This window comes from Cervus canadensis, chromosome X (genome assembly GCF_019320065.1).
Source record: "Cervus canadensis isolate Bull #8, Minnesota chromosome X, ASM1932006v1, whole genome shotgun sequence".
Classification (NCBI taxonomy): Eukaryota; Metazoa; Chordata; class Mammalia; order Artiodactyla; family Cervidae; genus Cervus; species Cervus canadensis.
In genome coordinates this window covers 143,537,301-143,609,389 of record NC_057419.1, presented here as the reverse complement: position 1 = coordinate 143,609,389, position 72,089 = coordinate 143,537,301, and the positions used below count along the sequence as shown (strand labels likewise).

The following is a 72,089-nucleotide window of genomic DNA, read 5'->3' as shown; positions in this document are numbered from 1 at the left end:
TTATAATCTTCTTCAAAGGAAACTTTTTGTTTCTATTCTAAAAATTGTCCTTTAATTGGAAAAAAGTAACCCATGGAAAATGAAGAGAGATGCCTCTAAGTAGATGTGTGTGACCGTAGATTGGGACATCTAGGAAATGGCATATTGTTATCTACCTCACAGATCTGTTGTGAGGAATAATGAACAAACCAACAGAAGATATCTGTTTTGCAACACTGTAAAACTTCAACTATGAATAGTTTCTCCATATGTTCTCCCCCAAGAAAAGAGGTGACTTAAATAATAAGAGCTCATAGAGATCATTTGGATTTGAAGGAGCGGGAAGGAAATGTATATGTTATGAATGTTATGCCATGTGTATTCTCTTTCAGAGCTTCTATAGCTTCTAAAATGGACACACCAATTTTCTCAGTTTCTGTGCTGTAGGAGGCACTAAGGGAATCAGCAGATACTATTTTTAGTCTGCCATTTTCAAAGTCTTAGAGTTGCTGGGTGTTTAGCTAGCTCTAAACAGTGTCTCAGTGCCTCCTGAATATGAAACTTCTTCTCTTTGTCCAGGCCTAGTTTTCTGTCTTTCATTCACACTGTTGCTCAGCTAGGCCCATACATCCAGAACCTAGCGTGGGTCATCTTGGTGAAAGATGACATGATCAAAGGTAGTCCTCCTGTGTTCAGAGTAACACTCAGATCCCTCAGTTGGTTTGGGCATGTATCCCATTTTGAATTTTTTTTTGAAGTGCTGGGCATATGTATATTTTCCTTTTCTTATATTATTTTTAGTTGCATAAGGAAGGTATTTTATTTTATTTTCCTTTCCTTTTCTTCTCTTTTCCTTTTTTCTAGTGATGAGGTTGCAGTTTTCTTTTTAGTATTTATTTATTTATTTGGCTGTGTTGGGTCTTAGATGTGGCATGTGGGATCTTTATCGTGGCACATGGGCTCTTCATTGTGGCTTCTCTCTACTTGCAGCACGCGGGCTTCGTTGCCCCCACGGCATGTGCGATCTTACTTCCCTGACCAGGGATCAAACTCGCATCCTTTGCATTGGAAGGCGGATTCTTAACCACTGGACCACCAGGGAAGTTCCAGGAAGGTACTTTAAGGTTTATTTCATTCTCACATGTTGACTGTGCCTGGGGACTTTGTCTGATTGATCCTGTGACTAAACTTTCCCCCAAATCCTGCTGCTTAAGCATTCTCCCCTGTTGCTGTGGGGCTGGGCAATCTCATGCAGACCCTTGCCTTTTCCTTTCCCATGGAATTCACTCCTTGGCTAACTGGTGGTTAAAACTATGGCTTGCTCATACCTCAAGGGGCTTTAATTGGGAGAGTACAGAAGTAAGCATCTTGTGAAACTACTTTCATCTCATGACCTTCACTGAAATCCTGGGAAGTGGAGATGTCATCTGACTGCCAGGTTTATTTGAAAGACATGATTGCCATTCCTCTAGGCATATATAATATTCTTGACATTGCCCAACTGGGAATGTCATGTGGTAGATTCAAAAATTAGTTCTGAGACCACCTGTTACCTAATTCCCGTGGCTTAGGGATTCCCCATTTTGACGCTGACCCACTTTCCTATGGGAAAGAAAGAAGGTGAAGTCGCTCAGTCATGTCTGACTCTTTGCGACCCCACGGACACCAGGCTCCTCCATCCATGGGATTTTCTAGGCAAGAGTACTGGAATGGGTTGCCATTTCCTTCTCCAGGGAATCTTCCCAACCCAGGGATCGAACCCAGGTCTCCCTCAGTGGACAGACGCTTTACCGTCTGAGCCACCAGGGAAGGGCTAGGCCTATTTATTCTTATTATATTTTGCACTTGAAAACCACACAGTTTTGTTGTAAATAAAACTGGGTAGATAATGCATGAAGGGAGAAAAGTCATTAAAAGTCTTAAAGGTCTATTTCTATGGATAAGAAAGAAGTGTCCACATTTGACTCCATATTTTTTCCAGAAATTGTACTATGCCAGTATAATTATGCATTTTTAAGAATAGCAATGATGTAAAAATCCTACTTACAGTGTTATAAACTACTTTTTTATGACAAACACCATAGGTCAATTCAAGCCAATCAGTATAAGCTCACAGAATAATAAAAATGATCCTATAATTTCTAATGATCCACTCCCGGAGTTTACTCAAACTCATGCCCATCGAGTCGGTGATGCCATCCAGCCATCTCATCCTCTGTCAGCCCCTTCTCCTCCTGCCCCCAATCCCTCCCAGCAACAGGGTCTTTTCCAATGAGTCAACTCTTCACATGAGGTGGCCAAAGTACTGGAATTTCAGCTTCAGCATCAGTCCTTCCAATGAACACCCAGGACTTATCTCCTTCAGGATGGACTGGTTGCATCTCCTTGCAGAACAAGGGACTCTCAAGAGTCTTCTCCAACACCACAGTTCAAAAGCATCAATTCTTCTGCGCTCAGCTTCCTATATAATCCAACTCTCACATCCATACATGACCACTGGAAAAACCATAGCCTTGACTAGGTGGACCTTTGTTGGCCAAGTAATGTCTCTGCTTTTTAATATGCTATCTAGGTTGGTCATAACTCTGCTTCCAAGGAGTAAGCGTCTTTTAATTTCATGGCTACAATCACCATCTTCAGTGATTTTGGAGCCCAGAAAAACAAAGTCAGCCACTGTTTCTGCTGTTTCCCCATTTATTTCCCATGAAGTGATGAGACTGGATGCCATGATCTTAGTTTTCTGAATGTTAAGCTTTAAGCCAGCTTTTTCACTCTCCTCTTTCACTCAAATCAAGAGGCTCTTTAGATCTTCTTCACTTTCTGCCATAACAGTGGTGTCATCTGCATATCTAAGGTTATTGATATTTCTCCCAGTAAACTTGATTCCAGCTTGTGCTTCATCCAGCCCAGCATTTCTCATGATGTACTCTGCATATAAGTTAAATAAGTAGGGTGTCAAGGTACAGCCTTGACATACTCCTTTTCCTCTTTGGAACCAGTCTGTTGTTCCCTGTCCAGTTCTAACTGTTACTTTCTGACCTGCATACAGATTTCTCAGGAGGCAGGTCAGGTGGTCTGCTATTCCCATCTCCTTTAGAATTTCCCACAGTTTATTGTGATCCACACAGTCGAAGGCATTGGCATAGTCAATAAAGCAGAAATAGATGTTTTTCTGGAACTCTCTTGCTTTTTCGATGATCCAGCAGATATTGGCAATTTGATTTCTGGTTCCTCTGCCTTTTCTAAAACCAGCTTGAACATCTGGAAGTTCACAGTTCAGGTATTGCTGAAGCCTGGCTTGGAGAATTTTGAGCATTACTTTACTAGCGTGTGAGATGAGTGCAATTGTGCAGTAGTTTGAGCATTCTTTGGGATTGCCTTTCTTAGGGATTGGAATGAAAATGGACTTTTTCCAGTCCTGTGGCCACTGATGAGTTTTCCAAATTTGCTGGCATATTGAGTACAGCACTTTCACAGCATCATCTTTCAGGATTTGAAATAGCTCAACTGGAATTCCATCACTTCCACTAGCTTTTTCGTAGTGATGCTTTCTAAGGCCCACTTGACTTCACATTCCAGGATGTCTGGCTCTAGGTGAGTGATCACACCATTGTGATTATCTGGTCATGAAGATCTTTTTTGTACAGTTCTTCTGTGTATTCTTGCCACCTCTTCTTAATATCTTCTGCTTCCGTTAGGTCCCTACCATTTCTGTCCTTTACTGAGCCCATCTTTGCATGAAATGTTCCCTTGGTATCTCTACTTTTATTGAAGAGATCTCTAGTCTTTCCCATTCTGTTGTTTTCCTCTATTTCTTTGCATTGATCTCTGAGGAAGGCTTTCTTATCTCTCCTGGCTATTCTTTGGATCTCTGCATTCAAATGGGAATATCTTACCTTTTCTCCTTTGCTTTTTGCTTCCCTTCTTTTCACAGCTATTTGTAAGGCCTCCTCAGACAACCATGTTGCCTTTTTGCATTTCTTTTCCATGGGGATGGTCTTGATCCCTGTCTCCTGTACAATATCACGAACCTCCGTCCATAGTTCATTAGGCACTCTATCAGATCTAGTCCCTTAAATCTATTTCTCACTTCCACTATATAGTCATAAGGGATTTGATTTAGGTCATACCTGAATGGTCTAGCGGTTTTCCCTGCTTTCTTCAATTTAAATCTGAATTTGACAACAAGGAGTTCATGATCTGAGCCACAGTCAGCTCCCGGTCTTGTTTTTGCTGACTGTATACAGCTTCTCCACCTTTGGCTGCAAAGAATATAATCAATCTGATTTCCGTATAGACCATCTGGTTATGTCCATGTGTAGAGTCTTCGCTTGTGTTGTTGGAAGAGGGTGTTTACTATGACCAGTGCGTTCTCTTGGCAGAACTCTATTAGCCTTTGCCCTGCTTCATTCTGTACTCCAAGGCCAAATTTGCCTGTTACTCCAGGTGTTTCTTGACTTCCTACTTTTGCATTCCAGTCCCCTGTAATGAAAAGGACATCTTTTGGGCGTGTTAGTTCTAGAAGGTCTTGTAGGTCTTCATAGAACCATTCAACTTCAGCTTCTTCAGCATTACTGGTTGGGGCATAGACTTGAATTACTGTGATATTGAATGGTTTTCCTTGGAATCGAACAGAAATCATTCTGTTGTTTTTGAGATTGCATCCAAGCACTGCATTTCGGACTCTTTTGTTGACTATGATGGCTTCTCCATTTCTTCTAAGGTATTCCTGCCCATAGTAGTAGATATAATGGTCATCTGAGTTAAGTTCACCCATTCCAGTCCATGTTAGTATATTCACTATATGCAAATGAGGCTCTGGGTAGGGGCAGCATCTGATTGGATGAAATGCCATCCAGTAACCTAAATCACCGAACCCTAGGGAGTTATCTGTCCTTGCGATATCTACTATGTTACGTCTCAGTTCATCACAGTCTGTTTTCAAAGTGGCTTTTCAGGTGTGCTTCTGAGCAATGAGAGAATTAGGAAAATGTTCAACCACCGAGGACACATACTTACGGGGTCTAGGATTGAAAGCCAAAAGCGGTGGTGGTGGTGCTACGGTGTTCCATTTTTATATACTGTATGCAAATGAGGCCATGAGAACAGGCAACAGCTGATTGGATGAAATGCTCTACAGGATGCGCTGTCGAGAATCCCCAGGAAGTAAAGTGTGCCTAGAAGAATTACTGGAGTGTCTGTCTCTGTCTGTCCTTCTCTGGTGTGGAAGGTGCTTTCTTGATGCCCTTCCTGGGAAAGAGAGAGAGAGAGAGAAGAATGCCCACTCAGGTAGGACAGACATTTACATTATCTTGGAGTGAAAGTGAATGGCATTGGCAAAAGTGTTTTCCCTTCCTATACCCTGTATGCAAATGAGGCCTTGTGCAGACCCAGCATCTGATTGGCTGAAATGCAATACCTGAAACTGTGTCACAAAACCCCAGAGAGCCGTTTGTGCTTGCAATATATACTGGGCTATCTCCATCCTCTCATTTTCCATGCTCTGTTTTCCAAGTGGCTTTCTTGCTGCCGTTCTAGGCAAAGAGACACTTAGAGGAGTTCTCAGTTACAGGGACAAAAATTTACACTATCAGGAAATGAAGATTAAGGGGATGGGGAGCCATAGTGTCTATTTATATATTTTCTATGCAAATAAGGCCTTGCACAAAAGCAACATCTGATTTTATGAAACGCAATGGAAGAAACACTGGTCAAAATGTTCCAGGGAGTCATAGGTGCTTGCATTTGTTACTGGGCTAGCTCTTTCTGTTATTCCTCGTGTGTATTGGAATTGACTTCCTTGCCAGGCTCCTGGCCAATGATAGAGAGGGGGGAAAGCTCAGCCGGGAAGGACAGACATTTAGTGTATCTAGGGTTGACAGAGAAAGGCAGTGGCAAATGTATTTTTCATTTTATACATTGTATGCAAATGAGGCCCTGTGTAGAGGCAGCATCTGACTGGATGAAATGCCATACAGGGAACTGAGTCACAAAACCCTAGGGAGCTATCTGTGCTTGCTGATGTCTACTATGCCATCTCCCTCCATTCATCAAAGTCTGTTTTCAGAGTGGCTTTCCAGACACCGCTCTGGGGAAACATAGAATTAGGGAAACATTCAGACACCAAGGAAACACATTTCAAGGCCCTTGGATTGAAATAGAAAAGCGGTCTTGGTGCTACTATTTTCCATTTATATATGGTGTATGCAAATGAGGCCATGTGAACAGGGGACATCTGATTGGACGAAATGCTCTACAGGAAGCCTCTCAAGAATCCCCACCAAGTAAAGTGTGCTTGGAAGAGTTACTGGAGTATCTGTCTCGTCTCTCCTCTGTTGTGGGAGTGGCTTTCTTGACGTCCTTCCTGGCAAAGAGAAATATAGAGGAATGCCCAATCTGGAAGGACAGACATTTATATTATCTTGGGTTGAAAGTGAAGGGCATTGGCAAAAGTGTTTTCCCTTCCTATACCCGGTATGTTCCAGGGAATTTTAAAGCCCAGAGAAATTTGTGAAGAATTTAGGGGGAATATTTGCAAACTCTACCTCAGATATTGGGTTAGTGTCTTTGATTTGTCCAACAACCTTACTATCAAGGAGACTGGCAAGTAATTTCAACTGAGATTCAGTTAAAAATGTAGAGAAACAATGAGCATGTTAAAATATGCCAAAATCACAAGAACTAATATCATGAAATTATGTTTTAAATCCTATGAATTAATATTAAGTGGAAAAGAAAAGATAGGAAATCTCTTGGAAAAGAACATGAGAGTGTGCAAGTATGCTTTCACCTACAGGTCCCTGGAGAGGAGGTACCATCCTATGACAACAGCCCCCTTTGGGTTGGGGGGTAGGAGTAAGACTGGTGAAAGAGGTAGGATAATTTCAATTTATAAATTTACTCATATATAGTGTTTGAAATGCTCTACTCAGGAAAACCAGTATGTGGGTAAAACTTTGAAAGCAGAAAATACTTGTGAACAAAGTGACAAAAATTACTGTGTACTATTCATTATTTGGTGAAAGTATTCCTGGTATTCAATTTCATTGGGAAATGAAGTTGATTTTTCAAACTGAATGGAATGTGTGTGTGTGTGTGTGTATGTGTGTGTGTGTGTGTGTGTGTGTTTCTGTCCCTGTCCCCTCTGGTTCTTGAAAACAGGTCACCAGCCCAGGTGGGATGCATGAGACAAGTGCTCGGGCCTGGTGCACTGGGAAGACCCAGAGGAATCGGGTGGAGAGGGAGGTGGAAGGGGGGATCGGGATGGGGAATACGTGTAACTCTATGGCTGATTCATATCAATGTATGACAAAACCCACTGAAATGTTGTGAAGTAATTAGCCTCCAACTAATAAAAAAAGAAAAAAAAAAAGAAAAAAAAATAAAGTTGTTTGGGACCGGGTACAGGGAGGGGATGTAGAGAAGTTGTGGTAAAGCCTTGAGACTCTCGGGGTAGAGGGTGGGGCTGAAGTCTCAGAGCATATCTCAGGCACAGGCTAGGGAGGGGGGTTGGGGGTTGGGAGGCCTGTGCTTGAGAAGGAGGGAGGGAGGAGGGGACGTAAAGGGGAGGTTGTGGATCTGGATCTGGAGCGGCTGCAAGGAAATTGGGAGCGATAGGGGGTGGGCTGCGGTCGGAAGGGTCGAAGGAAGAATAAGAAAAGTCTGAAGAGGGATTGAGAGACATTGTATTGGGAGGATGTGACCCTGAGTTGCCTAAGAGTATTTGAGAATTAGAATAGGATTCACAGAGAGAGGGTCGAGAGAGAAGAGCAAAGAAAGCCTGAACATAAGGGATTTCTAACCACTTGCCATTGAGGCGGTAGAGTGTTATAATCAAGAGTTCTGTTTTCTGGCCATCAGGACCTGTTATCAAGTCTGTAAAGCTTTTAGGTTTCAAAGAAGGCATCCTAGAGGAGTAGATTTTGAAGGCTAGGATTGAGAATTTCCCATTGCAGCCGAAAAGAGAGGTTAGACAAGGGAGAGAGAAAGCGAGGAGAAAGGTCTGAGAGAAAAGGCGTTCCCGTTCTCAGGACTTTTTCAGAGAGTAATAACAGTCTGCTTTGAAATGGGCGTCCCCTATTTCAAAGTCAAGGGCCAGAGGGCCCTGGGGATCCTCCTGCCTAGTGCTAGGACTTGGAAACAAGGGGAGAGAAAAAGGATCCGAGAGAATGGGATTTCACTTACCCTTGTAACCAATGGATGAAATGTGGGCTGGTGTGTGGATGTCAGTCCAGCAAGCCAAGTGGAGAGTCCCATCCCGGAGCTCGTCTCAGTTTCTTGGAAAGGTCCAAGGGAGGGGACCACTGGAAGTGGGCTCGTGAGAGGAGCCCACCCAGTTGCGATGGATCTTTCCTCATGGGTTTTGGGACCAGAATGTAAGGCTAGTGCAGAGAAAAAGAGAGCAAGCCATGCAGTCAGGCAAGAAAAGGAAATTAATTAGAGGGAAAAGAGAGGGTGACTGGCTCTTAAGGAGAACCAGCATTCTCCCTTTCAGATGGAGTCCTCCTTATACTCCACCAAAGAAAAATTCTCTGCAGGGATCACGTAGCTGGAGGTCTGGAATTTGGTGGTCTCCCAGCTTTGAGAAGATAGGCGCCAGTGAGATAACAGGAGGCCATTTGGGAAATTTGGTCAGACTCATAGATCACTGCGATTTATTCTTTGTTTGTGAGGTGGACATAACGAGCCATCTTATCAATGAGATCCCATGTGGGCCCTATTAGTATGGTGATGGATGGAAATGAAATCTTTCCTGGTGAGGATGCTGTGGTGCATACGGAAGCAGAAATACAATGCTCTACACAGGAAATGTCCTTCTTTGCCCATATTCAAAACATCCATCTTAATTCTTGGTAGCTACAAAATTTACAAACAGTTTTCACCGCCATCTCTTTATCAAAAATAAATGAAATCTATGCAATTATCCTATTTAACAGCAATTAAGAGAAAAATTCTTTCCTAACAACATTGAAACATGTAGTAATTCTTGGCCATTCAATATACAAGATGAACCTTTCAATAATGCAAAGCTTTGAGTTCTTTGACCTGATCTCCAGAAACAATTCTGTCCTCTCCCCTAGTTTAGCCATTCACTTACATTTCCTTATCCTAGATTCTGTCACCAACAACTGCAAAATCTATATAAGAGGAAGAACCGCAAACTCATACAGGAACTATCTGTCAGGCCCTGCTCTGAAAGACGTTAAGTGAACTTAACACTTAGGAACTCATTGGTGAAGGGGAGGACTGGAGGGGAGAAAGCGGGGTTGGGGGGCGGGGAAGGCTGCACTGAGTGGATTGTGGGATCTCAGTTTCCCAACCAGGGATTGAACCCTGGCCAAGGCAGTGAAAGCCCTGAATCCTAACCACTAGACCACCAGGGAACTCCCTTAGGAACTCATCCTCAAGGCAAACCTATGATGTAGGTACTCTTATTACACCCCATTCATACATGAGGACACTGAGACCTGTCAGAGATACATAATCTGCCCATGGCTCCATAGCCAGTAATTGGACAAATCAGAATTGGATCCCAACATTATGACTCCAGAGCCCAGGGTCTTGACCACTGTACTATATACTGTTTGCCCATTTTTCCCATCAGGTAACCTCTACCTCCTTATGTTGGCAGCTCACTCCCCTTTGTACTGTGTCTCAGTACCCTACCAGGACCTGATATCTACATTTGAATTGAACATTTTTCACTGCCCCCTTTCTCCACCCCCTGCCCTGTATCCTCCTTCTGAGTTAAGGCCATGGTCATTCACTATACCTACACCCTTGCACTTACACCTTACCCCCTTTTCACTCTGTCAACATGCTTAGCTCACCCTAACCCTGGAAAATCCAACTCTCCAGCTGCTCAGCCACAACCACACAGACAGGTCTTATTTTAGATTCGTGATCGCCATGACGCTCATCTAAGTTGGACTGTACTGCAGCTTGGCAATGGTATTTCCGTGGTCCATCCACTGACCCACTGTGAGGAAACAATTCCAGGTTCTCTCCTCTGCCCTCAAAAGGCAACACCTCCTCCACCATCCTTACCCCTAACTGTGACAGAGGTCAGTCCGGTAAGAGTAAACCATGCCCTGACTGCAATGGCTGGTTATGGAATAGGCAAATGATCCAAACTAGATGAGTGATAGTCTTCCGAAAGAACTTCCTGCCAAGCCACAGAACAAGATTTTCTCGGTCCACTGGGGTTTGGGCTTCCCTGGAGGCTCAGATGGTAAAGAATCTGCCTGCAGTGCGGGAAACCTGGGCTCGATCCCTGGGTTGGGAAGATTCCCTGGAGGAGGGCATGGCAATCCACTCCAGTATTCTTGCCTAGAGAATCCCCGTGGACAGAAGAGCCTGGCAGACTGCAGTCCATGGGGTCACAAAGAAGTCAGACACGACTGAGAGACTAAGCACAGCACACTGGAGTTTACTAAACTGAGAGCACGTTTAGGATTGCAAGACTCTACCTTACAGACCTCATGGAAAAATCCTACTAGGAGATAGAGACAGAGCCCAAATGACCCTGCCTGAGAAACTTTCGATAAGGCCTGAAACTCTGCTTTTGTACTCTGGTAAATTTCAGACACTTGGAACTGCAAGAATCCAAACCAAGAGAGGGAGTAAAGACCAGGGGCTTTTGTGAGTGTGGTGTGTGCCTGTACTTCTCTGATTTTCTGTGATCCGGGTCCAACCACATAGGCAGCAGTGGGGCCCTGGTTCAGGTCTATGGGTCTAAGACATGACCAGGCTCTCCATTAAACTTGAGACTTGGTTACAAAGCATGCGTGCATGCTAAGTCGCTTCTGTCGTGTTCAACTCTTTGCAACCCTATGGGCTGTAGCCCGCCAGGCTCCTCTGTACATGGGATTCTCCAGGCAAGGATACTGGAGTGGGTTGCCATGACCTCCTCCAGGGAATCTTCCCGACCCAGGGATTGAACTCGTCCCTCTTAGGTCTCCTGCATTGGCAGGCAGGTTCTTTGCCACGAGCGCCACCTCTTGAGAAGCCTCTTGGTTACAACAGATTAATTAGAAAGTTAAGCCTGATACCAACAGCTAGTTTTTCTTCTTCCTCCTTGGTTTCCTGCACGCTTATATCCCACTCCAGAAACAAAGTCAGAAACTGCTGAGAATATTCACGATAAAGCTTCTGCCTGTAAAACGTAATAATGAGCAATGTCATACTTCATATTGCTAAGAAAAAAGTAAACACATTCAAAACGAAACTGATTTGACACAAATTATACTATAAAGGGAGAAGGGAATAATTGCAGCTGAAAATTTCCGATGGGAAATGGCAAAACAAAATGGATGATTTACTCTCATTCCCTCAGTACTTGTCCCCAACTGTCTAAGAGGGATGCGATCTCACATGCCTTAGCTCTTGAGAACTAAGGAAGATTTAATGCAGTATAAACTTCCCCCCAAATGCATTTTATCTGTAAGTTTTTTTTTTCATTTTCACTTATTGAATGATAAAGAGATTCAATGAAGATATCATATAAGTTTTCTAAACAGGAATATTTCACTTCCCCCGCCCTCACCCTGTCACAATAAAGATTTTGCACAAAAGAAAAGTGGACCCGATGATGATAAATTTTGAAGTTATTCAAATATAAGATTAACTCTTTCCACACAATTGAATACAGCTAAATATCACAAGACACTTCTCTTTTATTCATCTAGCATATTCCAAGAACGAATATAATTTTTTCTTAAATACTAACAAAATTCAGCTATAATTTTAAAGCAGAAAATAGGTTACCATTATTGACCTTTAGTAATACCTCTCTTTTCAATTAAGGTGTAAGGTTATAGGACTAAAGGAAGTATTGACGTCAATAAAAATCAAACTGCATATATTTCTCAACAGAGACACCAATTAATAGAGGATAACAGCATTATTTTAATTAAGCTGGACTCACAAACACTAAGATATGACACCCAGGTCCTGGCTCTAAAAACCAACAATGTTTGTTACCTTTGCTCCTCCTGGGTTTTCCAAACATGCTCAATTATCAGGTTAATGCTTTGGACAGAAGCATTGGTATTCATTATAAATCTTTTTCTCTTTGCATGAAGAAGCTTCTTAATATCATCTATATTAAGCATATATATTTCCACTTAGTATTGATTCAGAGTAACAGGCAAATTTGGCCTTGGAGCACAGAATGAAGCAGGGCAAAGGCTAATAGAGTTCTGTCAAGAGAATGCACTGGTCATAGCAAACACCCTCTTCCAACAACACAAGAGAAGACTCTACACATGGACATCACCAGATGGTCAGTACCAAAATCAGATTGATTATATTCTTTTCAGCCAAAGATGGAGAAGCTCTATATAGTCAGCAAAAATAAGACCGGGAGCTGACTGTGGCTCAGATTATGAAGTCCTTATTGCCAAATTCAGACTTAAATTGAAGAAATAGGGAAAACCACTAGACCACTCAGGTATGACCTAAATCAAATCCCTTACAATTATACGGAGAAAGTGACAAATAGATTCAAGGGATTATATCTGATAGATAGAGTGCCTGAAGAACTATGGACAGAGATTTGTGACACTGTACAGGAGACAGGGATCAAGAGCATCCCCAAGAAACAGAAATGCGAAAAAGCAAAATGGCTGTCTGAGGAGGCCTTACAAATAGCTGTGAAAAGAAGAGAAGCCAAAAGTAAAGGAGAAAAGGGAAGATATACCCATTTGAATGCAGAGTTCTAAAGAATAGCAAGGAGAGATAAGAAAGCTTTCGTTAGTGATCAGTGCAAAGAACCAGAGGAAAACAATAGAATGGGAAAGACTAGAGATCTCTTCAAGAAAATCAGAGATACCAAGGGAACATTTCATGCAAAGATGGGCAGGATAAAGGACAGAAACTGTATGGACCTAACAGCAGCAAAAGATATTAAGAAGAAGTGGTGAGAATACACAGAAGAACTATACAGAAAGATCTTAATGACCCAGATAACCATGATGGTGTAATCACTCACCTAGAGCCAGACATCTTGCATTGTGAAGTCAAGAGGACCTTAGGAAGCATCACTATGAACAAAGCTAGTGGAGGTGATGGAATTCCAGTTGAGCTATTTCAAATCCTAAAAGATGATGTTGTGCAAGTGCTGCACTCAATATGCCAGCAAATTTGGAAAACTCAGCAGTGGCCACAGGACTGGAAAAGGTCAGTTTTCATTCCAATCCCAAAGAAAAACAATCCCAAAGAATGCTCAAACTACCACACAATTGCATTCATCTCACACCCTAGCAAAGTAATGCTCAAAATTCTCCAAGTCAGGCTTCAACAGTACATGAACCATGAACTTTCAGATGTTCAAATTTGTTTTAGAAAAGTCAGAGGAACCAGAGATCAAATTGCCAACATCTGCTGGATCATGAAAAAAGCAAGATAGTTCCAGAGAAACATCTATTTCTGCTTTATTGACTATGCCAAAGCCTTTGACTGTGTGGATCACAAGAAACTGTTGAAAATTCTGAAAAAGATGGGAATACCAGACCACCTCACCTGCCTCCTGAGAAATCTGTATGCAGGTCAGGAAGCAATAGTTAGAACTGGACATGCAACAACAGACTGGTTCCAAATGGGAAAAGGAGTATGCCAAAGCTGTATATTGTCACCCTGCTTATTTAACTTATATATGCAGAGTACATCATGAGAAATGCCGGGCTGGATGAAGCACAAGCCGGAATCAAGATTGCTGGGAGAAATATCAATAACCTCAGATATACAGATGACACCACCCTTATGGCAGAATGAGAAGAAGAACTAAAGAGCCTCTTGATGAAAGTGAAAGAATTCAGAAAACTAAGATCATGGCATCCACTCCCATCACTTCATGGCAAATAGATGGGGAAACAATGGAAACAGTGACAGACTTTATTTTTGGGGCCCCCAAATCACTGCAGATGCTGCTTGTAGCCATGAAAATAAAAGACACTTACTCCTTCGAAGAAAAGATATGACCAAACTAGACAGCATATTAAAAAGCAGAGACATTACTTTGCTGACAAAGGTCTGTCTGGTCAAGGCTATGGTTTTTCCAGTAGTCATGTCTGGATGTGAGTGTTGGACTATAAAGAAAGCTGAGCGCTGAAGAGTGGATGCTTTTGAACTGTGGTGTTGGAGAAGACTCTTGAGAGTCCCTTGGAATGCAAGGAGATCCAACCAGTCCATCCTAAAGGAAGTCAGTCCTGAATATTCACTGGAAGGACTGATGCTGAAGCTGAAACTCCAATACTTTGGCCACCTGATGCGAAGAACTGACTCACTGGAAAAGATCCTGATTCTGGGAAATATTGAAGGCAGGAGGAGAGGGGGACGACAGAGGATGAGATGGTTGGATGGCATCACTGACTTGATGGACTCATGTTTGAGTAAGCTCTGGGAGCTGGTGATGGACAGGGAAGCCTGGAATGCTGCGGTCCATGGGGTCGCAAAGAGTCAGACACGACTGAGCGACTGAACTGACTGACGGAAATTGCATTAGGGATGGCAGACTATTACTGTAACATTTAAAGTAGTTTGTTTACTGCTCCTGTAACATTACTGGGAAAGTGAATACATCCTCCTCCAGAGTTTTATTCATGCACTTCTTACAGGGACTCAGACCATTGGAAACTCTGGCACCTTCAACATGTGGCATCCACAAGTTCCCCAGGGGTGGCTTCCTTTGCAGTTTGCAAGAAGGGGAAAAGAGCATGGAGATGTACCAGATTGAGGTTTTTATATGCTAGGCCAGGCAGTGACACACGTCATTCTCACTGACATCCCATTCCTTAGATCACAGTCACATGTTTATAAATTTACCCCAAACCAACTTTTATAAGTATTTTCTCATTGAGAACATGAAAAACTGTCTTTGGGAGCCTTTAATGCATTTTGGAAAAGAGTAACTTTAGTTTCTTAGCTCTTTTTTTTTCCATTACAGATTTTTCTAAAACATGTGCAGTTTTAAAAATTAGAATTGAGGTGCTAGCAACTGAAAGATTATGAAGAAAAAAAAGGAAGCAAACACTTGATTTTTGACATGATGCCTTTTTAAAAATGGTAATTGTATTTCCAATAATACTGAATCAATCAGTTAAGTTCATCACTCAGTCGTGTCCGACTCTTTGCGACCCCATGAACTGCAGCATTCCAGGCCTTCCTGTCCATCACCAGCTCCCGGAGTTTACTCAAACATGAGTCCATCAAGTCAGTGATGCCATCCAACCATCTCATCCTCTGTCGTCCCCCTCTCCTCCAGCCTTCAATATTTCCCAGAATCAGGATCTTTTCCAATGAGTCAGTTCTTCGCATCAGGTGGCCAAAGTATTGGAGTTTCAGCTTCAGCATCAGTCCTTCCAGTGAATATTCAGGACTGACTTCCTTTAGGATGGACTGGTTGGATCTCCTTGCATTCCAAGGGACTCTCAAGAGTCTTCTCCAACACCACAGTTCAAAAGCATCCACTCTTCAGCGCTCAGCTTTCTTTATAGTCCAACACTCACATCCAGACATGACTACTGGAAAAACCATAGCCTTGACCAGACAGACCTTTGTCAGCAAAGTAATGTCTCTGCTTTTTAATATGCTGTCTAGTTTGGTCATATCTTTTCTTCGAAGGAGTAAGTGTCTTTTATTTTCATGGCTACAAGCAGCATCTGCAGTGATTTGGGGGCCCCAAAAATAAAGTCTGTCACTGTTTCCATTGTTTCCCCATCTATTTGCCATGAAGTGATGGGAGTGGATGCCATGATCTTAGTTTTCTGAATTCTTTCACTTTCATCAAGAGGCTCTTTAGTTCTTCTTCTCATTCTGCCATAAGGGTGGTGTCATCTGTATATCTGAGGTTATTGATATTTCTCCCAGCAATCTTGATTCCGGCTTGTGCTTCATCCAGCCCGGCATTTCTCATGATGTACTCTGCATATATAAGTTAAATAAGCAGGGTGACAATATACAGCTTTGGCATACTCCTTTTCCCATTTGGAACCAGTCTGTTGTTGCATGTCCAGTTCTAACTATTGCTTCCTGACCTGCATACAGATTTCTCAGGAGGCAGGTGAGGTGGTCTGGTATTCCCATCTTTTTCAGAATTTTCAACAGTTTCTTGTGATCCACACAGTCAAAGATTTTGGCGTAGTCAATGAAGAAGATGTTTTTCTGGAACTTCTTGCTTTTTTGATGCTTCAACGGATGCAAGTTGAGTAAAACTAAATTTCATTTATGTACTGCTCTGTCATTATTGTTTGCATTTGACTTCATTTTAGATAGTGGACTGGCTAAATAGGGGTTCACATATCCCAGTTAACATGTAGTAAGAAGAGGCAACTCAGGTCTGATGCTACAGCTCAAGGAAACCCGTCATCCTTTATTTGGCTTCTGTCTCAAAGTCACAAGCATTTTATCTATATACCTGCCAGGACAAAGGGAAAATATCAAGGGGGGACGCCAACTGCATCAGTCCAATCCATGAATCTTTCCAAGAAGTTCCATCACAGATGCCTGGGACATGTGTCACGGTCAGCCCAGGAACTGAACTGGGTCATGTGCCCACATCTAGATGCAAAGGTGTCAAAGTTCTGTTAGTAAATATGAAAGGATGAAGGATAGAATGCTGAGATAGATACGGGACCTGACATAGCACTTACCTTACATCATCCTTATTAATTATCCAATTCCCTTGTGGGAGTGAGTGAGTGAAGTCGCTCAGTCATGTCCGACTCTTTGTGACCCCGTGGACTGTAGCCTACCAGGTTCCTCCATCTGTGGGATTTTCCAGGGAAAAATACTGGAGTGGGTTGCCATTTCCTTCTCCAGGAGATAAAAAAATGTGGTCCACTGGAGAGCAACCACTTGTAGGAGCTTCTTACAAATCCAGATTCCTGTCCTCGTGCCAGACACAAGGAATCAGAATCTCCCTGAAAATTTGAATGCACTCTACTTTCAGGTTCCTGGACCATTGACCTAAGTTCTATCAAGAACCAACTCTTTTCTTTCACCTGATCTGATCTGCATGAACTCTTCATTAGGTTTATCATTTCACAACTTTTACTTGTACTTCAAAGTGTCAAGGACAGCACCCTTCCTTGACCAATTTGTTTTGAAATTTACACTGAAAATGATAACTTGATAAAGGACTTCCATGTCTATAGTCACACTCTACAGTCTAGCTCTACAGTGCAGCTCTATGAACTTGGGTAAATATTTCTACTCTTTGATCCTCAGTATCCCAAATTATAAAGTGAGCTTACACTAATTCATCTTCCAGAGGATTATTAATATAATTAAATGAATCATGAGTTTGTATACTTTCAAAAGGCAGTAAAGCTTACAGAAATGTTGGTTTTATTTATGGGTAAACACTGATCTATTTAAATTACAAATTCTAAATCTGCTTGCTGGAATTAGGCAGGTTTCCAGCCTAATGGTCAAAGTGAGGCAAAACAGTACAGTTTCTGCAGCACACAGTTGACTGGTCTACAGTGTAATGAGAGGAGAGAGGCTGTAAGCCACAGTGGTAGGCAAAGGAAGGAGTGCCAACCAAGATTCCACAGAGGAGTTGGCTGAGCACCTTCAAAGGCCCAGTGACACAAAACAGCAAAGATGTGCCTGAGGAAACTGCAGGAAGTTGTATTTGGAGATGACAAAAGGTGAGTTAAATGAGATAAGATGTCAAGGGTTCTCATATGTAGGGTAGACCCTCTCGTGGAGGGTTGGAGGAATCACTGAAGAGTCTTAGGCATCGGAGTGTAGCTAATACCTGAGGATTCAGAGTTTGACAGATCCAACTTGGAATCTTCGTTTTATTACTAGCTGTGGTTTTGGCACGTGATAAATAAACTGGCTGGTGTAAAGGGCTAGAGAAGCAGAAGCAGGAACATAGAGAAACTGGACATATGACAGACATAGCATTGTTAATAGTGGGGAAAGTGTACACCACTCAATAAATGAGGATGGTACCATCATTTTTCCATGGGAGGAAAAAAAGCAAGCAATCAGATCTCTGACACCAGCCCTCAAATCAAGTCTACACAAACAAAGACTTAAAAAGGCAAAGCACTGTCTTAAAATGAGTCTAATTAAATATAGGAGAACACTTTGATGATTTTAGGGTTAAGAGTATTTTATTTCAAAAGACCCAGGAGTCAGGAAAAGGAAAAAAATTGATAAATTGGACTATACCAAAATTCAAAGCTTTTGCACATCAAAGGACATTATCAAGAGAGACCAGGCAACTCATGGAATGGAAGAAAATAATTGCCCAAAATCTATCTGATAAGAGATTCAAATCCAAAATACATAAAGAGCTCCCACAACTCAACTACTACCACCACCATGGCAACAACACAACATGAATAAAAAATTGGCAAGTGACTTCAGTAGACATTTCTCTTAAGAAAATGTGCAAATGACCAATAAGCCCATGAAAAGATGCTCAATATGGCTAATGATTAGGGAAACGCAATTCAAAATCACACTTCACATTCATCAGGATGCCTGTTACCAGAAATCCACAGAATAACAGCTGTTGGCATGGCTGTGGAGAAGTTGGAAACTTTGTGCTTCACTGTTCGAAATGTAAAATGGTGTGGCCCTTATGGAAAACAGCATGCAGTTACTCAAAAAATTGATACTATAATGACCATCTGATCCAGAAATACCACTTCTGGGTGTACACCCAAAAAAAGTGAAATGAGAGACTCAAAGAGATACTTGTATGCCTGTGCTTGTACAGCATTAGTATTTGTCCATCAACAGATGAATGAGGAAACCATGTGATATACACCAACAATGATTATTCTTTGCCATTAAAAAGGAAAGGAATTCTGACATGCATTACAATATGGATGAAATCAAAGATATGCTCAGTGAGATATCCTGGCCATAAAATATAAATAGTGCATATATGAAGTATCCAGAGTAGGCACATTTACAGAGACAGAAAGTAAAATGGTGGTTGCCAGGGCTTGGGAGGAGGAGGGGTTTGACAATAAGTGTTTAATGTGTACAGAGTTTCAGTTTGGAAAGAAACAAATCCTAAAGGCAGAAGTGGTGGTGTCACTTCATGACACTGAACGCTATACCTAAAAATGGCTAACAAAGTAAAACGTGAACTATTTATGTTTTATTACAATCAAAAGGCAATGTCACAAAACTGAAATCTGGAATATGTGAAAAGCTTCTACGTGTATCTGTAATGAAGTCATCTGATCCAAATGATTAAAGGTCATGATGCCAGGAGATCTGTCACAGAAAAGGAAAGTGAAATGACCAATAAGCACACCCACATGCACACACAGAGACACACACATGGGAGCTCCACTTTATGAGCGACTGCAGACATGTAAAGGAAGATATTTCCAGATGTAATTTTACACCCACTAGTGGCAACAGGCAAGAAACCTGACTCCATCAAGTATTTGGTGAGATCACAGAACAATAGACTAAACCCACTGGTGGAGGCAGAAGATGGAGACAGTTTCCCTGCACTCAGTGAGCCTATGACCTAGCCATCCCACTCCCTTAAACACTGAAATGAGTATTGCACATGGGCTAGACACCAGAACACTGCTTGCATCGGTGCTCTGAAGGGCTCTCAAGTGGAAAGCATGCAGATGTCCAGGGACAAGAAGAAAAATGGAGGGACAAAGGGAGGCGTGGCTCCACAAGGGTACATGACAGGGCAGGGAAAGAGAAAGCCCGGTGGAGACAGGTCACACTGTAGATACTGGTTGATACTGCCACAATGTCGAGTGATGCAAAGAGGAAGTGGCGGAAGACCACAGAGAACCTGATACAATTGACGGTGATTTGCAGACAACATAAGTAAGCAAGGCTATTTAAGGATTAGGTAACAGTGTCTTTAAAAAAAAAAAAAAAGAAAGAAAGGAAAATCCAAACCTGAAAATGGAGGGTTGTGGTTTATACAAGACACCCTGGAGGATGGCTCTTCGTCTGCAAGCGGAAGGGAGTGAGTGGAACGGAAATCAGGAGGAGAGTGACTAGGGGTTGGTAAATGCTCCTTCATCAGGCAGGCGGAGGCTGGAGCACCTGTTCCTCACTCCCCTGGCCTTCTGTGATTTCCCAGGAAAACGGCCCGCAAGGGCAGTGTCCTCTGCAGACAGAACATGGAGAGCCGCAGCGTGGGTCCCCAGCCTGAGCACCCCCCACCCCCCCCGGAGGGCTGTTCTGTAAGGGGCGGGGTGAGGCCCAGGCCCCGCCTCCCGCATGCGCACTGTGCCAGCCAATCGGCGCTGCTCCCTCTCAGGCGAGGCCGGTTACTTCCGTGCTGTCCCGAGGTCCTGAGAGGAGCGTCCCGTGTGCGGTGTGAGGTTCGCAGTTTGGAGATTGTGGTGAGGAGCTCACCCTGTGTGGATGAAGGATGGAGGGAGGGAGGGACAGGCAGAGGGATCCAAGAGGGGGACAGAGGGACCCTCAGGGAGGCCGGCGGCACCACATGACCGTGAGCAGGGCTGGGGGAGGGGCGGCGCCATCTTCTCAGACTTGAAGGAATCAGAGTGTGGGGCTGTGGCAGCCAGGCTGGCCTCTGAGGCGATGTCCCCAAGGCTTCCCCTCGGCCTCCAGCCGGGCAGAAGGAGGACCCCAAGGGCTGGGCCAGCAGGCGGGGTTTGGGGAGAGCTGTCGGTCCCCACAACCCAGGAGAGTCTCAGAGGGTGGGCAGGCATCATCCACCCAGGTCTGTCCTTCCTGCCCAGTGACCGGGCAGAAAGGATGGGCCAGTGCCCTGAGGTCATCTGGGGTCCAGATGGCGTGTCGGGAAGGCCCCCAACCCGACTGTGCCTGGACAGGTGCTGAACGGTTTGTTCCCCACCCCTATGGAGGGACACTCAGGTTTGTCCTGCCTGTGGCCAGGCCTACCCCCCCTGGCACCGGATCCGTGGGGATGCAAGGCACAGGGGTCAGCCTCTGTCCCCACGTGGGGTCCTGACACTCTGTCCCCAGAGGGTCTTGACACTCAGATGTCTGTGGGCAGCACGGGGCTGTGAGGGGCGGTGCAGGAGCCAGTCCTCCATTGCAGTGCTGAGGGGAGGGGGTCACAATCACTGCGTGCTTCATCAGCTCCTGGTCCAACAAGGGACAGGAGGAAGCACACACCCTGATCTGCCGCGGAGGACCCGTGCCGGCCATTGCTCGTTGACCCTGGGGCCATCTGTGTCTTTACGTTTGTGCTCCCAGGGTGCAGGCGTGCTGTCTATACCTCGGAAGACTCGAGTAGATGGAGAGGCCTCAGAGGAAGCGTCTCAGGAGGGTTAAGGATGCCTCGAAGGAGACTCAGGATGCCCCGATGGAGGCTCATGATATGGCAGCCTGTGACTCTGGGAGTCAGGAGAGAAGAGAGCTGAGTGAGCCAGAGAGTGTTTGCCAAGGGATGGTCTGTCGGAAACCTTTGCAGATCACAGCACATGGGCGAGGGCAGAGTAATGGGGGGGGGATGGGCAGTGTCCCTTGGGTCATTGCTTCCCAGTCCTCCACATAGTAAGCAGGGAAAGCCATGTGTGTGCCAAGCTGTGTCATGTACCGGAGGCTGCCCAGTTCAGCCTCATATCCCAAACTGGAACTGCCCTGTAAGCTTCCTAGCAGCTCTCCTTCATAACAGCTTGCATGTCCTTCTTTCCGAATCATTTCCCTGAGTGCTACATGTTTTTTTCCCGCTGCTGGTAAACCCTGAAAGGCTTGTAACGCTGTCTCCAAAAAGTGGTCCTGGCCCCTGATCTAACTTCATCTGACCTTCACATACACGATTCCTCTGAGACGTCTGCTTTAAGATGCTTTCGTTGTTGCAAATCCTGGACCCTTCCACAGTGCAGCTGTTTCTTCAGGAAACCTGACCAAAATGCCATATGTCAGCCTTAAACCTTTTCCCATTTTATTTCCATGCAGCAAACAGGTCAGTGATTGATATCCATGAAGAAGAAAGTCCTTTGCAAGCAGCATTTATGGAAGATGTGAGGTAACATGTTTAAAGGAATTTGGGCTTGCCTTATAAGGTACTTTAAGAAAAGTAAAGGTGGGCTCTTGTAGCAAGTATTGTATGTAAAACACTTGGCGTGACACGTTTCTTCCAAAACCAGTATGGTGTTTTAGGTACCCTTAATTTAAAAGTTCATGTGATTTCTTTACAGGAATGAATTACAGGATATGCTGAAAAAATTTGAAGGTATGCTTTAGGAGATACTGTAGTGAAAGTAAATTGCTTTAAAACTCTATATCATAGGAAATGTTAATACCTTGTTCTCAGATTCAGGATCTTCCCTACGTGTTTAGTGTGATTTGGCTTCATAGGTTTCTTTAGTTTCCCTTTTTACTGTGGATGTGGAGAGAATGGTGCTACCAGTGGTGAGGTCAGAGCAATGCTTTTATTTTATACATGGGTGCATTTGATGGACTGTGGGATATTAGAAGAATGTGAATGAAACAATGTTTTTCCTACTTGTATCTCAGAGTAAGGAATATATCCTTCTTTAATATCAATTTTTAATTTCCTCTACCTATTTTGTGTGACATTCCTTTTTCTTTTCTTTGGTGCATACAGAATTTTATATTTAATCCTGTAAAATACGTCTCTATTGTTATATTTACATTAACTGTGCAGTGGAGAACTAAAAGGAACTTTGCTAGCATGCTGGTGATGTAAGATCAGAACCATAAACTTAAAAGTTTAAAATTGTTCTTTTAGATATCAATTACATTAACTGGGTTACAGGAAGAGACTCTTAACAAAGAGCCTATGTCAGTTTCTGAGTCCTCTAAATGGATCCTTCATACAAGCAAGATGTTTGAGTGGGAGCTGTCTCATAAACTGATTATTACGCAAGATAAACTGGATGTATAAAATTGTGTAGCTTGTCACAATCTCTGGAAAGTAACAATTCATGGTAGATCAATAACATACAATCAAATGTTTAGGAAAGCATTTTTATAAATATTGAACATTTTGCAAACTGCAAACCTTCTTTTTAAAACTGATGTAAGACAGACTCCCCATTTTTCCCTTATGAATGGATTTAGAAAGTGTTTTTGAATAAATTCCTTTATTTCCTTAAATTCTTCATGATCTTTGTCTTTAACTCAAAAATACCTAAAATCCTCATTGACTGAATTTAAAAAATCGTTTTCTTGCCTTTGCGTTTATTTTTTTTTTTCTCTTTTGGACACTTCAAAAATAGAATGATGATGTGTGATTTACCTATTGAGTTGTAACAAGAATACATCAGAATGTGTCCTTTGATATGGAGGATATTTTATAAATTTACCCAAACCCAGCTTTTATAAGTGTTTTGTTATGAGTGTTTTGTTTGTTTTCTTTTTGTCTTCTTCTTCTGGGTCTCCTAAGATTCAAATGTTGGGGCGTTTGGCATTGTCCCAGAGGTCTGTGAGTTTGTCCTCATTTCTTTTAATTCTTTTTTTCTTTTTTCCTCTATGCTTCATTTATTTACACCAGTCTATCTTCCATCTCATTTATCCTATCTTCTGCCACAGTTATTCTACTGTTGGTTCCCTCCAGAGTGTTTTTCATCTCAATTATTGCATTATTCATTATTGATTGACTCTTTTTTATTTATTCTAGGTCCTTGTTAAACATTTCCTGCATCTTCTCAATCCTTGTCTCCAGGCTGTTTATCTGTAACTCCATTTTGTTTTCAAGATTTTCGATCATTCTTACTATCATTATTCTGAATTCTTTTTCAGGTAGACTCCATATCTCCTCCTCTTTTGTTTGGTTTGGTGTGCTTTTATCATGTTCCTTTACCTGCTGAGTATTTCTCTGCCTTTTCATCTTGTTTAGATTGCTGTGTTTTGGGTGTCCTATCTGTATTCTGGCAGTTTGTGGTTCCTTTTTATTGTGGAGGTTCCTCACTGTGGGTGGGATTGGATGGGTGGCTTGTCAAAGTTTCTTCATTAGGGAAGCTTGCGTCGGTGTTCTGGTGGGTGTAGCTAGATTTCTTCTCTCTGGAGTGCAATGAAGTGTCCAGTAGTGAGTTTTGAGATGTTTATCGGTTTGCTTTCTTTTGGTCCGCCTGTATGTTAAAGCTCATGGTTATGTTCCTGTGTTGCTGGAGAATTTGGGTAGTATGTTTTGCTCTGGAACTTCTTGGCTCTTGGGTGGAGCTTGGGTTCAGTGTAGGTATGGAGGCTTTTGGAAGAGCTCTTATCGATTAATATTCCCTGGAGTCAGGAGTTCTCTGGTGTTCTCAGGTTTTGGATTTAAGCCTCTTGCCTCTGGTTTTCAGTCTTATTCTTACAGTAGCCTCAAGACTTCTCCATCCATACAGCACTGATGATTAAACATCTAGGTTAATGGAGAAAAGATTCTCCACAGTCTGAAACACTGAGAGAGGTTCACAGAATTACATAGAGAAGAGTAGAGGGAGGAGGGAGATAAAGTTGACCAGGACGAGGAGAGGGGGAATCACAAGGGGAGAGAGCAATCTAGCCTGTAATTAAATCCCTATGTGCTCTTCACAGCCTGGAATATCCAGAGAGGTTCACGGAGTTACAAAGAGAAGAGAAGAAGGAGGAAGGAGATAGAGGTCACCAGGAGAAGAAGGGGGGGCTCAGAAGGAGAGAGACAGATCTAGCGAGTAATCAGTTCACTAAGTGTTCTCCACAGCCCTCAATACCCTAAGAGGTTCACAGAGTTTAGTAGAGATGAGATGGGGGAGGGAGGAGATAGAGATGACCTAGGGGAGAAAAGGGGGAGTCAAAAGGGGGAGAGGGCAATCAAGCCAGTAATCACACTCCTAAGTAAAAATGGTACTGGAGATTGGATTCTTAAAGGTACAAAATTGATAACAAATACCAAAAAGCAAAGATTAAAAATCTAGAGTAGAAGTTAGACTTTCAAAAATGCGATATTAAAAAAACAAAATAAAATCACAAAAATTATAAAAATAATATATATGAAATTTGCTTTAAAAATGGGGTCTTTTTTGCAAGGTAATAGTAGGTTACAAAAATGAAAATTAAGGGAGTAATAAAGGACTTCAAAATTTAAAAAAATTAAAAATAAAACAAATGACAATAGTAAAAATATATCTAGGAATTTCTCTGGAGCTGTCGTGGGCAGTGTGGGGGTCACTTCAGTTTCAGATAGTTCCTTGTTTCAGCTTATACTTCTCAAGTTCTATAGGCCCCTTCCAATGTAGTCAGTGCTAACTACAGGGTTTTAATCTGTTCCACCTGTCACTTCTAAAGCGGTTCCCTCTGTTTATTTTGGCTTCTTTTGTTTGCAAGTCTCTTCAGTGTCTAATTTCTGCCCTGACACAAGGGGGCGGTGGTGGTCACTTATTTAGGCTCACTTATTGAGTCGTGCTGTAGGGAGGGAGGAACACTGCAAACAAATATCACTGGCGTGTGTGGGGAGCACTCGCAGGGTCTCAGCCGCACTGGGTTTGCCCCTGCTCACGGCGTGTGTGCTTTCCCAGTCTACACTGCTGAGGTTCCAGGTTGCTCTGCAGGGGAACTGTCTAAAGTGGGCCCTGGGTTGTGTGCACTTCCCAGGTCTAAGCTGTTCAGGTTCAGGTTCTCAAGTACTCCAAAAAGGCGCAGACTCCGTTGGGCATGCGTTTTGTGCCCTTCCCAGGTCTGAGCAGCACAGGCGACCAGGTGCTTGGCGAGTGCACTCTCCCCAGCTGGGTGGGACGTCTTATCACCTCTCCTGTCCCAGCTGCTTGGTTTCCTGGGTGCACAGTGGGAGCACCATCTCAGCTGTGCTGTGTGTCTCTTCTGGGGAGCTGATCTCTGGCTGTGACCCTCCCATAGGATGTCAACCTTCTAGGATCCCAGGAAGACTTGGTTAGCAACTGGGAGCCTGCTCACAGTTTGGTAGAGGATGCCATCTCTGGGGCCAAGATTGCCCCTTTCTGGCTCTGGCTGGTCCGCAGCCGGCTAGCTTTCCTCTGGTATTCGCTCAGTCCTTTGTTCTGTGAGTGGGCCCAGCAGTGCCTTAGGTTAGAGCTTTTCACAGGAAAGTTCTCTCTCTCTCTCCTTTTCTCTTTCTCTGGCTATTCCTCTGTTTGGGTTGCTATCTCACTTTAGCTTCCTCAGATTGTCCTCAGGTCATTCAGGCCTGGTCCCTACCCTAAGCAATGCAGCCCGTGCCTCCCTGTTCAGCCCCCACTTGCTGGTGTCAGATGTGAGCGACTGGGCTACTTCTCCACTGGAAGTTGCCAGTAGGCACGTAATCTGTGGGTTTTATTTATTTATTTATTTATTTTTCCTCCCAGTTATGTTGCCCTCTGAGATTCCAAAATGCCCCACAGACTCGCTGGTGAGAGGGTTTCCTGGTGTTTGGAAACTTCTCTTTTATGACTCTCTCTCCGGGATGGCACTCCATCCCTAACTCTTTTGCCTCTCTTTTTATCTTTTATATTTTGTCCTACCTCCTTTTGAAGACAGTGGGCTGCCTTTCTGGGTGCCTGGTGTCCTCTGCCGGCGTTCAGAAGTTGTTTTGTGAAATTTGCTCAGAGTTCAAATGATCTTTCAATGAATTTGTGGAGGAGAAAGTGGTCTTCCCATCCTATTCCTCCACCATCTTAAGACCACCCCCAGTTATAAAGACTAGAATTGAGGTGCTAGTAACTGAAATATTATACAGAAAAAAGGGAAATGCATACTTGAGTTTTGACATATGCCTTTTTAAAATGGTGATTGTATTTCCAATACTACTGAATCAATACTAAGTGGAAATATATATGTTTGATATAGATGATATTAAGAAGCTTCTTCATGCAAAGAGAAAAAGATTTATAATGAATACCAATGCTTCTGTCCAAAGCATTAACCTGATAATTGAGCATGTTTGGAAAACCCAGGAGGAGCAAAGGTAACAAACATTGTTGGTTTTTAGAGCCAGGACCTGGGTGAGTGTTTGTGAGTCCAGCTTAATTAAAATAATGCTGTTATCCTCTATTAATTGGTGTCTCTGTTGAGAAATATATGCAGTTTGATTTTTATTGACGTCAATACTTCCTTTAGTCCTATAACCTTACACCTTAATTGAAAAGAGAGGTATTACTAAAGGTCAATAATGGTAACCTATTTTCTGCTTTAAAATTATAGCTGAATTTTGTTAGTATTTAAGAAAAAATTATATTCGTTCTTGGAATATGCTAGATGAATAAAAGAGAAGTGTCTTGTGATATTTAGCTGTATTCAATTGTGTGGAAAGAGTTAATCTTATATTTGAATAACTTCAAAATTTATCATCATCGGGTCCACTTTTCTTTTGTGCAAAATCTTTATTGTGACAGGGTGAGGGCGGGGGAAGTGAAATATTCCTGTTTAGAAAACTTATATGATATCTTCATTGAATCTCTTTATCATTCAATAAGTGAAAATGAAAAAAAAAACTTACAGATAAAATGCATTTGGGGGGAAGTTTATACTGCATTAAATCTTCCTTAGTTCTCAAGAGCTAAGGCATGTGAGATCGCATCCCTCTTAGACAGTTGGGGACAAGTACTGAGGGAATGAGAGTAAATCATCCATTTTGTTTTGCCATTTCCCATCGGAAATTTTCAGCTGCAATTATTCCCTTCTCCCTTTATAGTATAATTTGTGTCAAATCAGTTTCGTTTTGAATGTGTTTACTTTTTTCTTAGCAATATGAAGTATGACATTGCTCATTATTACGTTTTACAGGCAGAAGCTTTATCGTGAATATTCTCAGCAGTTTCTGACTTTGTTTCTGGAGTGGGATATAAGCGTGCAGGAAACCAAGGAGGAAGAAGAAAAACTAGCTGTTGGTATCAGGCTTAACTTTCTAATTAATCTGTTGTAACCAAGAGGCTTCTCAAGAGGTGGCGCTCGTGGCAAAGAACCTGCCTGCCAATGCAGGAGACCTAAGAGGGACGAGTTCAATCCCTGGGTCGGGAAGATTCCCTGGAGGAGGTCATGGCAACCCACTCCAGTATCCTTGCCTGGAGAATCCCATGTACAGAGGAGCCTGGCGGGCTACAGCCCATAGGGTTGCAAAGAGTTGAACACGACAGAAGCGACTTAGCATGCACGCATGCTTTGTAACCAAGTCTCAAGTTTAATGGAGAGCCTGGTCATGTCTTAGACCCATAGACCTGAACCAGGGCCCCACTGCTGCCTATGTGGTTGGACCCGGATCACAGAAAATCAGAGAAGTACAGGCACACACCACACTCACAAAAGCCCCTGGTCTTTACTCCCTCTCTTGGTTTGGATTCTTGCAGTTCCAAGTGTCTGAAATTTACCAGAGTACAAAAGCAGAGTTTCAGGCCTTATCGAAAGTTTCTCAGGCAGGGTCATTTGGGCTCTGTCTCTATCTCCTAGTAGGATTTTTCCATGAGGTCTGTAAGGTAGAGTCTTGCAATCCTAAACGTGCTCTCAGTTTAGTAAACTCCAGTGTGCTGTGCTTAGTCTCTCAGTCGTGTCTGACTTCTTTGTGACCCCATGGACTGCAGTCTGCCAGGCTCTTCTGTCCACGGGGATTCTCTAGGCAAGAATACTGGAGTGGATTGCCATGCCCTCCTCCAGGGAATCTTCCCAACCCAGGGATCGAGCCCAGGTTTCCCGCACTGCAGGCAGATTCTTTACCATCTGAGCCTCCAGGGAAGCCCAAACCCCAGTGGACCGAGAAAATCTTGTTCTGTGGCTTGGCAGGAAGTTCTTTCGGAAGACTATCACTCATCTAGTTTGGATCATTTGCCTATTCCATAACCAGCCATTGCAGTCAGGGCATGGTTTACTCTTACCGGACTGACCTCTGTCACAGTTAGGGGTAAGGATGGTGGAGGAGGTGTTGCCTTTTGAGGGCAGAGGAGAGAACCTGGAATTGTTTCCTCACAGTGGGTCAGTGGATGGACCACGGAAATACCATTGCCAAGCTGCAGTACAGTCCAACTTAGATGAGCGTCATGGCGATCACGAATCTAAAATAAGACCTGTCTGTGTGGTTGTGGCTGAGCAGCTGGAGAGTTGGATTTTCCAGGGTTAGGGTGAGCTAAGCATGTTGACAGAGTGAAAAGGGGGTAAGGTGTAAGTGCAAGGGTGTAGGTATAGTGAATGACCATGGCCTTAACTCAGAAGGAGGATACAGGGCAGGGGGTGGAGAAAGGGGGCAGTGAAAAATGTTCAATTCAAATGTAGATATCAGGTCCTGGTAGGGTACTGAGACACAGTACAAAGGGGAGTGAGCTGCCAACATAAGGAGGTAGAGGTTACCTGATGGGAAAAATGGGCAAACAGTATATAGTACAGTGGTCAAGACCCTGGGCTCTGGAGTCATAATGTTGGGATCCAATTCTGATTTGTCCAATTACTGGCTATGGAGCCATGGGCAGATTATGTATCTCTGACAGGTCTCAGTGTCCTCATGTATGAATGGGGTGTAATAAGAGTACCTACATCATAGGTTTGCCTTGAGGATGAGTTCCTAAGGGAGTTCCCTGGTGGTCTAGTGGTTAGGATTCAGGGCTTTCACTGCCTTGGCCAGGGTTCAATCCCTGGTTGGGAAACTGAGATCCCACAATCCACTCAGTGCAGCCTTCCCCGCCCCCCAACCCCGCTTTCTCCCCTCCAGTCCTCCCCTTCACCAATGAGTTCCTAAGTGTTAAGTTCACTTAACGTCTTTCAGAGCAGGGCCTGACAGATAGTTCCTGTATGAGTTTGCGGTTCTTCCTCTTATATAGATTTTGCAGTTGTTGGTGACAGAATCTAGGATAAGGAAATGTAAGTGAATGGCTAAACTAGGGGAGAGGACAGAATTGTTTCTGGAGATCAGGTCAAAGAACTCAAAGTTTTGCATTATTGAAAGGTTCATCTGGTATATTGAATGGCCAAGAATTACTACATGTTTCAATGTTGTTAGGAAAGAATTTTTCTCTTAATTGCTGTTAAATAGGATAATTGCATAGATTTCATTTATTTTTGATAAAGAGATGGCGGTGAAAACTGTTTGTAAATTTTGTAGCTACCAAGAATTAAGATGGATGTTTTGAATATGGGCAAAGAAGGACATTTCCTGTGTAGAGCATTGTATTTCTGCTTCCTTATGCACCACAGCATCCTCACCAGGAAAGATTTTTTTCCCATCTATCACCATACAAATGATTACCTTCAATGCTATAAACCAATTTTACCTCAACAAAATACGTTAAACAAGAAAGAAAGTGCCTTCTCAATGATCGATGAATAGTATCATTTCATTTGTTTGTATATTGGTGGAAGCACAAACATCTAAGCTTTGTTTTAAAATTTAGCACAGAAAATGTTAAAAAATTGATTTAAAGAATAATCCTTTTAATGTCCTGTAGAATTACACGTTGCTAAATATTAAATTAACTGCATTTTATCTCAACGTCTTTTCTTTCCTACTTGTAGAATTTGTTTCGTGAGCAGCAAAAGATTTTTCAAGCAGCAAGAATTGTTCAGAGACAGAGGCTGAAAAAATTTTTTAACTTATACGACCAGTTCTTAAAGGTCTGTTGTTTTTGGTAATGCAATTCATTCTTATAAAACATAATGTCTATTTTGAAGTAGAAGTTAGATTCTTTTGTAGTTTTGGTAACAGTATTTTGGCGATAACGTTTTAAATTCTTCTGCATTTTCCATTTGGAGGAATTGATTTTGGGTGAACATGAATGCTAAATTTATTTCTATTTTTATTTGTTTTTAATTAATTAATTTTTATTTTTAGGATTTATTATTAGCTTTGTGATATTACTTAAAGTAGGAAATGATACATTGGGAATATTACCTAGAAAGAGACGTGATTAAAATCGTGATTAAAATCGATACTTTAATCCTAATTTTATATTCAGCAGTCAGTTTTTTGGGAGATCAGTGACAACTATCAGGAAAGTAGGAAGTCAGCGATTAAGTCCTAATATATTTTACTTCTGTTTACTTCAGTGGTGTGTGTAAAATAGTAAGTAGCAATTGTACTTTCTGAGTATATCTTTTATTTTCAAATATATTATGTGAGTGTTCTTTGGCATATTTGCTTTTAGTTTTTAATGTATTTATTTTAATTGGAAGATAATTACTTGACAATGCAGAATTGCTACAGTGACTAAAAATGCCTTTATATGCAAATGAGTAGTCACAGGAGGAAGCCTGGAATGCATAGCAGTGTGAAAAAGCCAGAGGAGGAGAAAAAGCTTATGAATTGAGAATCATCTACCATGCCATTCTCCCACTAGCAGATTGCCTTCATGACGCTGTTCTCTGCTTCATACAGATGCATACTTATTCAGGAGGCAATGGAATCCCAGATATACACCCCTTCTTATTTTGATGGGATGTTCCATTTCATTACCTTGCTCAAATACATATTAATATGTCACTCAACTAGTAAAAGAATTTTAAAATAAATATCCCTTAAAGAACTTTAGAATCATTTAGTGCAAAAGCGTTATTGTAGAAGTGTCTCCAAGGGAACAAATGTGTTATTCTAATGCTCCCTGATAATTGACTATTAATTGATGTGAAGGTTTGATAAAGTACCAAAGAAGATATCAGGTTGGTGACTTCAGTGTTGTCTTTGACTCCCCTAAGTACCTTGTCCTTCCCACCCAGCTATTACTTGGCCCTGCAATTTTCACCTCTGCAACTGTACTTTAATTTCTTCCTTTGAATTCCCACTGCTGCTGTCCTACCTGGTTCAGGGCCTCATTGTCCCTTGCTTGTTCTATTAAACTCTTGCCTGACTTCTCTCCTCTCCAATCCATCCTTCACACTTCTGTAATACGATCCTCCAAATAGTATCCCTTCTCTCCTGAAAACTCATCATAATATCTTCCCAGTTTGAAGTCTCAGGCGTTCAATGTGTACCCCATATCAAGATCCCCCTCTCTTTGTGATTTCCTCCATACATTCTTTGTCTCCTCCCACCTGTCCAGATTGGTTGCTTTCTCTGCACTAAGTCACCATTACCTCCTTGCTTTGCATATTCTCCTCCCTGGCAGTAGGCTTGATTCCCTTCTTTTACCTATTGACATCTTATTCTTTTGCCAACAAAATCAGAAACCATCCTATTTTCCACTACACAGCCACAGCAAAATGTGCTTCCTGAATTGTTATACTGTTTTTGTGTTGCTTTCTGTTTACATGTTTTTAATTCTCACTGGAATAAGGAAGAGATTATGTACTCATTTTCTAATTCCTCCAGGGCACTTAACAGAATGCTTTTTATATAGGATGCACCAGATTCCTATTTGCTGAATGAATAGTAAAAGTTTAGAACATGTTTGTTTTCCATACCTTAATGAGTTCCTATGACAGATCATCTTTTCCCTCTAATGGAACCATGCTGCATTGATTATTGGTCATTATAGGTGCAATTGTTACCTGGTGTTTAGAAAGCTTGTCAGAGAATTTTTAAACTATGGCATTCATGATATGAGACTGTCAGTGATTTCCTTTCTTCCTCCTCCTCTTCTCCTTCCTCCTCCTTTGCCTCCTCCTTCTTTTTGGTCCACCTTGACCTTAGCTGTTCAGGAACTCATTGTTTTGAGCAAAGTGTGATGATAATGATCTTTGACTCAGATACAACATTTGAAGGATTTCTTAAGTGGGTGTTTCAATCTCCATGTTTTAGTTACAATATTTTTGAAATAAATAATGAGCATCCTTTGACTGTTAAATGTTGTTACTTTGAAATTTAATTGTATGTGTTTAGAAAGTGAAATGAAAAGTGGTGCTTTATCACTGGACTAGGCCTTCTGTTTTAGAGTATGGAGGAGTTTCAGAAGGATCATGAACATCTTCTGACTGATGAACAAAGTGAAGTTAGACGAGAAATGGCCATGCTGCAAAACAAAATTGTGATGGATGCTGTAAGTAGTGCATGTTTAATACTGAGAACTATGGAGGGACGTGAACATTGGGGTATTTTTTTATGAACTGTATGTAACAATTATCTAAATAATATTCAACTGTTTAATATTTCTTTCCTTTTTGGAATCAGCAACAGCAAGAGCTGGCAAATATTCGGAAGTCTCTTCAATACCTGCTCTCTGACGATGCTGAAGACAGAACTGGAACCTAAGTTATATGATAGTAACGTAATATTAGCTCCATCAAACCTATACATTGCCATAGGCTAAAATTTTCTAGTTGCAGTCAGCACATCTTGCTTATCATTTGTTTGTTAAGTCTAAGAATCCTTTTCTGTTAACCACTAAATGAATCCTAAACAGTTATGTGGGTAGCAACAATTTCACAGGTACAAGGATCAAGCTTTCCACCCTTTGGGTAGCAAATGGAGATGTTTTCTCCCTAACACTGTCAATTAACTTTTGGTAATAAATTGTCTTCATTTTAAGTTTTGGCCTCAGCAGTTCTGTACCAGTCCTAGAAAATGGAAAGCACCAGTGTGGAGAGTTATAGTGTTCATCCTTAAGGAAAAGAAAAACTGAAGAACATAAAATCTATTTCAACTGTAAATCCCCTTTGTATTTACTCATTGGTTTACAGAGCCAGTTCCAGTGGGGGAAAATGATTTCAAATGAAAATCTACTCCATTGCCTTAGAAAAATTATTAAAAGCACTTGAGATTCTGTTTGTGAATAAACTGAGCTGCTAAAAATCATTAAGAGGACAGGCCTAGGTATATAAATATCCATGCTGAGATATGGGCTCGTGAATTGCCATTTCCACAAAGACATTAAAATGTCATTTAATTGTTGCTGGTACACTATTAAATGACACCTGCCCTTAGCATGAATCCAAACACATTTTATATTAATACTCCTTTCAATGAACCATGATACACGAGGCCAGGGATGTTTGTGCAAGTGTGATCCAAGGACTCAGGGTCAACTGGAAAAGACACGCATGGGGGAAAAGTGTGAGGATAACACACCTGGATGTCAGGGGGAGGCGAGTAAGAAACAGGGATGCTCCAACTCATCTCTTCTGAGGTGACCCTTAGTTAGCGACAGCCCCCGGACAGCTCTGATCCCGGGACCCTAGAGTAAGACAAAGCCATGCTGCTCCACATGCCACTCACAAGAGGAGAGCCAACCGACTTTTGTATCACTGTGTACCAACCAGATGAAGGCTTTCGGCAGCTTCTTAGTGTAGAGGAAGGGGAAGGACTTACCAGGACCTGCCATCCAGACTATTTATGTTGTTGTTCAGTTGCTAAGTCTCGTCTGACTCTTTGCAACCCCATGGACTGCAGCACTCCAGGCTACCCCATCCTTCACTAGTAGCAGGTTGCACTGCTGGCTGGTGGTTTCAAGTCAGAGAGACTTTCTGAAAGACAGGTATGGGTTTGAGTCTCAGCTTGGGCACTTCTCAGTTATGTGACTCTCAACTTGTGTCCTAAATTGTCTGCTCCTTACAACACTCCATTTTTTTTGGCCGTTTGTGGGTGCTGGGGGCAGTTCAGATCAATTAGCAGTGTTTCTGCTCTCAAGGGGATGATTAAACATGCTGAAAGAATACTGGACTTAAGCACTTGCCAGTGGTCATTTTGGGAACCCTGAGCTGAGATAGAGAGGTGGGAGAGGCAGAACGGTCCCTGACAACTTGATTGGGGACCATTGAGGTCTTCCATTTCCCTACTCAGTATCCGTGTACCCAGTTCACTTGGTTCCCTTCCACAGAAACAACAGATTGTTACAGGTGGGACGAAATTCGGGAAAGAAAACTCAACCTTTTCCTCTTTAGGTACACATAAAATACATTTTCAAAAATGTAAGACAATGCCATGCTTTTCAATTCTATTTTTTTTTTACTTTTAAAAAGTGCACTATTTTTCCTGTATAACATGTGCATCACAATAAGGTTAATATTGCTTTTTTACTTCAGTGCATACGTTATACAGTGGATTTCTTATTCCCATTCCCCAAAATACTTAAGGATTTTATTACCGTGGTGTGAAAAGTGTTATAGTTCAACCAAAAAAAAAAATTAATGATATTCTCAGACTACATAACTTGCCAATTTATAAAGATTTTTGCTCAATTCTTGTCGTTCAGTCTATCAGTCATGTTCAACTCTTTGCAACCCCATGAACTGAAGCATGCCAGTCTTCCCTGTCCTTCACTGTCTCCCAGAGTTTGCTGAAACTCATGCCCACTGAGTCGATGATACCATCCTACCAGCTCATCCTCTGTCACCCTCTTCTCCTGCCCTCGATCTTTCCGAGCAGCAGGGTCTTTTCCAGTGAATTGACTCTTCGCATTAGGTGGCCAAAGTATTGGAGCTTCAGCTTCAGCATCAGTTCTTCCAATGACTATTCAGGGTTGATTTCCTTTAGGATTGACTGGGTTGATCTCCTAGCTGTCCAAGGAACTCTAAAGAGTCTTCTCCAGCACTGAAATTCAAAAGCATCAATTCTTTGGTGCTCATCCCTCTTTATGGTCCAACTCTCACATTTGTACATGACTCCTGGAGAAATCATAGCTTTGACTAGATGGACCTTTGTTGGCAAAGTGATGTCTCTGCTTTTTAATATGTTATCTAGGTTGGTCATAGCTTTCCTTCCAAGGAGCAAGTGTCTTTTAATTTCATGACTGCAGTCACTGTCTGCAGTGATTTTGGAGCCAAATAAACTAAAGTCTGTCACTGTTTCCATTTTTTCCCCCTCATTTATTTGCCAAAAGTGATGGGATTGGATGACATGATCGTAGTTCCACTCAGTGACATTAAGCCAATTCACAAGCTTGGGAAGCCACCCACTGTATCTTCTTATGACATGTTCCCATAAGTCGTAAAGGACATCTTTTACCCATTAAGAAGTCACTCCTGATTCCCACCTCCTCCATCCCCACCCTCATCTCCTGTCAAGGACTAATTGGCTTTCAGTCTTGATGGACTGGCTTTTTTGGGACATCTCCTTTCAATGGAATCACACCATATATGTCCTTTTGTGTGTGGCTCATTTCACTTCAATGGTGATTTCCCAACTGATTCATGTTGTAACATTCCTTTCCTTGTCTGCATATTCTTCCATTTCATGGAGAGTTCACCTTACATTTATCCCTTCTGTCCCCTGAAAATTGGGTTGTTTCCCTCTTTGGCTGTTTTGAATAATGCTACTATGAATACATAGTCCCTGGGTTTTCCTAATGCCTGCTTTAAAAGTTTTTTTTTTTTCTTTTTTGTGGGGGGAGGGTGTTTTATTTCTAAGAGTGGAATCACTACATCTGGTAGTAATCCTATGTTGAAGCTTTGGAGGAAGCTCCAGACGATTTTCAACATCCACTGTTTGATTTTAAATTCCCCCAGTGTAGCATCACCAACTCAGTGGACCTGAATTTGAGCAAACTGCGGGAGCTACTGGAGGACAGAGGAGCCTGGGATGCTACAGTCCATGGGGTTGCAGAGTCGGACATGACTTAAAGACTGAACAACAGCGAAAACAATGGTGCATAAGGCTTCCAGTTTCTCCAGATTCTCAACAACACTTGTTATTTTCCTGTGTCTAAATTTTAGACATCCTTGTTGTTCAGTCACTAAGTCATGCTCGACTATGTGCGACCCTATGGACTGCAGCAACCCAGGCTTCCCTGTCCTCCACTATCTACCGCAGTTTGCTCAAACTCCTGTCCATTGAGTCAGTGATGCCATCCATTTATCTCATCCTCTGTCACGCCTTTCTCCTCTTGCCCTCAATCTTGCCCAGCATCAGGATCTTTTCCAATGAGTCAGTTCTTTGTATTAGGTGGCCAAAGTATTGGAGTTTCAGCTTCAGCATCAGTCCTTCCAATGAATATTCAGGGTTGATATCCTTTAGGATTGACTGGTTTGATCTCCTTGCAGTCCAAGGGACTCTCAAGAGTCTTCTCTAGTGCCATAGTTTGAAAGCATCAATTCTTTGGCCCTTAGCCTTCATTATGGCCCAAATCTCACATCCGTATGTGACTATTGGGTTAACCATAGCTTTGACAATATGAACCTTGGTCAGAAAAGTGATATCTCTGCCTTTTATATATGCCGTCTAGGTTTGTTTTAGTTTTCCTTCCAATGAGCAAGCGTCTCTTAGTCATGACTGCAGTAACTGTCCATGGTGATTTTGGAGCCCAAGAAAATAAAATCTATCACTGTTTCCAACCTTTCCCCATCTATTTGCCATGAAGTGATAGGACCAGATGCCATGATCAGTTTTTTTTTTTAATGTTGAGTTTCAAGCCAGCTCTTTTACTCTCTTCTTTCACCCTCATCAAGAGTCTCTTAGTCTCTTAGTTCCTCTTGCTTTTTGTCATTAAGGTAATATCATCTGCATACCTGAGGTTGTTGATATTTCTCCCTGCAATCTTGATTCCAGCTTGTGTGTCATCCAGCCCAGCATTTCGCATGACGTACTCTGCATATAATTTAAATAAGCAGCGGGACAATATGCAGCTTTGTGATACTTGTTAACCATTTTTGAAGCAATCTGTTGTTCTATGTCTGGTTCTAACTTTTGCTTCTTCTACTGCATACAAGGTTTCTCAGGAGACAGGTAAGGTGGTCTGGTATTCCTATCTCTTAACGAATTTTCCACAGTTTGTTATGATCCACACAGTCAAAAGCTTTAGTGTAATCATTGAAGCAGAAGTAGATTTTTTAATTCCCTTGCTTTTTCTGTGATCCAACGGATGTTGGCAATTTTTCCTCTGGTTCCTCTGCCTTGTCTAAATCTTACTTGCACATCTGGGAGTTTTGGGGTGACGGATGGTTGAACCTAGCTTGAAGGATTTTGGTGTTGCTTTACTAGCATGTGAAATGTGTGCAACTGTATGATAGTTGGAACATTGTTTGACATTGCCTTTCTTTGATATTGGAATAAAAACTGACCTTTTCCAGTCCTGTGGCCACTGCTGAGTCTTCTAAAGGATTTTATCTTTACCTACCTATGTGGTTAACTTTTCTGTTATTCTTTATTTCTTCATATGATTTTGAGTTCTGTCTAGTGTCTCTTATTTTAACTTGAAGTTCATATTAGCCCTTCAGTCTCTCTGGTATGGTAGTTTTAATAGTTATGAAGTCTGTCAGTTTTTTTGTGTGTTTGTGGGTTTTTGTTTATCTGTTTTGCTTTGTTTGAATGTGGATGTGTCTTGATTTCCCTAGACATATTTAATAGAAACCCTGGCTGGCAGGTTTTCTTTTTACCTTCATCTTTCAAGGTATATCAGTCATTCATTCACTGCTCTCTGGCCTCCATGGTTTGTGGAGCATCAGTTCTTTGGCCCTCAGTCTTCATTATGGTCCAACTCTCACATCCATATGTGACTACTGGGCAAACCATAGCTTTGACAATATGAACCTTGGTCAGCAAAATGATATCTCTGCCTTTTATATATGCTGTCTAGGTTTGTTTTAGTTTTCCTTCCAATGAGCAAGCGTCTCTTAGTCATGACTGCAGTAACTGTCCATGGTGATTTTGGAGCCCAAGAAAATAAAATCTATCACTGTTTCCAACTTTTCCCCATCTATTTGCCATGAAGTGATAGGACCAGATGCCATGATCAGTTTTTTTTTTTAATGTTGAGTTTCAAGCCAGCTCTTTCACTCTCTTCTTTCACCCTCATCAAGAGTCTCTTAGTTCCTCTTGCTTTTTGTCATTAAGGTAATATCATCTGCATACCTGAGGTTGTTGATATTTCTCCCTGCAATCTTGATTCCAGCTTGTGTGTCATCCAGCCCAGCATTTCGCATGATGTACTCTGCATATAATTTAAATAAGCAGCGGGACAATATGCAGCTTTGTGATACTTGTTAACCATTTTTGAAGCAATCTGTTGTTCCATGTCTGGTTCTAACTTTTGCTTCTTCTACTGCATACAAGGTTTCTCAGGAGACAGGTAAGGTGGTCTGGTATTCCTATCTCTTAAAGAATTTTCCGCAGTTTGTTATGATCCACACAGTCAAAAGCTTTAGTGTAATCATTGAAGCAGAAGTAGATTTTTTTTTTAATTCCCTTGCTTTTTCTGTGATCCAACGGATGTTGGCAATTTTTCCTCTGGTTCCTCTGCCTTGTCTAAATCTAACTTGCACATCTGGAAGTTTTGGGGTGACGGATGGTTGAACCTAGCTTGAAGGATTTTGGTGTTGCTTTACTAGCATGTGAAATGTGTGCAACTGTATGATAGTTGGAACATTGTTTGACATTGCCTTTCTTTGGTATTGGAATGAAAACTGACCTTTTCCAGTCCTGTGGCCACTGCTGAGTCTTCTAAAGGATTTTATCTTTACCTATGTGGTTAACTTTTCTGTTATTCTTTATTTCTTCATATGATTTTGAGATACTGTCTAGTGTCCTTTCATTTTAACTTGAAGCACATTTTAACCCTTTAGTCTCTCGGGCATGGTAGTTTTAATAGTTATGAAGTCTGTCAGGTTTTGTTTTTTGTGGGTTTTTTTTTCAGGTTTTCTGTATTTGTTTTGCTTTGTTTGAACATAGATATGTCTTGATTTCCCTAGACATATTTAATAGAAACCCTGGCTGGCAGGTTTTCTTTTTACCTTCATCATTGAAGATATGTCATTCACTCATTCAGTGCTTTCTGGCCTCCATGGTTTGTGAAGAGAAGTTGGCTGTTAATCATATTGATGATCCACTGTAGTTTATGAGTTTATTGTTTTGCAGATCCAGTAGTCACTTGAGTGACACTACAATGAGTCAGGTTCAAGACAATGCACTAGTCTGTAGTGAATTCTGCTAAAATTAACTGAAAAGCCATGGAGGGATAGTTTAGTAATATCCCATGCTGGAAAATATTTATTTTTTACTAGGAAAAAATGGGATCTAAAGGGAATTTACCATATGGTAGAAATTTAGGGGGGCATGTGGGCATCATTTTAGAAGTGAGAAATTTACAGTTTAGAAAAGGTTTTCAAGAAATGACCATTTGGGTGTAATGGAGATTTCTGTGGTTAGAACCTAACGGAGTCTGCATGTAATTTGAGTCCTGGATCCTGGACATCACTTGGTATTCTTCTGCTTTCTCTTTGGGAATGTCTGGAAGCAATGCTGGCATAGGCTAACAGTGATGAGGAAAGGAAAGGAAACAACACTGGCAAGGCATCTAGCACTCTGCCTGCCATATAGTCCCACCCAGTCAGTGATCATGACAGTGTCAATGCAAGTTTGTGTGAAGGATTTTTATCCAGGCCAGGGTGGGATTTCTGGCCCAGTCATTAGGGTCAGATGAATGCATTGCCCTTAGCTGACAAGGGACACAGTTTCTAAGTTAACATTGATCTTTGCTTACTCATTTTCTTTTAAAGTGTGTACTTTAAAATTATTTTAAAACATGCCATAAAGTATACAAATCATGACTATCAGGTCAAAAATTCGAAAGTAATGTTTAAACAGTACTCAGCCAAAAGCATTTAAGAAAGAAATAGCACCAATACCACACACCTCCTCAGAGAGCAGAGAAAGCAGAGGAACAGGGTCTAACTCATCCCAGGTGATCAAGACAGTGACGCCACTGAAGCTTGGCTCAGTCATCACAAGAAAGAAAACCACAGGTCAATCTCCTCCATGAAAATCCCAAACACAACACTAGCACCCCGAGTCAAGGGATCTCCTGAAAAACCTAACCCTTGACAATGAAGCTGGACCCTCTCCAGAAAGGTAAGGTTGGCCCAACAGTGGGAAATCAGTGCTCTTCACCATTTCAGCAGGACCAGAAATAGGAACAGCATGATCATCTCAATAGATCTCTGCTTCTTCAGCAAAGATTTTAATGACATTTTTCAAACATACAAAAAATCCGGGAGAATAGCACAGTGAATTCCCACTGAATAATGATTAAGGTACTGTTGTTTCATTCCATTTTCCTTTGTTGATATATTTTAGAGTAAATTCAAGACTCTTAAATTCTCTTCCCTTCTCATTTCTGTTTCTTCTCTTTCTTCACACACACCCCCACCCCAAGTTGCCAAATACCTGGTGCGAATCAGTTAAAACATTGTTCTCCATTTGTTGTTTATTCAAGAGTTGTTGCTCATGTAGTTACTGTGTGCTGGCCCCTAAGCTAGGCTGGGAGACAGTAGTTTGTATGACTCAGAGGCTGTCATTCCACATTGGGTTAGGAGCACCTGCTCTATTCTCCCATAAGTCCCTGTGCTTCTAGCTGTAATAAGATGGTTTGCACAACATTTCCTTTATGCGTGTTGGTCCCAGGGGACTGTGAGCTCCATGAAGGCAGGGGCTCCTACAACTTTTGCTTTTGCATATCCTGGCCCTAGTACACAGTTGGCACATGAGTTTTTGTAAATGCCTTTAGGAGGATACCAGTATTTACTTGAGGGGACACAAAGGCTGACGGAAGCTGCTCGTTTCTATTCAGTTTGGTTTTTAGTGGAGGTTTGTGGGAATGTTAGAGTTTAGAGTTATTCAAAGTGAACAATCTCTGAGCAAGATTGTAGGGCAAAGGAGAGAGATTAGTGAAGGTGGGAGAGTCAGGCTGGTAGAGAACACCAGTAGCATCAGTGACGTCATACACAGAAATATAATCTGTTAAGGGAAGGAGGGTCAGGACCTCTGAAAGTTAAGGGGACAGAAGGAGCTGTCAGTCCAATTTACCCCTGCTCCCAACTGCCCTTACAGCAGTTACATGCTGTCGAGTGCATTCCATCCAAAAAGCCCCCTTTGTCCAAAGGCTCATTTCTTCCTCACCGTTGCTCGTTGAAGCACTGAGGGTCATAGCATCTAAGCAACTAAGTCTAAACATGTCTAAGACATGTGCCGAAACTCACAATTCTCAAGTGGCAGGGTCAGAATGTTCACCCAGCTCTCTCCAAAATTCAGTCTCAGTCACTAAGACGCACTTGGGAGAAGCCGAACACAGTCTCTTAAAGACAGGGAAAAAAAAATAGATGTAAAGATGAGGCACAGGAGACAGATACCCTAACCAGGTCTCTCGCTAAACAAGGCCCCCCGCCCACTTTCCCCTCTCCATTTGTCAGTGTTGTCTCCATGCTGGGGGTGGGGATGGGCCCTGGCTCACATCCCCCAGAGAGGAAGAAGCTTCCCCTCTGGCTCCAATCTAGAACATTCCAGTGGGGTGAGGTACCGCGACAGGCTCAGGCTGGGACTATGCCCAAATCTGCCTCTGGCAGGGGGCCAGAGAAGGAGACTTTTCAGCAGAAGTGGGTAGGGGTGCTGGGTTGACAAGACACTCCACTCTAGATTTACAGAAAACCCATTAAGTGCCCATGGGAAACCAAAGCTCTGAAGTAAGTAATTACTGAAATTGGCATGCTGCCACACTTGAAAGCAACTGCAGAATGTTATCAGAATGAATGTATTTGACATGAATATGATGAACCTGTGGCTCTGTTTTTACATGAAACTTTTGTAATTGGACGGATTTCATTATTCAGAGGCTCCAAAGAAAGGTCTGCCAAGCACTTAGTCTGGTGGCAACTCTATAGTAAAGTTCTCCAACACTGGCAGTGATCATGGTTCACCAGTGGCCCTCAGGTTATATTCGTGGTCTTATAGCTGCTTATCCTCCACTGCGGGCCCCAGCTCTAGCCACACCCTTTGTCAGCCACATCACATTTCCCACAAGTGCCATGCACTTCTCTGCCTTGATACTCTTGCAGATGCCCCTCTTATTGCTTGGACTATCTTTCCCCGTCCTCATTCACCTGTGAAACTTCTACTGATATGTCAGGATCCATCACCAACATTTCATGCACTGAGAAATTCTCTAAGAGTTGGCCTCTGGTCTTGAGTTCTTTGAGGCTGTGGTGAGGAAATAAAGCATGTAATATTTAGGCTGTCCAACGGCCTCGATAAGATTCTGCATCCCAGACTGCCAAAAAAGAAAGCAAGTGTTTTGTCATGGATACAGAGAATTAGAGGGAGAAAATGGACAAGACTCTCTAAGGACAAGTATCAACAATATGCCCTCCTAAGGACTAACCCTGCAACAAATTGTGAAATGGTGGTGCATCTGTTCCACATTCCCTATAGATTTTCATCTTTGATGAAAGAAGGAAAATGCATGAGCAAGCAGATAACTGAGGGAGGTAGAAAAGTTAAATTGATGTAGGGAGACTCTGTATCTCTATCTGTAACAGTATCCTTATAACTGTCTTTCTATTTACATCTGCACCTCTGTGTAGACACCTGTCTATCTGTCTCCATATGCAGAGAGAAGGATGAAAGCAAATAATACTGCCAATGTGAAATGGCATATTATGCCTGAGTAGTGGACTTAGGGGTGAATTCCATTTCCTTCATAAATCATATTTGTTATCAATTTTATTACACTCAAGATTTATTATTTCTACAATTGGACCAAAGGCTTCACATTAGAAGTTAGGTTAAATTAGAGTACCCCATCATAGATTATCAGGGGGAAGTAGAATGCTTCTCCTTAGCTAACTTCTGGAAGGCTACCTTTGAACATTCGATAAGTGTTGTCGGTACATTGTAAGAAGTAAGAAAGTTGGTGTGATGGTCTATAGATAAAAAGATTCACCCAACGCCTGAATTCTCATGTTGTTGGATGAGAAATGAAAGGCATCAATGAAATTCACCCCTAAACCTTTGGCACAGAAGGCTCTAATTTGGAGCTAGGAAAGTCAGAAGAGGATATAACTCAATCTTGGTTATTGGTCGGGCAGATACTCCATTCTTATCCGTTGTTCTTTGTTTCCTTTGTGTGTGTGTGTGTGTGTGTGTGTTTTTCTTTTTCCCTCGTTTTTGATCCTTTCTTAGCATCCGTGAACTCTAATTGGGAAACTAAGACACTAGTGTCAGGAAGCCAGCAGGTGGAGATGTTGAGCTGCCTTTGTGAATGTCAGCCAGGCTTTCCTTCACAAATACAGTGGTTCCAACTTTAGTGGGGTTGAGAGCAACCTGGAGAATGCATTAAAATTGTAGCTTCCTTACATATTGTGGTGCTCCTATGTTGGGTGCATATATATTTATAATTGCTATATCTTCTTCTTGGATTGATCCTTTGATCATTATGTAGTGTCCTTCTTTGTCTCTTTTCATAGCTTTTAGTTTGACGTCTATTTTATCTGATATAAGTATTGCGACTCCTGCTTTCTTTTGGTCTCCGTTTGCATGAAATATATTTTTCCAGCCCTTCACTTTCAGTCTGTATGTGTCCCTTGCTTTGAGGTGGGTCTCTTGTAGACAGCATATATAGGGGTCTTGCTTTTGTATCCATTCAGCCAGTCTTTGTCTTTTGGTTGGGGCATTCAACCCATTTACATTTAAGGTAATTATTGATAAGAATGGTCCCGTTGCCATTTGCTTTGTTGTTTTGGGTTCATGTTCATACACTCTTTCTGTGTTTCCTGTCTAGAGAAGATCCTTTAGCATTTGTTGAAGAATGAAGGGGAAATTAACAATAACACAATAATAGTGAGAGACTTTAATACCCCACTCACACCTATAGATAGATCAACTAAACAGAAAATTAACAAGGAAACACAAACTTTAAATGACACAATGGACCAGCTAGACCTAATTGATATCTATAGGACATTTCACCCCAAAACAATCAACTTCACCTTTTTCTCAAGTGCACACGGAAACTTCTCCAGAATAGATCACATCCTGGGCCATAAATCTGGTCTTGGAAAATTCAAAAAAATTGAAATCATTCCAGTCATCTTTTCTGACCACAGTGCAGTAAGATTAGACCTCAATTACAGGAAAAAAATTGTTAAAAATTCAAACATATGGAGGCTAAATAACACGCTTCTGAATAACCAACAAATCATAGAAGAAATCAAAAAAGAAATCAAAATATGCATAGAAATGAATGAAAATGAAAACACAACAACCCAAAACCTATGGGACACTGTAAAAGCAGTGCTAAGGGGAAGGTTCATAGCATTACAGGCTTACTTCAAGAAACAAGAAAAAAGTCAAATAAATAACCTAACTCTACACCTAAAGCAACTAGAGAAGGAAGAAATGAAGAACCCCAGGGTTAGTAGAAGGAAAGAAATCTTAAAAATTAGGGCAGAAATAAATGCAAAAGAAACAAAAGAGACCATAGCAAAAATCAACAAAGCTAAAAGTTGGGTTTTTGAAAAGGTAAATAAAATTGACAAGCCGTTAGCCAGACTCATCAAGAAACAAAGGGAGAAGAACCAAATGAACAAAATTAGAAATGAAAATGGAGAGATCACAACAGACAACACTGAAATACAAAGGATCATAAGAGACTACTACCAGCAGCTCTATGCCAATAAAATGGACAACTTGGAAGAAATGGACAAATTCTTAGAAAAGTATAACTTTCCATAACTGAACCAGGAAGAAATAGAAGATCTTAACAGACACATCACAAGCCTGGAAATAGAAACTGTAATCAGAAATCTTCCAGCAAACAAAAGCCCAGGACTAGATGGCTTCACAGCTGAATTCTACCAAAAATTTAGAGAAGAGCTAACACCTATCTTACTCAAACTTTTCCAGGAAATTGCAGAAGAAGGCAAACTTCCAAACTCATTCTATGAGGCCACCATTACTCTAATACCAAAACCAGACAAGGATGCCACAAAAAAAGAAAACTACAGGCCAATATCACTGATGAACATAGATGCAAAAATCCTTAACAAAATGCTAGCAAGCAGAATCCAACAACATATTAAAAAGATCATACATCATGACCAAGTGGGCTTTATCCCAGGGATGCAAGGATTCTTTAATATCCACAAATCAATCAATGTAATACATCACATTAACAATTTGAAATATAAAAACCATATGATTACCTCAGTAGATGAAGAGAAAGCCTTTGACAAAATTCAAAATCCATTTATGATAAAAACTCTCCAGAAAGCAGGCATAGAAGGAACATACCTCAACATAATAAAAGCTATATATGACAAACCCACAGCAAACATTATCCTCAATGGTAAAAAATTGAAAGCATTTCCCTTAAAGTCAGGAACAAGACAAGGGTGTACACTCTCACCACTACTATTCAACATAGTTTTGGAAGTGTTGGCCACAGCAATCAGAGCAGAAAAAGAAATAAAAGGAATCCAGATAGGAAAAGAAGAAGTAAAACTCTCACTGTTTTCAGATGACATGATCCTCTACATAGAAAACCCTAAAGACTCTACCAGAAAATTACTAGAGCTAATCAATGAATACAGTAATGTTGCAGGATATAAAATTAACACACAGAAATCTCTTGCATTCCTATACACTAACAATGAGAAAACAGAAAGAGAAATTAAGGAAATAATACGATTCACCATTGCAACAAAAAGAATAAAATACTTAGGAGTATATCTACCTAAAGAAACGAAAGACCTATATATAGAAAACTATAAAACACTGATGAAAGAAATCAAAGAGGACACAAATAGATGGAGAAATATACTGTGTTCATGGATTGGAGGACTCAATATTGTGAAAATGGCTATACTACCCAAAGCAATCTATAGGTTCAATGCAATCCCTATCAAGCTACTAACAGTATTCTTCACAGAACTGGAACAAATAATTTCACAATTTGTATGGAAATACAAAAACCTCAAATAGCCAAAGCAATCTTGAGAAAGAAGAATGGAACTGGAGGAATCAACCTGCCTGATTTCAGGCTCTATTACAAAGCCACAGTCATCAAGACAGTATGGTACTGGCACAAAGACAGAAATATAGATCAATGGAACAAACTAGAAAGCCCAGAGATAAATCCACGTACCTATGGACACCTTATCTTCGACAAAAGAGGCAAGGATATACAATGGAAAAAAGACAACCTCTTTAACAAGTGGTGCTGGGAAAACTGGTCAACCACTTGTAAAAGAATGAAACTAGAGCACCTTCTAACACCATACACAAAAATAAACTCAAAATGGATTAAAGATCTAAATGTAAGACCAGAAACTATAAAACTCCTAGAGGAGAACATAGGCAAAACACTCTCCGACATAAACCACAGCAGGATCCTCTATGACCCACCTCCCAGAATATTGGAAATAAAAGCAAAAATACACAAATGGGACCTAATGAAACTTAAAAGCTTTTGCAAAACAAAGGAAACTATAAGCAAGGTGAAAAGACAGCCCTCAGATTGGGAGAAAGTAATAGCAAATGAAGCAACAGACAAAGGATTAATCTCAAAAATATACAAGCAGCTCCTGAAGCTCAATTCCAGAAAAATAATCGACCCAATCAAAAAATGGGCCAAAGAACTAAACAGACATTTCTCCAAAGAAGACATACAGATGGCTAACAAACACATGATAAGATGCTCAACATCACTCATTAGCAGAGAAATGCAAATCAAAACCACAATGAGGTACCATTACACGCCAGTCAGGATGGCTGCTATCCAAAAGTCTACAAGCAAAAATGCTGGAGAGGGTGTGGAGAAAAGGGAACCCTCTTACACTGTTGGTGGGAATGCAAACTAGTACAGCCCCTATGGAGAACAGTGTTCAGATTCCTTAAAAAACTGGAAATAGAACTGCCATATGACCCAGCAATACCACTTCTGGGCATACACACTGAGGAAACCAGATCTGAAAGACACACGTGCACCCCAATGTTCATCACAGCACTGTTTATAATAGCCAGGACATGGAAGCAACCTAGATGCCCATCAGCAGACGAATGGATAAGGAAGCTGTGGTACATATACACAATGGAATATTACTCAGCCGTTAGGAAGAATTCATTTGAATCAGTTCTAATGAGATGGATGAAACTGGAGCCCATTATACAGAGTGAAGTAAGCCAGAAAGATAAAGAACATTACAGCATACTAACACATATATATGGAATTTAGAAAGATGGTAATGATTACCCTATATGCAAAACAGAAAAAGAGACACAGATGTACGGAACAGACTTTTGGACTCTGTGGGAGAAGGTGAGGGTGGGATGTTTCGAGAGAACAGCATGTATATTATCTATAGTGAAACAGACCACCAGCCCAGGTGGGATGCATGAGACAAGTGCTCAGGGCAGGTGCACTGGGAAGACCCAGAGGGATGGGATGGGGAGGGAGGCGGGAGGGGGTATTGGGATTCGGAACACATGTAAATCCATGGCTGATTCATGTCAATGTATGGCAAAAACCACTACAATATTGTAAAGTAATTAGCCTCCAACTAATAAAAATGAATGATAAAAAAATGTAGCTTCCCAGTGCCCACCCACGGAGTTGTTTCTGTGGGCCTTGCATTAGGCCAAGGAGACTGGATTATTTATTTGACTGTGCCGGGCCTCTGTTACAGCAATATTCCTTGAGGCATGTGAGATCCTTAACTGGGGCATGTGAGCTCTCAGTTGTGACATATGAGAACTAGTTCCCTGATTAGGGATTGAACCTGGGCCTGCTGCATTAGGAGCCTAGAGTCTTAGCCACTGGACCACCAGGGAAGTCCCTGGGAGTTTGGATTTTAACACACCCACTACCCTGTGATCCTGAGACAGGCTGGTGCATGCTCCACACCTTGAGAAACTGATGTAAATGGTAATTGTACCTTGGGTGGGCATGTATGAAAATGTTAAGAGAAAGGGTATAAGTCGAGAAGGGAGCAGAGTGAGGGCAAGTTCTGGAGAGGCCCACCATGTAACTTCCCACTAGTGTCAGGGGAGGCAGAGGTAGCAAAGTTACTGAGAAGTGGCCAGATGGACAAGAGGATAACCAGAGAATATGTACTTATGGAAGCCAAAGGAACACAGGAAGAGGGCAAAGAAAAGCAAGAGGCAGTTTGTGGTGATGAATGCTGCTGCAAATCAAAAGAGATGAGGACCAAATCCACTCGATTTGGCCACACAGAGGTCACTGGCAGCTTTCAGGTGAGTGCCATTTGAAGAGTTGTGGGAGTTCATGTTGTGCTGGCTTACAGTAGGTCACAGAGCACATGGGAGGGGAGGAAATTGAGGCAACAAGCATACACAAGTCTTGATAGACCTTTGACTGCTAAGAGGAGAGTAGGGGTGGGATGGGTTGATTGAAAATAGAGCCAAGAGATTCTCCTTTGAGTTGAAGGAGATTTGAATATGTGCAAAGGTTAGTGGGAGCAGTGGGAAAGAGAAAGAGAGGCTCGAGATAGAGGATGGAGAGACACCGTGGACAAGAGTGGATACTGCAAGGTTCCTGGAAGACAGGAGGCCATGTGCCCTAGAACAGAGGGGTGAGGCCCTCTCTCCTCAGACAAGGGGACAGTTTGGGACAGGTGCAGGTGGCCTGTAGGTTTGAGGGCAATAGGTGCCTGGGTTTCCATCTGAACCATTTTTTCTCAGAAAAATAGGGAGAGAGTGAGTTGCTGAGCATGGCAGGGGAGTTGTGAGGGGAAGGAGCAGGATTAAAGGTGGAGCAGAGTGGAAAACGTCGAAAATGGCAAGTGGAGAAAGTGGGTTGACCAGATGCAAATGGGATAAGTGGGGAGGAATTTGTGGGCCTGGTTGAGGCTGTCAGTCATCAATCCAAGGTGCTAATTCTTGGCCATCTTAGGTAATTTTCTCCACCGTGGCAGGGGCCAGCAAAAGGAAAGAGAGCTGGGTTTTCAGAAAAATAGGACTTCACCCGACAAAGACAGGGGCATCCCAGGAGGTTCTAGGGAAGGAACTGACTGACATGCTGGACCTTCACTCATGAGAAGCTAGGAGGATTCGTGGACATAGGAAAGAAAAAGTGCCAGTGGAGTGGGTGTTCTGATGAGGCTGGTAAATGGATGCGGTGGGGGAACTTGAAGGATAGGAGACAGTGGTTCAAGTGCACGATATAAGAAGGGCAGATTTTTAAGACAGAGCAACTTTGGGTGAGGCCCTCGAAGTTGATGTAGTTTAAACAGAGTGCAGGAGCAGGTCATTTTAGATGAGGACATTTAAGGAACCAAGACACCAGAGAATATGCACGGAAATTGGGGTGAGAACAAGTTCCAAAGTGCTGAGTGAGTGAACACAGGTGACTGACGGACAGACAGATGGGAAGGCTGATTCAGAGGTCTTCTTTGAAGATTAACTTTGCAAATTATGAGTTTGATTGTTATATTGAACACTTGTTAAAGTATTGGTTAGCTGTGTATCATCTTGTCACTTTTTAGGACCTTTCAGCATCATCCAGATGTTAGTTCTCCCTGAGATAACTTACAGATTTAATGCAATCCCATACAAATGCCAACAAGTTCTTCCCTCCCCTCCCAGAGATATTAAGATGATAGAATAGAAAAAAAAGCAAGAAAACTTCAAAAACAACCAAAGGGAAGAGCTTTACATGAGAACTGGCCAACTAGATATTACAGGATAGTCCAAAGGCTCTATAATTAAAACAGTGTGGTCTTGGACCACAAGTAGACAGACTGTCGAATGGAACATAATAGAAAGTACAGACTAGACCAAATAACATGCAGAAATTTATGGTATGAATAAAGTGGTATTTCAATCAGTGTGGGCAAAGATGAATATTTTTCTTTATGATATGATTTTGAGGAAATTATATACTATTTGAATAATGAATACGTCAAATTTGAATGTCTACATAAAGGGAAATAAAGCAGTTGGATCTCTACATAATGTCAGCAGAAAACACCAGTTTCCACAGGAACACTGATTCAAAAATGAAAAGTAAACCTTAAAAACATAAAAAAATAAAGGAGAAAGATTTTATGACTCCAGAGTAAAGATAAAGTTCTTTTAATAGGCACAGGAAAACACACATATAAAGACTAATATCCCAACATACCAGCAACTTCTATGAATTTATAACTAAACCTTCTACCAAAGGGAAAACTTGAAAAAACTCCCCCAGTGACACTTTTCATGGAGAATAATTTGAAATGACCAATTAGCATAAAAATGGAGCTCAACCTTATGAGTGACTGGAGATACGCAAAAGAGTAATTCTCCACGATGTAATTTTATACCCACTAGGTCGGACACGACTGAAGTGACTTAGCAGCAGCAGCAGCAGAGTGGCAACAGGCAAGAAACCCTATTCCAGCAAGTGAGGATACGAAACAATGGGACTCAACCCGCTGGTGGAGGCAAAAGATGGAGACAGTTTCCCTGCACTCAGTGAGCCTATGACCTAGCCATCCCACTCCCTTAAACACTGAAATGAGTATTGCACATGGGCTAGACACCAGAACACTGCTTGCATCGGTGCTCTGAAGGGCTCTCAAGTGGAAAGCATGCAGATGTCCAGGGACAAGAAGAAAAATGGAGGGACAAAGGGAGGTGTGGCTCCACAAGGGTACATGACAGGGCAGGGAAAGAGAAAGCCCGGTGGAGACAGGTCACACTGTAGATACTGGTTGATACTGCCACAATGTCGAGTGATGCAAAGAGGAAGTGGCGGAAGACCACAGAGAACCTGATACAATTGACGGTGATTTGCAGACAACATAAGTAAGCAAGGCTATTTAAGGATTAGGTAACACTGACTTAAAAAAAAAAAAAAGGAAAATCCAAATCTGAAAATGGGGGGGTGTGGTTTGTACAAGACACCCTGGAGGATGGCTCTTCGTCTGCAAGCGGAAGGGAGTGAGTGGAACGGAAATCAGGAGGAGAGTGACTAGGGGTTGGTAAATGCTCCTTCATCAGGCAGGCGGAGGCTGGAGCACCTGTTCCTCACTCCCCTGGCCTTCTGTGATTTCCCAGGAAAATGGCCCGCAAGGGCAGTGTCCTCTGCAGACAGAACATGGAGAGCCGCAGCGTGGGTCCCCAGCCTGAGCACCCCCCACCCCCCCGGAGGGCTGTTCTGTAAGGGGCGGGGTGCGGCCCAGACCCCGCCTCCCGCATGCGCACTGTGCCGGCCAATCGGCGCTGCTCCCTCTCAGGAGAGGCCGGTTGCTTCCGTGCTGTCCCGAGGTCCTGAGAGGAGCGTCCCGTGTGCGGTGTGAGGTTCGCAGTTTGGAGATTGTGGTGAGGAGCTCACCCTGTGTGGATGAAGGATGGAGGGAGGGAGGGACAGGCAGAGGGATCCAAGAGGGGGACAGAGGGACCCTCAGGGAGGCCGGCGGCACCACATGACCGTGAGCAGGGCTGGGGGAGGGGCGGCGCCATCTTCTCAGACTTGAAGGAACCAGAGTGTGGGGCTGTGGCAGCCAGGCTGGCCACTGAGGCGATGTCCCCAAGGCTTCCCCTCGGCCTCCAGCCGGGCAGAAGGAGGACCCTGAGGGCTGGCCAGCAGGCAGGGTTTGGGGAGAGCTGTCGGTCCCCACAACCCAGGAGAGTCTCAGAAGGTGGGCAGGCATCATCCACCCGGGTCTGTCCTTCCTGCCCGGCCACCGGGCAGGATGAGCCAGTGCCCTGAGGTCATCATGGGGTCCAGATGGTGTGTTGGGAAGGCCCCCAACCCGACTGTGCCTGGACAGGTGCTGAACGGTTTATTCCCCACCCCTATGGAGGTATACTCAGCTTCGTCCTACATGTTGTTGGGCCTCCCCGCCGGGCACAGGATCCCTGGGGACACGAGGCACAGGGGTCAGCCTCTGTCCCCACGTGGGGTCCTGACACTCTGTCCCCAGAGGGTCGTGACACTGAGATGTCCGTGGGCAGCACGGGGCTGGGAGGGGCAGTGCAGCGGCCTGTCCTCCATCGCATTGCTGGGGGGAAGGGGTCACGATCACTACATGGTTCAACAGCTCCTGGTCCAACAGGAGACAGGAGAATGTACACACCCTGTTCTGGCATCGCTCCTTGATCCTGGGGCCATCTGTGTCTTTACGTTTGTGCTTGCAGGGTGCAGGTGTATTGTCTGTACCTTGGAAGACACGAGTGGATGGAGACGCGTGGGAGGAAGCATCTCTGGAGGGCTGAGGATGCCCTGATGGAGGCTCAGGCTATGGCAGCCTGTGACTCTGGGAGTCAGGAGAGAAGAGAGTTGAGTGAGCCAGAGAGTTTTTGCCAAGGTATGGTCTGTCCAAAATCTTTGCAGATCACAGCGCATGGGCGAGGGCGGGGGTATGGGGTCGGGCAGTAACCCTGTCCCTTGGGTCACTGCTTCCCAGTCCTCCACATAGTAAGCAGGGAAAGCCATGTGTGTGCCAAGCTGTGTCATGTACCGAAGGCTGCCCAGTTCAGCCTCATATCCCAGATGGACTGCCCTGTAAGCTTCCTAGCAGCTGTCCTTCATAACTGCTTGCACGTCCTTCTTTCCAAATCATTTCCTGGGGTGCTACATGTTTTTTTTTCTTTTTTTCCCCTAATGGTAAACCCTGAAAGGCTTGTAATTCTGTCTCCAAAAAGTGGTCCTGGTCCCTGACCTAACTTCATCTGACCTGCGCATACATGATTCCTCGAGATGTCTGCTATAAGAAGCTTTTGGTGATGCAAATCCTGGAACCTTACACAGTGAGGCTGTTTCTTTGGGAAACTTGACCAAAATGTCATACATCAGTTATAAATGTTTTCCATTTTTATTTCTATGCAGAAAACAGCTCAGTGATTGAAACCCTCGGAGGGAAACAGCCCTCTGCAGAAACATTTCAGGAAGATTTGCGGTAATTTTTTTTTTTTAACTTGATGCATTTTATTTTATTTGCAGCAGGATAGGTAAACTTTTTTTTCATTTATTTTTATTAGTTGGAGGCTAATTACTTTACAATATTGTAGTGGGTTTTGTCATACATTGACATGAATCAGCCATGGAGTTACATGTATTCCCCATCCCGATCCCCCTTCCCACCTCCCTCTCCACCCGATTCCTCTGGGTCTTCCCAGTGCACCGGCCCTGAGCACTTGTCTCATGCATCCTACCTGGGCTGGTGGTCTGTTTCACTATAGATAATATACATGCTGTTCTCTCGAAACATCCCACCCTCACCTTCTCCCACAGAGTCCAAAAGTCTGTTCCGTACATCTGTGTCTCTTTTTCTGTTTTGCATATAGGGTAATCATTACCATCTTTCTAAATTCCATATATATGTGTTAGTATGCTGTAATGTTCTTTATCTTTCTGGCTTACTTCACTCTGTATAATGGGCTCCAGTTTCATCCATCTCATTAGAACTGATTCAAATGAATTCTTTTTAACGGCTGAGTAATATTCCATGGTGTATATGTACCACAGCTTCCTTATCCATTCGTCTGCTGATGGGCATCTAGGTTGCTTCCATGTCCTGGCTATTATAAACAGTGCTGCGATGAACATTGGGGTGCACGTGTGTCTTTCAGATCTGGTTTCCTCAGTGTGTATGCCCAGAAGTGGGATTGCTGGGTCATATGGCAGTTCTATTTCCAGTTTTTTAAGAAATCTCCACACTGTTCTCCATAGTGGCTGTACTAGTTTGCATTCCCACCAACAGTGTAAGAGGGTTCCCTTTTCTCCACACCCTCTCCAGCATTTATTGCTTGTAGACTTTTGGATAGCAGCCATCCTGACTGGCGTGTAATGGTACCTCATTGTGGTTTTGATTTGCATTTCTCTGCTAATGAGTGATGTTGAGCATCTTATCATGTGTTTGTTAGCCATCTGTATGTCTTCTTTGGAGAAATGTCTGTTTAGTTCTTTGGCCCATTTTTTGATTGGGTCGATTATTTTTCTGGAATTGAGCTTCAGGAGCTGCTTGTATATTTTTGAGATTAATCCTTTGTCTGTTGCTTCATTTGCTATTATTTTCTCCCAATCAGAGGGCTGTCTTTTCACCTTGCTTATAGTTTCCTTTGTTTTGCAAAAGCTTTTAAGTTTCATTAGGTCCCATTTGTGTATTTTTGCTTTTATTTCCAATATTCTGGGAGGTGGGTCATAGAGGATCCTGCTGTGATTTATGTCGGAGAGTGTTTTGCCTATGTTCTCCTCTAGGAGTTTTATAGTTTCTAAAAATATGGAATGCTTCACGAATTTGCATGTCATCCTTGTGCAGGGGCCATGCTAATCTTCTCTGTATCGTTCCAATTTTAGTATATGTGCTGCTGAAGCGAGCACTGCAGTAATGTTTTATAGCAATTTTTACCTGCTAGGTAAAGTCAGCTTAGCTCATGTAACAAGTATTGTCTGTGAAATCCTTGAGTGGGGGATTTCTTTCATAACAAGTATGGTCTTTTAGGTTATCTTTACTGAATAAATTTTGATGTAACTTCTTCACAGGAATGAAATACAGAAGATGCTGGAAGAATTTAGAGGTATGTTTGAGTGATATTTATAATTAATGAAAATTGTTTTAAACCTTTTATAAATTTAGATGTTAAATCGGTGGATTATAAGACTTCTTAGATACAGGATTTTATGCAAGTATTCAGTGTGATTTGATTTATAGGTTTTGTACATTTTGTGGAAAGTGAAAATGGTACTAACATCGTTGATGAACCAAGAATGATGCTTTTATTTTGTGCATGTGTACCCTGAATGGAACATGTAAGGAAATGGATGAGATAGTTTGTACCTCCTTTGGTGTGCACACCTAAAGGGACATTTCAGTTTTTCAGGTCAATTTTATTATTTTTTTAAAAATTTATATATTTTAATTGGAGGCTAATTACTTTACAGTATTGTAGAGGAGTTTGCAATACATGGACATGTATCAGCCATGGGTGTACATCTGTTACCCATCCTGAATCCCCCCCACCTCCCTCCACATCCCATCCCTCAGGGTCATCTCAGTGCACCAGCCCTGAGCACCCTGTCTCATGCATCCAACCTGGGCTGGTGATCTGTTCCACACTTGATAATATACATGTTTCAATGCTATTCTCTCCAATCATCCCACCCTCACCTTCTCCCACAGAGTCCAAAAGTCTGTTCTATACATCTGTGCCTCTTTTGCTGTCTTGCATATAAGGTCATCATTACCATCTTTTAAAATTCCATATATATGTGTTATTATACTATATTGGTCTTTATCTTTTTGGCTTACTTCACTCTGTATAATGGGCTCCAGTTTCATCGACTTCATTAGAACTGATTCAAATGTATTCTTTTTAATGACTGAGTAATATTCCATTGTGCTGTGTACCACAGCTTTCTTATCCATTTGCCTCCTGATGGACATCTAGCTTGCTTCCATGTCCTGGCTACTATAAACAGTGCTGCGATGAACATCGGGGTACATGTGTCTCTTTCAGTTCTGGTTTCCTCAGTTTGTATGCCCAGCAGTGGGAGTGCTGTGTCATATGGTAGTTCTATTCCCAGTTTTTTAAGGAATCTCCCCACTGTTCTCCATAGGGGTTTTACTAGTTTGCATTCCCACCAACAGTGTAAGAGGGTTCCCTTTTCTCCACACCCTCTCCAGCATTTATTGTTTCTAGACTTTAGGAGAGCAGCCATTCTGACTGTCATGAGATGGTACCTTATTGTGGTTTTGATTTGCATTTCTCTGCTAATGAGTGATGTTGAGCATCTTTTCATGTGTTTGTTAGCCATCTGTATGTCTTCTTTGGAGAAATGTCTATTTAGTTCTTTGGCCCATTTTTTGATTGGGTCGTTTATTTTTCTGGAATTGAGCCGCAGGAGCTGCTTGTATATTTTTGAGATTAATTCTTTGTCTGTTGCTTCTTTTTTTATTATTTTCTCCCATTAAAAAGGCTGTCTTTTCACCTTACTTATAGTCTTTTTCGTTGTGGAAAAGGTTTTAAGTTTAATTAGGTACCATTTGTTTATATTTGCTTTTATTTCCATTACTCTGGGAGGTGGGTCATAGAGGATCCTGCTGTGATTTATGTCATAAGGTGTTTTGCCTATGTTCTCCTCTAGGAGTTTTATAGTTTCTGGTCTTATATTTAGATCTTTAATCCACTTTGAGTTTATTTTTGTGTGTGGTGTTAGAAAGTGTTCTAGTTTCATTATTTTACAAGTGGTTGACAAATTTTCCCAGCACCACTTGTTAAAGAGATTGTCTTTTCTCTATTGTATATTCTTGTCTCCTTTGTTGAAGATAAGGTGTCCATAGGTTCGTGGATTTATCTCTGGGCTTTCTATTCTGTTCCATTGATCTATATTTCTTTCTTTGTGCCAGTACCATACTGTCTTGATGACTGTGGCTTTGTAGTAGAGCCTGAAGTCAGGCAGATTGATTCCTCCAGTTCCATTCTTCTTTCTCAAGATTGCTTTGGCTATTCGAGGTTTTTTGTATTTCCATACAAATTGTGAAATTATTTGTTCTAGTTCTGTGAAGAATACTGTTAGTAGCTTGATAGGGATTGCATTGAACCTATAGATTGCTTTGGGTAGTATAGCTATTTTGACAATATTCATTCTTCTAATCCATGAACATGGTATATTTCTCCATCTGTGTCCTCTTTGATTTCTTTCATCAGTGTTTTATAGTTTTCTATATATAGGTCTTTTGTTTCTTTAGGTAGAATTATTCCTAAATATTTTATTCTTTTTATTGCAATGGTGAATGGAATTGTTTCCTTAGTTTCTCCTTCTGTTTTCTCATTGTTAATGTATAGGAATGCAAGGGATTTCTGTGTGTTAATTTTATATCCTGCAACTTTACTATATTCATTGATTAGTTCTAGTAATTTTCTGGTGGAGTCTTCAGGATTTTCTATGTCGAGGATCATGTCATCTGCAAAAAGTGAGAATTTTCTTCTTTTCCAGTGTGGATTCCTTTTCTTTCTTTTTCTTCTCTGATTGATGTGGCTAAAACTTCTAAAACTATGTTGAATAGTAGTGGTGAGAGTGGGAACCCTTGTCTTGTTCCTGACTTTAGGGGAAATGCTTTCAATTTTTCACCATTGAGGATAATGTTTGCTGTGGATTTGTCATATATAGCTTTTATTATGTTGAGGTATATTCTTTCTGTTCCTGCTTTCTGGAGGGATTTTATCATAAATGGATGTTGACTTTTGTCAAAGGCTTTCTCTGCATCTATTGAGATAATCATATGGTTTTTACCTTTCAATTTGTTGATGTGGTGTATTACCTTGATTCATTTGCAGATATTGAAGAATTCTTGCATCCGTGGAATAAAGCCCACTTGGTCATTATATGTGATGTTTTTAATATATTGTTGGATTCTTTTTGCTAGGATTTTTTTAAGGATTTTTGAATCTATGTTCATCAGTGGTATTGGCCTGTAGTTTTCTTTTTTTGTGGCATCTTCGTTTGGTTTTGGTATTAGGGTGATGGGGGCCTATAGATGGGGGCCCCTATAGGGCCTGAGTTTGGCAGTTTACCATCTTCTGCAATTTTCTGCAAGAGTTTGAGTAGGATCGGTGTTAGCTCTTCTCTCAATTTTTTGTAGAATTCAGCTGTGAAGCCGTCTGGTCCTGGGTTTTTGTTTGCTGGAAGATTTCTGATTACAGTTTCAATTTCAGTGCTTGTGATGGGTCTGTTAAGAGTTTCTATTTCTTCCTGGTTTAGTTTTGGAAAGTTATACTTTTCTAAGAATTTCTCCATTTCTTCCACGTTGTCCATTTTATTGGTATATAAGTTGCTGACAGTGTCTTTTATGATCCTTTGTATTTCTGTGCTGTCTGCTGTGATTTCTCCATTTTCATTTCTAATTTTGTTGATTTAATTCCTCTCCCTTTGTTTCTTGTTGAGTCTGTCTAATGGTTTGTCAATTTTATTTATCTTCTCAAAGAACCAGCTTTTGGCTTTGTTGATTTCTGCTATGGTCTCTTTTGTTTCTTTTGCATTTATTTTTGCTCTAATTTTTATGATTTCTTTCCATCTAGTAACACTGGGGTTCTTCATTTCTTCCTTTTCTAGTTGCTTTAGCTGTAGAGTTAGGTTATTTATTTGACTTTTTCCTTGTTTCTGGAGGTGAGCTTGTATTTCTATGAACCTTGCCGTTTTCAGTGCTTTTACTGAGTTCCATAGGTTTTGGGTTGTTGTATTTTCATTTTCATTTGTTCCTATGCATATTTTGACTTCTTTTTTGATTTCTTCTGTGATTTGTTCATTATTCAGAAGTGTGTTGTTTTACCTCCATATGTTAGAATTTTTAATAGTGTTTTTCCTGTAGTTGACATCTAATCTTACTGCATCGTGATCAGAAAAGAAGCTTGGTATAGTTTCATTTATTTTTTTTTTTGAATTTCAGGTCAATTTTAAATAGTCTTTATTTAGTTACTTCTCATGACTTTCTGATGTTGTTTTCTCTGGTGTAGTAGCAGAAATGAAATCTATTTTCATTATTTAACCATTTATAATCTGTGTTGGAGAAAACTAGAGACAACTCTCCTAGCTAGTGAGAGATGTATAATCAGGTCCCCAAACTCGGAAGTTTTATACTGTTCTGTCAGATACTAGTTACCCTATCTGTGTTAGAGGGCAGCACATTTAGGAAAGCATTTGGGGCCATTTGATAGAGATCACCATCACAGGCAAGTATGCTGTGAATAATTTGCTCTGTTTCATTGGGAGGAGGTGCTTGTTTTGTGAGCTGCCTGGTGATCTGTTTATTGTGTATAGATTCTGGATGTATAAATTATATTTATTATATTGCAGACCCTTCATGATTACCTAAAGGTAACTATTGATTGTAGACCCATAAAATCAAACCATGTGATTTCAAAGCTTATCTTGAAGTATTAAAACTTTGTGAAATGCAGCACTTATGAATAAAAGCATTATGTGCAAAGCTATGGTAAAAATATTTCTTAAATGTTCTTCAGCTGCTTACTCGAAAACTGGGTTTTTATACCCACCGTCTTTGTCTCCTTTAGTGAAATACAGTTAAAAGCATCACTCACTAGATTGCTTGAAAAATCAGTTTCTTAACTTGCAATATAATGATTATCCTTTTGAAGGTTATTTTCACAAAGGGTTCTTTTCTGCATTATTTTGCAACACATCCTAATGGTAATCCATCTAAACGTGTCCCTTGAACGACAGGAGACTTTACAAACTTACAAAGACTTGACTTTTCACTGTTTTCTGATGAGGAATGAATGGAAAGTTTTCTCATGAGGAATGAATGGAAAGTTTTCTCTTGAGATTCTTTATACACATTTTGAAACTTGGAAATTGCTTTGATTGTTAGCACTTTTCCAGTGTCTCTAAATCTAAAGGTGGTCTGTGGTTAGAAAAATTAGACTTGTTATACTATTACTGGAAAGGTTTTCCAGAGAAAAGTGAGCAAATCTTGCTGTTTGAAACGGTGTCTGTATTACAAATTTTAAGTGTCTTTGTGTATTGCTGAGGCAGCATTTGCCCATATTGATTTGAATGTATCAGAACAAGATAATTTTCCACATTTGACTTTAATGAGTAAATATTTTTTATATAGTTGACATGAAACAGGCTCTTCTTGCAAAGAGAAAAAAGTTTGAGATGAACACAAAAGCTACTATCAAAATCACTAATGAAAAACTTGATAGTGTTTGGAAAACATACCAAGAACAAAGGTAAAGTGGTTTAAGTTTTTGTGCCACAATGGTATTTTGTATAATTTCTTAGTGTCTCATGGTGAATATAACCTAAGGCAAAACATATTTTGCTTGTTTTTTTTTCCTAAGCAGGTAAAGTCTTTAATTTTGTAATCCTACTCCTCAAGAGAATTGTGATATATTTCCTAGAAGACAATAAAGATGACCTTTTTCCTTCCCCTTTCAAAGAACAATTGAGTTTTCCTTCTATGTAATAAAATTATATTCATTTTAGACCTATCCTAGCTCAACAGTAAGGCTGATGTCTTAAACCATTATTCTTGTGACAGTTAACTGTATTCAGTTATGCAGAAAAAGTTAATCTTATATTGTGAAAAATTTGTACCATTTAACTAAGTTGTGTTTACTGTTCTTTTTTTCAAAATTCATTGTTGTGCCAAAGAGGGGAAATAGTTAAGTGAAATATTCCTGTTTGGTAATCTTCTCTGATAAATAGATAGTATAAGCTGACTGAATCTACTTATCATATTAGGACATACAGGATATTCAGTAAGAAGAAATGAAAAGTAAACTGCTTTTATTAATAGATAAAATGATGTTTCTGGGAAATTCATAGTACAATAAATTGTCACTAGATTTCAAGAAGTAGAGAGCATGTGCAATAGTGTTTGTATTCATTCAGTCAGGAGCAGTACTTTTGGAACTGAGGAGTAAGTTATCCACTTAACCTCTCTGTTTCCCGTGAGAATATTTCAGCTGCTATTGTGCTATTACTGCTTTCTTCTTTTATAGTGTAAATTGTGTCAAATCAATTTTGTTTTAAATACAGTTGATATTTGTTTGTATCTTTGTGGAGTTTGACATTGCTCTTTCTTATGTTTCACAGGCAGAATCTTTATCTCAAATATGCTCAGCAGTTTCAGACTTTGTTTCGGGAGTGGGATTTAGACATGAAGAAAGCCCAGGAACAAGAAGAAAAACTAGCTGTTAGTATCAGCCTTAGCTTTAAAATGAGCTTATTGTATCAGAGTCTCAATTAGCAATCGCTCAGGCAATGATACAGGAGAGAAGGTAGAGCCCCTGAACTCAGATGGGTGAAGGTGGGTGGGAGATGTAGTGAAGGGAGAATGAGTGTTCTCTTGGGAGTGCCTCTGTTTATTTAGTGAAGTAGTAAGGTCACCGTTTAGGAGTAAGGATGGTGGATAAGTTGTTGCCTTTAGGGGCAGAGAAGAAGCCCTGGAATTGTTTCCTGAGAAGACCAAGGAGATACCATTGCCAAGCAGCAATTATGGGTGCAAATTAGGTTGCTGTCATAGTGATCATGAATTTAAAGTGAGGCCACTCCACATGGCTGATGCAGAGCAGCTGGAGAGGCGGATTTCCCAGGATTGGGGTTTAGTCATGAAGACTGACAGAGAAGGGGCCAAGGTACATGTGCCATGGCATAGGTGTAATGATCGATGGTGGGATTTAAGCTGAGAAGGAGGAGAGAGGAAGTCAAGAGAGTGGGGGTTGGGAACAATGAACAGTCCTAGCATCAGCGGATGTTATTCCTGATGTAGTGTTGACCTGTATGTAGCAAGAAAGGGAATGAAGTGTAAAACAGGGAGGTAGTGGTTGAATGCTGGGGGAAATGGAAAAAGAGTATATATAGTACAGTGATCAAGGGCCTGGACCCCGGAATGGTAAATGTTTGGGATCCAATCTTGGTTGACCAGTGCTAGCTGTGAAACCAAGGACAGATTTGTTTATCTGTGTGTCTCAGTTTCCTCATCTATGAAAGGGAACACAGTGAGAGTATGTACCTCATAGAGACTTTTTGAGGAATAAAAAAATGAGATCATATAGAAGAAGTCTATTAAAGTCATTGGAACCATACCTGACCCGTAGTTCCTGTTTAAGTCTTTGCTCTAATTAATATCATGTAGCTGGGGCAATTCTTGGGAATGACCGAATCCCATGACTATGGGGTATGACTATATAAGTGAGTGGCTAATGTAAAGAAGAGGGTAAGTTTATTGTTGGAGTTTAGGTCAAAGAACAGAAAGGCCAGCTATTGGAAGGATCGTCTATGTGCATATTGAAGGGGCCAAGAATTAATATATATTTTGAGTATTGTTGAGAAAGAATAGTTCCTCAGCAATTACTGTTAGGAAGGATTACTTTGTAGATTTTGCCTACCCGTGGTAAACACATTATTGGAAGGGTCATTTGTGGATTTTGACCTCAAGAATGACATGTTTTGAAGATTGTTAAGAAAGAATATCTCCTACTCAGTGACTGATAGGGTAGGAATATTATATGGTTTCTGTCTTGTAGTGGTGACCACAGTTACTTCAACTTGGTCATCAAAGTTGTCAAAACAGGAAATGTTAACAAGCATTGAGTTAGAGAGAGTTCCTTTAAAGCTTAATGTATAAACATGCTTTCCAAATATTAAACGTTGCCCACATTTTACCACTTTTTCTTTTATATTTGTAGCGTATGTTTCGAGAGCAACGAAATGTTCTTCAACAAGCTAGACTTCTTCAGAGCCAGAGGCTGAAAAAAATTAAAAATTCATATGAGCAATTCCTGAAGGTCTGTTGTACTTGGTAACACAGTACATCTCATAAAAACAATATGTATATAAAAGTAGAAGATAGTCTGTGTCTATCCAAACTTATGGGGGAGAAAACATTTAGGTCGTGCCTGCCTTTAACTTGTTAAACTTTCTCCATTTTGAATTCATTGGTCTGAATACAGCCTAATTGGTAAATGTGTTTTTAGTTTTAGGATTCCTTTATACTTTTGTGAAAGTGAAAGTGTTAGTCACTCAGTCATGTCTGACTCTTTGCAATCCTGTGGACTGTAGCCTCTGTCCATGGAATTCTCCAGGCAAGAATACTGGAGTCGGTTGCCATTCCCTTCCTGACCCAGGGATCGAGCCCAGGTCTCCCACATTGCAGGCAGATTCTTTACCATCTGAGCCATCAAGGAAGCCTATAATTTTGTGGGAATCATTTAAAATGGGGAACTGCAAACTGGGAATTTAATCTAGATGTATATACATGGTGAAGAAAACTGATACTTGATTAACCTTTTTATCATAACTATTTTGTTCAGCAATGAATATTTAGTTGATCAGCCAAGGAGAAATATATACTGGAAATTTAGGAATTTAATAAATCATCTCTAAGTGTCTTTTACCTTTCTCCTATTAACTGTTGCTGCTGCATATAAAGTCAGGCAGTTGTAATTAGTGAAGACCTTTTTTGTTTTCAAATGCATTGTATGAACATTTATGGGGTATTTGCTTTTAGAATATGAGTAACTAATAGTGACTTTATATGCAAATTTACAATCACATGAGAAAGTCAAAGTGTATAACTGAATGAAAAACCCAGAAGAGGACTACATGTTTGTGGATTGAGAGTGATTTGCTGTGATATTTGCACATTAGCAAACTGTCCTCAGTGCCTGTTGTCCCCTTCTTCATATATATATGTGCATACTTATTCAGGACGTGATGGGACCCTGCACATTCCCCTTCTTTTTCAGTGACAGGGGAAGCAGAAGTGTTCTTTTGAATGATCATCTTGTCCAAATACAAGATATTAATGTATCACTCTTTTAAAACTAATTGAGATGGCTTAAGTAAAACAGCTAAAGGCTTTAAATAGATAATCTTTATTTTTTTTCTTTTTTAATTTATTTTTCCCAATTAATTTATTAGTTGGAGGCTAATTACTTTACAATATTGTAGTGGTTTTGCCATACATTGACATGAGTCAGCCATGGATTTACATGTGTTCCCCATCCTGAACCTCCCTCCCACCTCCCTCCCCATCCCATCCCTCTGGGTCTTCCCAGTGCATAAATAGATAACCTTTAAAGAGCTTTAGAATCATATATGTGCAAAAGTTATCTTGAACATGTTTCTAAGTAGACAAGGTGTAGCTCTAATGTTCCCTGAGAACCATTTACTACTAATTGGTATGAAGATTTGATAAAGTACCAAAAAAGATGCTTCTAAAGGTTATTGCTAAATGTCAGCATTTATGGTATTAACTTTAGTGTTATCTATGATGACTCCACGTCCCTTGTCCTTCCCACCCAGCAATTACTGGACTCTGCAATTTTTAGCTCTGCAACTGCAATTTCTTTCTTTAAAAAAAATTGAAGTCTGATTGATTTACAATGTTGTGTTTAGTTTTTGGTATACAGCAATTTGATTCATTATGCATATATATACATACATGTGTATTTTCTACAGTTTGTTGTGATCCACATAATCAAAGGCTTTGGCATAGTCAATAGAGCAGAAGTAGATGTTTTTTTTGGAACTCTCTTGCTTTTTCAATGATCCAGCAGATATTGGCAATTTGATCTCTGGTTCCACTGCCTTTTCTAAATCCAGCTTGAATATCTGGAATTTCATGTTTCACATACTGTTGAAGACTGGCTTGAGTATATATGTACATCATATACATACATATATATTTAGATACATATACATATATATATAGATTTATGTATCTAAATACACACACACACACACACACACACACACACATACATATATATATATATAGATCATTTTCCATTGTAGCTTATTATAAGATAGTGAATATGGTTCCCTGTGCTACACAGTAAATCCTGTGTTGTTTTTCTCTTTTATGTATAGTACAGTAGTTTGCACCTATTTCATTTCTTCCTTTGAATTCCACTGCTGCTGCCCTACCTGATTCAGGGGCTCATCATCCCTTGCTTGTTCTATTAAACTCTTGCCTGACTTCTCTCTTCTCCAATCCATCCTTCACACTTCTGTAATATGATCCTCCAAAAAGTATCCCTTCCCTCCTGCAAACCTGTCATAATAGCTTCCAAGTTTGAAGTTTCACATGTTCAACGTGTCCCCCATAACAAGACCCACCCCCTTCTCTTTGTGATTTTCCACATACATTCTTTGTCTCCTCCCACCTGTCCAGATCGGTTGCTTTCTCTGCACTAAGTCACCATTATCTCCTTGCTTTGTGTATGCTCCTTGCCTACAATAGGTTTGATTCCCTCCTTCCTTTACTAATTGACATCTTATTCTGACAACAAAGTCAGAATCAATCCTGTTTGATTGATTCAAATTACATAGCCATGGCTGAATATGCTTCCTGAATTGTTATAATGTTTTTGTCTTTTATTTTTTAATTTTAAAAATATGTAAAGAAAAACACAGCTGAGCTGGAAACCTCTCCTTAGTTTTTTATCTTTTTTTTTTTTTTTTGATAGGATGGAAGGAGGACTACTCTTATTTTTAGATAGGATGCACCTGGTCAATATTTGCTGAATGAATGGTAAAGATTTAGAAATAAATTTGTTTTTCATCATGTAGTGAGGTCATAGTAGAGCTCATTCTATTCCCTCCAATGGGGCTATGTTGCACTCATTATTAGTCACTATACATGCATTGTTACTTATTGTTTAGAAAGCTCATTAGAGGGTTTTTAAATTCTGGTATTTCATTCCATGGGACCATCGATCTTTTTGTTTTTACTCCCCCTTAACTTCCTTAAGTTATTGTTTTGAGCAAAGGGTAAGGTGATTGTACCACTGTAATAATACAATTTGACTCAAGTCAGCATTTAGAAGATCTATTAAGTGAGTATTTCAATATCCATGTATTTGTTACAGTATTTTTATTTGGAATAAATAATGAGCATCCTTTGAATATTAAGTGTTATTACTTTTGAACTTTAATCATATCCATTTAGAATGTGAGAGAAAACTGGTGCTTTCTCACTGAACTAGACTTTCTTTTTTAGCATATGGAGGAGTTAGAGAAGGATCACGAACATTTTCTGAATGATGAGCAAAGTGAAATTCGACAAGGAATGGCCATGCTGCAAGACAAAATTATCGTTGAAGCTGTAAGTAGTGTGTATTTAATACCAAGTACTATGAAGGGATGTGAGCATTGGGGTATTTTTTTTTAATGACGTGTATATAACATTACCTAAATAATATGCAGATGTTTAATATTTCTTTCCTTTCTGAAACAGCTGCAGAATGAACTGCAAATGCTTCAAAAGTTTCTCCTGTCCCTGTTATTCTGAGGGCTTTGGGGAAAGAGCTTGAACCCAAGTTGTATGATACAAATGCAACATCAGCCACACTGAACCACATTATTTTATTTTTATTTTTTATTCTATTTGTTCATTTTTTATGAACCACATTATTTTAAAAATTGTAGTTAAAGGGGGTACATCTTGTTTATCTTAGCACAGTTTTTCAGTGCAAGACTCCTCTATGTGTTAAAGCCTATATAAAACCCAGACAGTTTGTGACTATAATCAGCAATTCTCAAATTATAATCGTTAAGCTTTCAGCTCTTTTTGATAGTAACATTAATGTTTTGTACCTAACAGTGTCAAATAAACTTTTAGCAATAAAGGTGATTTAATTCTAGGTTTGTCATCAGTGTGTTCTATATCAGTCCAAGGAGTATAGAAAGAAAAGGAGCCTGGTGGGCTACCGTTCATGGGGTTGCAAAGAGTCAGACAAGACTGAGTGACTAACACATCCACACCAATTAAGTAACATTTTGATGTCTCTGTGGAAATAACATATTTACAAACCCATGTCTCAGCACGTTGTTCTCACTTAAGGAAAAAAATTAAAGAGTATAAGATCCATTCTATCTGTGCGCCCCTTTGTATTTACTCATTAGTTTACAGATCCAATTCCAAAGGAAAAAAAAATGATTTCAAAGGAAAAATCTACCCCATTGCTTTATAAAAATTATTAAGAGCAACTTACATTTCATTTTTTAATTAACTGAACTGCTAAAATATCAGTAAGAGAACAGACCTAGCTATTGAAATACATAAGTATCAGTGCTGAAACATGGCTTGTGACTACGTCATTTCCACAGAGACATCAAAATGTTACTTTAATTGGTGTGAGAGTGTTAGTCACTCAGTCATGTCCAACTCTTTGCAACCCCATGGATGGTAGCCCCCCAGGCTCCCTTGTCCATGAAATTCTCCAGGCAAGAATACTGGCATGGGTTGCCATGCCCTTCTCCAGGGTATCTTCCCAACCCAGGGATCAAACCCAGGTCTCCAGCATTGCAGGCAGATTTTTACCATTTGAGCTGGTTCATTATTAAATGACACGTGGCCTTAGCATTGATCAAAAGTGTTCCATTAATATATGCATGTATGCCAATTTGCTTCAGTCTCATTTGACTCTTTGTGACCCTATGGACTGTAGCCCACCAGGCTCCTCTGTCCATGGGTTTCTCCAGGCAAGAATACTGGAGTGGGTTGCCATGCCCTCCTCCAGCGGATCTTCCCAACTCAGGGATCGAACCCGTGTCCCTTGTGTGTCCTGCATTGGCAGGCAGTTTCTTTACCACTAGTGCCACCTGGGAAGCCCTCATCAATATATACATACACTTAATTACTTACAGTTAAAATATTTCATGTCTGTCTTTAAATATAAATTGCCTACAGTGCTTTGTTTTCAAGTTTCACATTCATTGACTATGTGGAAAGTTGATTTTTATTCACCTGAAAACTTGGATAATTAATTCCTGTGCCTTTCCTTTTGTTTTGGGCATTTTTTTAACACATAATAGCACAACACTCTCTTCATTTGGACACATGTTATTTAATAAACATGGCATTGTTTCAGAATATATTGAAAGAAGTCAGTTAAACATCTTTTTCCAAGTTACTCAAATTGCTTTCTTGACCCATTCAAAACAATATATTCCTATTTGGAGGGGAGGAGTGACTCTCTCCTGTTTTTCTGTGTGTTTTTCCCTTTAATTCTGGCCCTATATACCAGCTTCCTCTTTAAGATTTTCCAAGATTTTTAAAAACAAGCCCATATAGATTCTCCTTTTCTGACTTGAATGACATATGTCCCATGGACTGTAGCCTGCCAGTCTCCTTCTGTCCATGGGATTTCCCAGGCAAGAATACTGGAGTGGGTTACCATTTCCTTCTCCAAGAGATCTTCCCAACCCAGGGATTGAACCCAGGTCTCCTGCATTAGCAGGTGGCTTCTTTACCACTGAGCAACCTGGGAAGCCACCTTTGGTGACCATTTTTCTTTCTCTGTCAGCACTTTTCTTTCATGTCACTTGTGCCTTAGCTGGTATTTTATTTTTCACAAGAGGGAAAGTTTCGTGTCCACTGTTCTGTGACAATGAGATTTTAACTCAGAATATCAGGACAAGTGGCCCTAAAGCAAATGTAAAGACTCATTTTTCCCCCCTCTGAACTGGCAAGACCAATTTCTTTTACTAAATACAAATTTCAGAAAAACCACAGTTTGAGTTTCTAAATCCTAGTTGGTAGACATATATTTTCTTTTGTTTCATAGTAACTAAACACTTGCTTTGCAAACATCAAGGAAATCCTTTCTTATATCCTTTGACTGGACAATTGCAGTGCTCTAAGGCATGCGCTTAGGTAGTATCACGACTTAATGTTTCGATTTATAGTGTTTAAAGTGTCACCTTTTGTTGCAATCAAAGTAAGCAAGGCAGATATCCTTCATGTCCTGGATTTTTATCTAACCCTGCAGCAACAAAACCCCAAATGTCTAATAAGGATTTCTCTTCTGACACAGAGATTGCTAAAATTTTGAATCCTCAGGATTGACACTGAGTTTTGGAGCTGTATTTCTGATTACATGTCCAGACTGCTGCACTCTCATTCTGATCATACGTCTGAGCCCAAATGTTGATGATTACAATGGAGGCTTCTTGTCGTCTCCTTTAGCTACTACTCAGTCACTAAGCTTGTGAACCTGATCAGGTGCTTGATGACATGATGTCTAGAAAACATTACAATGAAGGTGTCTTGAAATTTATAGACACAAAACACTAAATGTGGCATCATACAAATGATGCAATGACCTTTGCAAACAAGAACAAAATATAAAAGGTTTCATGGTCTGTCTTTCCTGAAGCAGTGGCTATTTTCCTGCTATCCCTTAAATCTCAAACTGTAGCCTAAATTTTTTTCACTGAAAATAGGACATTTTAGAACAGTGTTCTGTATTTCAAAATATATGAACCTCACTGGAGTTGCATGGAATACACAGGAGTTGCAGGAACACATAGGAGTTGCAGGAACACACAGTTACAGAGACTGAGTCACAGAGGTAAAAGGACTAGGCTGAAATGCTAAGGCTTGAAAGACATGAGATCTAGTACTTCTGACTCCAGATTCTGTCAACTGTATGCTACACAAGGAGACCACAGATCTTTAACCTGAAAGGTCCATCAGTCATTAATATGTAATCATCTCATTCGGTCAGATAATTATCTTATTCTTTTGAGGTTATTTCTAAGAAGGCCAAAGTCTTGAAATAAACACCATAGTTGAGGGGAGGCAGATAGAAAGCTGCGATGCATACAAAATTTAGAGGAAGGCTCAAGGCTAGCTCTTGAGGAAATTTACCCACAAACCAAGGTCAAGTGGTTTCTTTCAGCAACTGAATTCCAGGAGAAAAAGGAGCCTCCTGCCTCCGTCTTTCAGAGAGGGGTTTCTCCTGACCCAGTAGGGAGAAACATTCATATCACCTCCTTGACTTTACTTGAGTAACTCCATCTTGCTTCCCACCACCCTTCCCCCTTTTAGACTGAGGTATAATTCATGTATCACACAGTGTTCATTTCAAGTGTACAGGGTAATGACTTCATATTTTTATGTGTTGCAAAATGATCACCATATTGTGTCTAATTGGCATCCTTTACCTTTTCTCTGAGGCTGGAACTTGGTCCCCTGCAGAGGTACTAGGGGTGACTAGGGGCATGCCCCCTTTGTTCGACTCACTCATCATTTTACAGAAGAAGCAAGTCTGACTTACATAGACAGGGTTTGCATCCTCAGCTCACCGTAGCACCTGCCACTAGGGCACACTAGGCCAATTCACTCCTTTACAAAATTGGCTTTGGAATTTTTTTCCTACCTGATATTTAAGCTGTGTATTACCAATTCCATATGGCAGTCCACATCTAAGTACATAAAGGAAATTCTAAGGTGACTATCTGACAGATATTTTGAATAATTACCTCTATGTATTAAATTTGGATTGCTTTTAGCCTTAAAAGTATGTTTGGGGGGTTAGCAAATCAAATATTCTGGTTTCCACTTTTAAGAATACTGCCTGAATAGCTCTTTCATGTGTCAGAGGATTAAATAGTTACATCTCACCACTACAGGAAGAATGGAAGACCTTTGGGGAGATTAAGAATGGACATTAATTTGTTGATTTATTTCAAGAATAGTGTAGTCATGCTAAAGTGAAGGATAATCACGTGTCTTCCAATGGTCTGTGAACTTGGCACAATACAGATAGAGATTTTTTTAAAAGTTAATTTGACAGACAGGGTGAGGTTTTTCAAATTATCCAAAGATTCACTGCAGGGCTTCTTTTCCCACACTTTCTTATGTGTTAGTGTAACAGTAGCAGCTTGAGAAAGGTCAGCGAGACAGAGAAAAATGCAAGACAGTTGTTCAGAAACACTGTGAATTGAAGAGCAAACATAAGCTTAACATATCCCAGCAAAATGTGAAATTTGATAATGCTGCATTTTCCTATATGGAGGTGTTTGTTACCAACACTGATTGTTTTTCCTCAATCAGTGGCCAGGTTACACTTTTAAGCTCTAAAATTCTATATTTTATAGTCATTTTGGAAAATGTATGTGTAACTCACATCCCTTTGTTAAGCACAGTGTAATTAAAACAAATTTAACCTTTTCTTGGTGACCCAGAGTCATCATCATGAATACAAATTATGTTTTCTTCTCAGGGACCTACAGATCTATAGGGCTGCTTGCTTCTTGCACAAAGTGGTCTCAGAACCCTGCACTTGGCAGTTCTGTCTGTTTTTGTTTGTTTCTTCAATAGTGGTATACAGTTGTATTTTTTAAAAATCATTTATTTATTTTAATTGGAAGATATTTATTTACAATATTGTGATGCTTTTTGCCATACATCAGTATGCATTGGCCCTAGGTATCCATGTGTCCCCTCCATCCTGAAACCCCCCTCCCATCTCCCTTCCCACCCTATCCCTCCATGTTGTCACAGAGCACCAGCTTTGGGTGCCCTGAGTTGTATATCAAACTCACAGTGCTTATTTATTTTGCATATGGTAATGTATATGTTTCAGTGCTATTCTCTCAAATCAACCCATCCTCTCCTTGTCCCACTGAGTCCAAAAGTCTGTCCCTTACGTCTGTGTTTCCTTTGCTGCCCTGCATTTAGGATCGTCAGTACCATCTTTCTAAATTCCATATATATGCGTTAATATATGGTATGTGTCTTTCTCTTTCTGACTTACTTCACTCTGTATAATAGGCTCTAGGTTCATCTGCCTCATTAGAACTGACTAAAATACATTCCTTTTTATAGCTGAGTAATATTCCATTGTGAATATGTACCACAACTTCCTTATCCATTCATGTGTTGATAGACATCTAGGTTGCTTCCATGTCCTAGCTATTGTAAATAGTGCTGCAGTGAAACCAGAGTTGAAAAAGACACACATACCCCAGTGTTCATTGTGGCAGACAGTTCTTGATGCATCAAGTCCCCACCTCTGCTAGCACTGCCGCCATCTAACTTGATGTTATCTGCTGCAAGCCGGCGATCATTCTACAATGGTAACAAGCTTGTCTGTATTCCTGTGGGAAAGTAAAATTATTTAGACATCTTTCACCATTTTGTTTGGGGGGGAGTTGTCGGATGGGAGAAAACTGCAGTTCCTTTTGAGGTACCCAGTTGTGCATTCAAGGGAATAGGTTGTTGGAAGCTTGACCTCCAGCTTACAACATCTTCTACTGTGTGTAATACACAATAAAATGATTTACAGATTATAAGAAGCAATTCTAACTATAGTTCAGAAACATTTGCTGTATAGATTCTAGAGACATCAGTCT

At 41.0% G+C, this 72,089-nt stretch overlaps 1 protein-coding gene, 1 long non-coding RNA gene and 1 other non-coding gene across 6 annotated transcripts in view; 2 read left to right on the top strand and 1 right to left on the bottom strand.

Moving 5' to 3' along the window:
* The window catches only part of LOC122435167, a 98,107-nt gene extending 96,543 nt beyond the window's left edge, over window positions 1–1,564 (top strand). For 2 of the 4 annotated variants that reach the window (XR_006267607.1, XR_006267604.1), the window contains one exon: window positions 970–1,562. This is a non-coding gene — a long non-coding RNA (uncharacterized LOC122435167). Of the gene's footprint in view, window positions 1–969 lie in introns of all 4 variants that reach the window. The other 2 variants (XR_006267606.1, XR_006267603.1) reach the window with 2 other exon arrangements.
* Window positions 1,565–20,227: 18,663 nt separating this feature from the next.
* Window positions 20,228–33,243, top strand: LOC122435451 (synaptonemal complex protein 3-like). The gene is made up of 9 exons (XM_043459632.1): window positions 20,228–20,333; window positions 21,178–21,344; window positions 21,883–21,952; window positions 22,125–22,159; window positions 26,710–26,827; window positions 27,646–27,745; window positions 30,355–30,453; window positions 32,706–32,810; window positions 32,942–33,243. The coding sequence occupies exons 2-9, from the start codon at window positions 21,218–21,220 to the stop codon at window positions 33,020–33,022; spliced, it is 735 nt and encodes a 244-aa protein (XP_043315567.1). The 5' UTR covers window positions 20,228–20,333; window positions 21,178–21,217; the 3' UTR covers window positions 33,023–33,243.
* A 21,444-nt stretch (window positions 33,244–54,687) lies between these two features.
* LOC122436039 lies at window positions 54,688–54,794 on the bottom strand. The gene has a single exon (XR_006267812.1). It is a non-coding gene; the product is annotated as a U6 spliceosomal RNA (small nuclear RNA).
* Between the last annotated feature and the right edge of the window lie 17,295 nt (window positions 54,795–72,089).

Bases quoted from the DNA above. Each gene is read 5' to 3' on its own strand.
- LOC122435451 (XM_043459632.1), top strand. From the start codon at position 21,218: ATGGAGAGGCCTCAGAGGAAGCGTCTCAGGAGGGTTAAGGATGCCTCG. The intron at 27,746-30,354 runs GTTGGTATCAGG...TCCTACTTGTAG, and splicing joins AGGAAGAAGAAAAACTAGCT to AATTTGTTTCGTGAGCAGCA. The intron at 30,454-32,705 runs GTCTGTTGTTTT...CTTCTGTTTTAG, and splicing joins TATACGACCAGTTCTTAAAG to AGTATGGAGGAGTTTCAGAA.